At 33.2% G+C, this 63,527-nt stretch overlaps 3 protein-coding genes across 3 annotated transcripts; all 3 read left to right on the top strand.

Moving 5' to 3' along the window:
* Positions 1-28,319: 28,319 nt before the first annotated feature.
* Positions 28,320-35,090, top strand: LOC139483019 (uncharacterized). The gene is made up of 4 exons (XM_071267052.1): positions 28,320-28,453; positions 29,606-29,667; positions 31,107-31,176; positions 31,868-35,090. The coding sequence occupies exons 1-4, from the start codon at positions 28,428-28,430 to the stop codon at positions 34,707-34,709; spliced, it is 3,000 nt and encodes a 999-aa protein (XP_071123153.1). The 5' UTR covers positions 28,320-28,427; the 3' UTR covers positions 34,710-35,090.
* A 6,619-nt stretch (positions 35,091-41,709) lies between these two features.
* Positions 41,710-55,115, top strand: LOC139483046 (anterior pharynx in excess protein 1-like). The gene is made up of 5 exons (XM_071267075.1): positions 41,710-41,858; positions 46,373-46,490; positions 48,169-48,320; positions 54,105-54,229; positions 54,876-55,115. Exons 3-5 carry the CDS (start codon positions 48,235-48,237, stop codon positions 55,037-55,039), a joined length of 375 nt encoding a protein of 124 aa, XP_071123176.1. The 5' UTR covers positions 41,710-41,858; positions 46,373-46,490; positions 48,169-48,234; the 3' UTR covers positions 55,040-55,115.
* A 623-nt stretch (positions 55,116-55,738) lies between these two features.
* LOC139483038 (fibropellin-1-like) lies at positions 55,739-59,985 on the top strand. Its single transcript, XM_071267068.1, has 5 exons — positions 55,739-56,617; positions 56,983-57,136; positions 57,979-58,171; positions 58,652-58,746; positions 59,355-59,985. Exons 1-5 carry the CDS (start codon positions 55,771-55,773, stop codon positions 59,464-59,466), a joined length of 1,401 nt encoding a protein of 466 aa, XP_071123169.1. The 5' UTR covers positions 55,739-55,770; the 3' UTR covers positions 59,467-59,985.
* Positions 59,986-63,527: the final 3,542 nt, after the last annotated feature.

A 63,527-nucleotide genomic window follows, 5' to 3' on the forward strand; every position in this document is an offset into this window, starting at 1 on the left:
TAGATTAACAACTATAGGTCACCATACGGCCTTCAACAATGAGCAAAGTCCATACTGCATAGTCAGATATAAAAGGTCCCGAAATGACAATGTAAAACAATTCAAACGCGAAAACTAACGGCCTTATTTATGTACAAAAAAATGAATGAAAAACAAATGTGTACCACATGAACAAACGACAACCACTGAATAACAGGCTCCTGACTTTGGACAGGCACATACATACCGTGGCAGAATATGTGACGGGGTTAAACATGTTAGCGGGATCCCAACCCTCCCCTGACCTGGGACAGTGGTATAACAGTACAACATAAGAAAGAACTATAAAAATCAGTTGAAAAAGGCTTAACTCATCAGATGGACAAACATACAAGTAGACGTGCCCGTGTACTTGTACATCCCAACAAAAAGACACAAGGTACAGATCTGAGAGTACTTGCAGTTAACTGACAGCTAGTTCAAAGCCACTAACAACTAATAAAAAATCATGCATCTAAGACTAAATTATCAATCCGTATACATCCAACATTCAATGGATTTAGTGTAAATACGTCATAAACAGTCTGAGAAAAATATGACCTTGTGCAATGCCAAGATACAGGTATCGACAGATTGTAGATCCATGAATGTGTTTATGTATAAAACATATACTAGTAATATTTAGTTTGCTTTTAATTTACTGATAACAAAACCAATATTTATACCAATAAAACAATATTCAATGAGCTTATTACAGTGTTGAATTGGTAACCTTTAAGAATTGTTATTTCATTCGTTTAAACGGCCGGCAGTGCATTAGAGTGAAATTAATTTCTCCTGGGTGTTTTCATTAATGTAGCATAGAGAGCGTTAGGTTTTCCCGCTTCAAAATTATTTTCGCGGTATTTTATTGCCCATGTAATCATTCAGCACGACACCGTCAATCTGAACAGTCGAATTTTGGTAAATTTTACTTCTGGTTAAAAGTTTATTCAGCTTTATATTTTGAAGAGTTTTTTGTTTGAAACTGATGTTTGAATTATATATTATATGTGTATTTATATTTATGATTATGAACCATGTTTATTTCATATTAAATATAGAGCATCGGCGTTGTCGTGCGACTATCCCCTAAACAAAGTTTTTGGTATTTATAATAGCCGTTTATGGCGTGTATATTCAGAATGTTTAGATATATTTGGTACAAGTATTGGTTATACTTGGATATTTGGTACAGTATTGGTTTTATCCCTACATTGATTGTTTATACCAGGAGAATAAGTTTATTTAAAGGATCGATAAGTTTACCAGGATCGTTTCTGAATTTCCGGACACGGTTAACAACATTTCCGTAAAAATTAGCATGTGCTATCCAGTTTGAAATAATTTTTTTACAGGTACAACCAAACTTCAAACCCAAATATTTGTCTCTATGGAAAAAATTAGTAAAGGTTTTAAGTAATTTATGGTAACGAAATCCCTGATTTAATAATTTACAAGTATTAACACATAGATTACGTTCGTTAAAATAAAATAAAAAACACGTCACAACTGACACGGGCATAGCGAACGAGCTGTGAAATATAAACACCGTAAGAACACGAACCGCTTTGAAAGTTCTTGAAGTTTTTTTCTTATTCTGGAAATAGGCTAACTATCGTACTCTATTATTTACTTCTAAATTATTTTCAAAATGTAATATTCTATTATCTACAACGTTCATACATTTATTTAAATAATAATCTAGAGATTTTTTATCAGATTTTTTACGTTTACACTATTTTTTACATGAAGAGAATATTTGGTGGCATGACGATACTCCATCCAATCTATTTTAGATGGAGGACGATATTGTGGTCCTTTTTCCGGCAAAAAGTGTTTAAGATATTTTCGAAGAACTAATAAAAAATTACACAAAAGTTTTCTTTCTAGCTCATTAAATGATTGGATACTCCTCCCTGAACAAAATGATTTATCATATTGGTATAATATCACTAAGAAAAAAATCCAGGTTTCATGCAAACCTTACCTAAATTGACATATTTTTCTTATGATACTAGGAAGATCAATTCCTTTTCTAGCTACAAGTGTATGCAAAATCAAAGATGTGGAAGTTCTTTTTATAGTATTAATGAATGGGTGTTTTTATAATGGCCCCGTTAAATGTCCAAGGTCTGTAATAATGGTCGAGGAAGTCTGTAATGGCCTGGGGCAACGCCGAGGGCCATTACAGATATTCGTGTCCATTATTACTGACCGTGGACATATAACAGTGCCATTATACAAACACCCATTTCTTTATACATTTATTAACCAACAGAACAAAAGTGTAAGGGTTTATAATAAACAGTAATTTTTGGCAATAATGTACTTAGTTGGTTAATAAATCATGATAACCTGGAAATCAATACAAATAGTTTCTCCTCCATGACAGTCTTGAACATTAAAACTAAATTCTAAATTGAAAACACAAAGATCATGTTGATATCGGTTCTGTTATTCATATTTTCCCAAGACCTATTCAATATCGGTTTTGTAATTCATATTTTAGCAAGACCATTTTAATATGGGTTCTGTAATTTATGTTTTAGCAAGAACAATACAATATCGGTTCTGTAATTCATGTTTTAGCATGACCAATTCAAGATCGGTTCTTTAATTCATAATTTAGCAAGACCAATACAATATCGGTTCAGTAATTCATAATTTAGCAAGACCAATACAATATCGGTTCAGTAATTCATACTTTAGAAAGACCATGTTGATATCGGATCTGTTATTCATATCTTATCAAGACCTATTCAATATCGGTTCTGTTATTCATATTTTAGCAAGACAAATTCAATATCGGTTCTGTAATTCACATTTTAGCAAGACCATTCTAATATCGGTTCTGTAATTCATATTTTATCAAGACCTATTCAATATCGGTTCTGTATTTCATATTTTAGCAAGACCATTTTAATATCGGTTCTGTAATTCATATTTTAGCAAGACCATTTTAATATCGGTTCTGTAATTCATATTTTAGCAAGACCAATTCAATATCGGTTCTTTAATTCATATTTTAGCAAGACCATTCTAATATCGGTTCTTTAATTCATATTTTAGCAAGACCATTCTAATATCGGTTCTGTAATTCATATTTTATCAAGACCTTGCAATATCGGTTCAGTAATTCATATTTTAGCAAGACCAATACAATATCGGTTCTGTTATTCATATTTTAGCAACACCATTACAATATCGGTTCTGTAATTCATATTTTAGCAAGACCAATTCAATATCGGTTCTGTAATTCACATTTTAGCAAGACCAATTCAATATCGGTTTTGTAATTCACATTTTAGCAAGACCATTCTAATATCGGTTCTGTAATTCATATTTTATCAAGACCTATTCAATATCGGTTCTGTAATTCATATTTTAGCAAGGCCAATACAATATCGGTTCTGTAATTCATATTTTAGCAAAACCTATTCAATATCGGTTCTGTAATTCATATTTTAGCATCACCAATACAATATCGGTTCTGTAATTCATATTTTAGCAAGACCAATTCAATATCGGTTCTGTTATTCACATTTTAGCAAGACCATTCTTATATCGGTTCTGTAATTCATATTTTATCAAGACCTATTCAATATCGGTTCTGTAATTCATATTTTAGCAAGACCAATACAATATCGGTTCTGTAATTCATATTTTAGCAAAACCTATTCAATATCGGTTCTGTAATTCATATTTTAGCATCACCAATACAATATCGGTTCTGTAATTCATATTTTAGCAAGACCAATTCAATATCGGTTCTGTTATTCACATTTTAGCAAGACCATTCTTATATCGGTTCTGTAATTCATATTTTATCAAGACCTATTCAATATCGGTTCTGTAATTCATATTGTTACAGGCGGGCGAGTAGGGGTCGAGTGTACTTTTAATTCCGTATGATTGCTTATTGATAGTGTTCCGTTACTTTGTCTTGTTTTGAGTGTAGTTTGTTGACTCCAGCATAATCATATATAAATGAAGAATCCAGCGTAAAAGAGTGACTTTTATTCTTGTCCAGTAGGCATGTATATCTCAATAAATAACGCATGCAAATATCAGCAATAACATCGTATAATCATAAATTGTAATAGTAAGATGCTGGCCTTCCGAACCCCAGATATAACTTATAAATACAGATTTACAAGACTTTATCCTATCAATACAATAATGAGAGAATGAAATATACGTATTTCATTAAACTACGATATAAGAAAGTTGTCAACGTGGTGGGACATCGTATCTTTACATCTTTAATAATTTGTGTAATTTGCCAAAAACTGCTATGAGAAATTGTAAACATTGAACTGGTTCCTCATCTTGTCTTAATATGAAGCCACTTCCTGTTGAAGACCTGCTTAAGCGGGAATATTTATAAAAGCGATATTTGGTTCCTAGACGTCCTTATGTAAGCTTTTAGTTAAATATCCAAAAGATGTAAAAAGATAAATAAAGGCTTGAAATGCTATCGCATAGCTTAAGGTGAAATAGCTGTATATCGAAATGCATCCTGTACCTAAATAGCTTGCTTGACTTTAAGGGTTTGTTTGGTTTATTGTACTGCTCTGCTTGATAGCCAGATACGATATGCCAAAGTGCTAGTGCGACGCCGTATTTATACTTGACGGTGAAATACATCCGCGACTCACAGAACTGAAAATCTACTATAACTTTGAAATACTAAGGAAAACTCTGGCTCATGTCCCAAAATGTCGTTATAAATCCATAAAATCGCGAAAGTTTGCCTTTAATTCCAATAAATAAGTGACATAATAAATATAAACCTTAAAATTCCATACTCGTAGCCTTATCACCTACGTTACTATATGACGTCATTGAAATCACAAAATAGTTCCTTAATGGCGCTACACAAAAACGTACTTAACGTAATTATTTCCTATTATTAAATATCCTACACAGTAAAAGGAAGGCCAGCAAGTAATTTAATCATATCTTAATAATACTTTTATGTATTATTATAACTTTATAAAGAAGTACCGTTACCCGGAAGTGACCATTCGTTGGAATGGCAACTTCCAATATACGTAAACAAGCACTCGCCACGATGGAATTTAAGGGAAAACTACCCAAAAGATGTGTCAAATAACACTGAGACTGAATGAATAGGTAACGACAAACATGTTTTATAAACCCATTATCCCCTGAAAGTGTGAATTTAATGTAGACCCGTGAAAATCGTGATCGAAGTGCCTGTTCACTGACAGTTGAATTTTACCGCTATGTCAACTTGATAAGTTGATAGACGTTATGTTAAATGTTATGTTATCTGATAAAATTGGTACTTATTATAAACATATGCAATTTGATCTCCCCAAATTGAGATTGCCAAAGTTGTCTTAGTGTATGAAAATCATCTAAGACCATTATTTTTCAGGTTTTCAGATATTGATCCCAATAAAATTTAGAAATATAAAATGTGTTGTTTCTTTGAGATTATTATCCATACCCATTTATAACACTTTCCCCACCCAATAAAAAAAGAATTCTCCCGAATTCTCTTTTGTATTGTACACATGATAAAATATATGCAATGAACTAAAAGCATTAAAACACAAAAGAACAATAACAATAAAATTTGACAGTTCTAAGTCTCTCTTGATCGGTTCTTCTTGGTGATGGTCGTTGTCATCTTAAATAGTAAAAAAAGTGTATACAGTTAATGCGATTTATCCTTCTTAACATCTTCTGACAATCTCAGAGGTACATTACATAATAATTTAACTAAGCCATTTTGTGGTTTTGATCGGGTTGTGGCTTCCAGCATATCTATTAATTCCAAAGCTTCAATTCCTTCCAGTTTACCAAGACAGATATCCTTCAACAAGTGGTAATTGGCCAAACGAGCCTTTATAATCAAGTCTTCTCCAGGTTGATTAGGTAACGCAGTACCTGGCAAGGCAAGCATGGCATACTTGTCAAGTACGTCTCTCTCTTCCTTGACCGTGTCGACTCCATGCTCCCTTGCCAAGGTCATGGCAGCGAACCTCCAGGCTGTCAGCTTCTGATCCGCTGTCAATTTCCTCCATTCCTTGGGCGGCCAGAACATTGGTGTTGGTTTACTCGACACCTGCATCCTTTCTCCGGCCCATTGTCTCCTCCCTGGTGGAAATAGGGGCATCCCTCCTGCCTTTAATAGCTTCTCCGCCCTCTCCCTAAGTGATATATTGGTAGTTTCTTCTTCGTCAGTGTCAATATCAAACACTTCCTTATGGCTCACCATTATGATTCGTTCATCTGACCTCTCTGATGTTGCCTTGTCTTCCTCCTCCTCTTCCTCCTCGTCCTCACTCAGCATTGGTAAATATGTATCATTCTCTTTGTTGTCTAGTTTCTTAAGAGGGCTGTCTTGAATTGGTACTGGCTTGCTTGGTTTTTTCTTTTCTGCTGTTGGTAGGACATCTGCAACTTTTTCTGATGGTTCCTGTGTTGTTGAGATGGTTTTAGCTGTTTCTGGTTGTTCCTTTTCTTCTAATATAACTTCTAGGTTGTCTACTTCTCCAATAGAGTCCATTATCTCGTACTCTGGCTCTTCTCCAATATCGGATTTACTACTTTCTTCCCTGGTTGTTTCCTCTGCCTTCTTCCTGGACTTGGTTTCAAACGTCACCTTTCCCCTAAACAGCTTCCTGACATGTCTCTCACCAATTCCCAACGCCTTGGTTACCTGATTCAAGGTGTGCTTTGACTCAGACAACTTAAGTTCTGTTCCCCAAGTTTGTGGTGGCTCATGGTCTGTCTTTGCAATGCTCATTCTCCTAACCAAATTGTCCTTTGCCCTGGAGTCCTCCATGACCCAATGTACCATTTCTACCTTGAACCATATTTCTGCTGACGACTCCTTCATTCTAAGAAAGCCTATGTTCCCCTTAGATGATAGGTCAATCCTGGCTACTGCTAGTTCAGGAAGGTCCACTAGAGGTCTGGATGGACTGTATTTCCGTTTCCTAGAGCTGGTGGGCTGCTCACTTGTAACAGAATGACCCAGTGCTTTCTTCCATCCTTCTTCCCATGACTTCTTATGTTTGTCTGATCCCTCCTTCTTGGTGGCTTCCACCCATCCCAACAGTGCTGCCCTGGTCCTGATGGCAATGGTGCTCGTCCATTCTGAAGGCTTTATAATTCTAACATAATCATCTGGCCGCTTGGCTAACCAAAATCCATTAGGCTCTGTAAAGAAATCACCCTCCAGGAGGTCTATGGTGAGATCATTGTGTTTTCTCTTACTGTGCTTGGTGAGCTCCGACATCCTGCCAAACGTCCTCTCACTATCTACACACCATGGACAAACAACTCTGCACACCGAATGCTCGGAGATGGCATGGCTCTTCAGGTCCTTTTTCTTTTCATAGGTTTCCGGGCATAACCAGCATTTTGTCGATACCACTGAACTCATTCTGAAATACAAGGAATACTGCCATTAATTCCCTGTATTGTTTATATAATAAGTTAAAATCCTCCCCCCGTCCCGTTCTATAAATGTGTTCATGGAAGGCCAGCATCCGTAGGCAAGTAAACTCAACTCAAAACCATGCAAATAACACCAACGAAACAACTCCAAAAATATCTATAACTGTTCATATCCAAAATAATCTCGACTACTAGGCTCCTCCTTAGTCAGCCAGGATCCCTATCCTATATCTCAATGATTTGACTAGTGGTTGATCAGACCACCCCCAAATCGCTCTCCGACAGATCTGTCATAAAAATATATACTGCAGTATATCCAAAAATAAAAGTATGAACAGGTACAGAATGCTGAGGACCTTTAATATTCCTCCAACATTTAGCCAACTGGCTTATCCAATTGCTGGTCGTTATTTGCTTCCTCTAAATCCATCATTATTCGAAATCTGCTTGCCCACGATGGTACATTCCTCCCTTGATACAGTGCTAAACGGTCCACATGATATACAGTCGACGGCTGCCTCAAGCTTCTCTTTACTCGGTAAGTAACATCATCTATTCTCTTTTCAATTATAAATGGTCCTTTCCATTTAGGTGTGAGTTTTGAGCATACTCCCTTTTTCCTTATTGGGTCGTAAATCCAAACAGCTTCCCCCCTTTTAAAGATTCTTTTCTTGGCGTTAAGATCATATCTCTTTTTCTGATATATAGAGACCTTTTTGAGTGCTTTCCTTGCAAATGCATGATTTTCTTTTAAGTTATTTTGTAGGTGTGTCACATAGTCATCTGGTGACCGGTTTTCTTGAATTTCAGTATCTGGCTGTGGAATCTCAGCCTGCAGCGGTAAAGTTACCTCCCTTCCAAAGAGCATAGAATTTGGTGTCTTTGAAGTAGATGCATGTACGGAAGATCTGTATGCCATCATCACCTGTTGTAGATACTGGTCCCATTGATCTTGTTTTTGTTTACAGTACATAGATAACATAGAAGCAAGTGTTCTATTAAAACGTTCCACACCACCGTTGGATTGTGGCCTGAAACTCGTAGTTCTGGTTTTATGAATGCCTAGTAGATTGCACATTCTCTGGAAAATATCGGCTTGAAAGTTTCTTCCTTGATCTGAGTGTAGTTGTAGAGGGGCTCCAAATTTTGTTACGAAATGGTCTATAAATGCGGTACAAATCGTTGAACTTTCCTGATTTGGTAGGGCTATAGCCTCTGTCCATTTGGTAAAAAGATCTGAAATGACTAAGATGTACTTATTGTTTCGTTTTGTTAATGGCAATGGTCCAAAAATGTCTAATGCTACTCTTTCCATTGGTTCTCCTGAGACATAGGTACCCAAAGGTGCTTTAGTTGATTCTTTCTTGGGTTTTCTTGCAAAGCAACTGTCGCATGAACGGCAATATGCTTGAACATATTCCTTCATGTTAGGCCAATAGAATCCGTTCTTGAGCTTTTCCAGTGTCTTGTCCACACCTAAATGAGCAGCCGATGGTACGTCATGAAAATAGTGTAACAGCTCTTGTGTTCGACTCTTAGGAACAATCATTTGTTTTCGGGCTGTTTGGCCATTGTTTGTCTCAAACCTTCTGTATAAAACTCCTCCATGCAATTCTAATCTGTTCCATTGTCCCCAAAGAGTTTTCAATGCTGATGTTCCACTTGAAATACTTTCCCATGGTGGTTTCTGAGATCCGCTTTCAAATGCTGCAAATACTTTCCCAATATTGTCATCTTCTAATTGCTGTTGTCTTATTTCCGATGGTTCCCAACCCCCTAAAAGTGCCTCATTGACTTTCATTTCATTCTGTTGCTCCTTGAGTTCACTCCTTGTTACAGCTCGGATATTTCCTGGAATTAACCCTGTAATTTCAGTGATACCTGGTGTTTCATCTGCTTCCGTGAGGGGTGTAGCAAGGTGTTGTACTGTTTCTTCTTGTTTTTCTAAATTTGAATGGCATTCTACAGGGTTTTCATTTTTCTCCCTCTCATTATCGTTTTCAGCTTGATTTAAATCCTCTTGATGTTTACATGACTTACATGGATTCCTTGACATTGCGTCAGCATTTGTATGTTTCCTCCCTGCCCTATGAGTAACTTTGAAATTATATGTTCCTAATGTCTGAAGCCATCTTGCTACCTGACCTGTAGGATCCTTCAGACTTTGAAGCCAACTGACGGCTGCATTGTCAGTTCTGAGTAAAACTGGTCTACCATAGACGTATGGATGAAAATTCTTCAAGGCAATGATTACAGCTAGTAGCTCCTTTCTAGTCGTACAGTATGAAATTTCATGCTTATTGAGTGCCTTGCTCATGTATGCAATAACATGCTCACGACCATCGTGTTCCTGTGAGAGGACGGCTCCCACTGCGTAATTACTGGCGTCTGTGTCCAAAATGAAGGTTTTGTCTGTAACTGGGTAAACCAATATTGGTGGTGTAGTTAGTGCTTCTTTTAGTGAGTTGAAAGCAAGCTGGCAGTTTTCTGTCCAAATAAATTTCGTCCCCTTGTCACATGCTTTATGTAAAGGTCTGGATAGATCAGCAAAACCCTTAACAAATTTCCGATAATAGGAGCAAAGTCCTAAAAAGCTCTTTATTTCCTTTGCATTCCGTGGAACTGGCCATTTTTGAACTGCTTCTATTTTCTCAGGATCGGTTTGAACTCCTTGCTCTGAGACTACATGCCCAAGAAATTTGACGCTTTTCTGAAACAAAATGCATTTTGATGGTTTCAATTTTAAGTTTGCTTCCCTCATTCTTTGAAATACGTGCTCTAGCCTAAGTAGTTCTCCTTCAAACGTTGCCCCTGGAACGATTATGTCATCCATGTACAAGAGACATTCCTCCCACTGAAGTCCTCTAAGTACGTCCTCCATTAATCTTTCGAAAACTGCTGGGCTAGTGGCTAAGCCAAATGGGGTGACTGTAAACTGAAAGAGTCCTTGACTGGTCGAAAATGCGGTCTTTTCTCTGTCATCTGGATAGAGCTCCACCTGATAAAAACCTTGATTTAAGTCTAGACATCCGAACCATTTGGCTCCTGCTAACAAATCTAAGCAGTCGTCCACACGAGGCAAGGGATAGGCGTCTTTGTTAATGATCACTTCATTTAAAGCTCTATAGTCCACACATACTCTTGTACTTCCGTCCTTCTTGGCTATAAGTACGGTCCTAAAACTCCAAGGGCTGTTTGATGGTTCAATGACTCCTCGGTCCAACATTTTGACTATTTCCTTTTTTTCTATTTCCCTTTTCCCCAATGGTAGCCTCCTAGGTGCTTGTCTTATCGGATGTGCAGTTCCTGTATTTATCCTGTGTTGTACTCTATTAGTCCTCCCTAAATCATCCGCTGATTTTGCAAAAACGTCTGAGTATGCCTGAAGAAGTTCCTTCAGGTATTGCTTTTCTTTTTCCTGTAAATGTACAATACTTCTGTTAAATAGGTCCTCAATATGTGATGGTAGCTTGTCTGAACTGGTCCCTTCTGTTCCAATGTAATTGCATACTCCTACCGCTGGCATTTCGTAGTACGACTCACATACACCTATCTGTTCCTTAGCATGTACAGTAATTGGTTCTTCCCGAAAGTTAATTAATTGTACTCTAATGTCTTCCTGGTGTGGATCTAAAATTCCCCTAGTGATGTTATGTTCTGTTTCCTTTTTCTGAGTTTTATCAACGTATCCCAGTGGTCCTAAGTGTTCTGCATTTTCTATTATTACTGGAATGAGCATTTTAGATTTTCCCGGCAAAGTGACTGTCTCCTTTACAATGACTCTACATATTGCATTTGCTTCTCCTCCTATCCAGCAACGTATATCTGTATCCTTTGTAGATAATATCTGTCTCTTATAATCAATTTTGTCTATATGATCCAATAGAAAATCCTGCCCCAAGATCGCATCTTGTTTGATATCACAGACCAGAAATTCTGTGTTAAAATCTGCTGTCCCTAAAGTGAGTTTTTGTTTAAGTGTCCCGTATGAGCATAAAGGATTGCCATTTACATCAAAAAGTTTATATGTGCTTGGTTCTAGTATTGCGTTTTTCAGTACATCAGCTAACTGTCTGTAAATTTTATAATTTAATATAGAAGAGGTTGATCCATTGTCTATTAATATTGTCAAAGGTAAGTTTTGTAGGTATCCTTTAGTATAAAATCCGTTATCCCAAATACCACATGTATTTCCCATTTGTCCTATCCTAATATTGTGACTTAATTCCTGTGACCGTAAATTTCCCACTGGTTCCCGGTCTATCGAGCCAATGGGGAACTGAAGTTTCCCTGGTTGAGACTTTGTGAGTTTCTGTTATCCTGGTCCTTGGAGCCTTGCTGTCCTCCAGTATTGTCATGTCTTGCATTTTCTTGCTTGTATCGAAGATAAAATGGACAATATCTACATAAGTGACTTGTGCTCTCACAAATGAAGCATTTAGCTTGCCTGTTATTAGTATTTCCCCATTGAGGCCTTCTGTTACTATTATTTTGCCAAGAGTTGCTATAATTCTGTTTTGTTCCTTCAAGCTGTGAAATCCTCCTTGTTAGTCCATTAATGCTATCGTGAAATTGGTTTTCCGAAGGTTCCTGTGAAAAATTAGATGCTTCTCCTAAATGTGTATCTGTTGTCATTCTGACACTGCCTTTCTTCTTTTCTGAGCCATCTCCTATTATAGCTTCATATCTTTCTATTACCTCTACAGCTCCTGCAACAGTTCTACATCCCTGGTTAGTGCATTGATATTTTACTTCAGGTGTAACGCTTTTGTACAGCTGGTTAAGTGCCAATACTTCCTGAGCCCTTGCATCAAGATCAATGTAAGCTCTCTGAGCCATCTGGCGCAGATCGTCCGCCAACGCCGCTATTGCTTCTCCTGGGTTCCCTTTTCTCATTTCAAGACGAGAAAGCCATCTGTTTTGTTGTCTTGTACTCCCAAATCGCAATCCTAATCTCTGAGTCAAAATACCGTAATCCCGTTTTTCAGTCTGTTCTAAACTAATGTAAAATGTCCTTGCTGGTCCCCTTAATGCTGCCGCTAGCGCTAATACTTTGTCTGCGTCCCGCCATCTCCCAAGTTCGGCGCACACCTCAAAGTGTGAAATATATTCCTCCCAATCCTCTCCTCCATCATATGGTTCTGGTCTAATAGAGACTGTGTGTGGGTTGTTGTATCGGAATCCGTCAGTATTTATCCCCCTTTGTCCTCTTTGTCCAGACATGCCATATTCTCTATTTACGTCTCCCTCCCCATGTGCATATACGTTTGCTCTGTGTTCTTCTAAAGTTTCATTTGCATCTGCAAATTCGGTATTTCTTTCATGCCTTGCTTCTTTTTCTCTCTCTTCCGATCTAAATCTGATTTCCAGATCTGGCGACTCGGCCATGTTGAGACTTAGACTGATTCTAACCTATATATATATAACGTACAATAATTATTGTAATAAAATTAAATTTCCACCACGTTAAGATCTATCTTTATCGTAGACGTTGACATATTAAATTGGTATACTAGTAGATAGTTGAATTTAAAAATAAATGTGAGGTTCGCATCCTGGATGCCACTTTGGACTGTGACATCCCACATCTGACACCAGTTTGTTACAGGCGGGCGAGTAGGGGTCGAGTGTACTTTTAATTCCGTATGATTGCTTATTGATAGTGTTCCGTTACTTTGTCTTGTTTTGAGTGTAGTTTGTTGACTCCAGCATAATCATATATAAATGAAGAATCCAGCGTAAAAGAGTGACTTTTATTCTTGTCCAGTAGGCATGTATATCTCAATAAATAACGCATGCAAATATCAGCAATAACATCGTATAACCATAAATTGTAATAGTAAGATGCTGGCCTTCCGAACCCCAGATATAACTTATAAATACAGATTTACAAGACTTTATCCTATCAATACAATAATGAGAGAATGAAATATACGTATTTCATTAAACTACGATATAAGAAAGTTGTCAACGTGGTGGGACATCGTATCTTTACATCTTTAATAATTTGTGTAATTTGCCAAAAACTGCTATGAGAAATTGTAAACATTGAACTGGTTCCTCATCTTGTCTTAATATGAAGCCACTTCCTGTTGAAGACCTGCTTAAGCGGGAATATTTATAAAAGCGATATTTGGTTCCTAGACGTCCTTATGTAAGCTTTTAGTTAAATATCCAAAAGATGTAAAAAGATAAATAAAGGCTTGAAATGCTATCGCATAGCTTAAGGTGAAATAGCTGTATATCGAAATGCATCCTGTACCTAAATAGCTTGCTTGACTTTAAGGGTTTGTTTGGTTTATTGTACTGCTCTGCTTGATAGCCAGATACGATATGCCAAAGTGCTAGTGCGACGCCGTATTTATACTTGACGGTGAAATACATCCGCGACTCACAGAACTGAAAATCTACTATAACTTTGAAATACTAAGGAAAACTCTGGCTCATGTCCCAAAATGTCGTTATAAATCCATAAAATCGCGAAAGTTTGCCTTTAATTCCAATAAATAAGTGACATAATAAATATAAACCTTAAAATTCCATACTCGTAGCCTTATCACCTACGTTACTATATGACGTCATTGAAATCACAAAATAGTTCCTTAATGGCGCTACACAAAAACGTACTTAACGTAATTATTTCCTATTATTAAATATCCTACACAGTAAAAGGAAGGCCAGCAAGTAATTTAATCATATCTTAATAATACTTTTATGTATTATTATAACTTTATAAAGAAGTACCGTTACCCGGAAGTGACCATTCGTTGGAATGGCAACTTCCAATATACGTAAACAAGCACTCGCCACGATGGAATTTAAGGGAAAACTACCCAAAAGATGTGTCAAATAACACTGAGACTGAATGAATAGGTAACGACAAACATGTTTTATAAACCCATTATCCCCTGAAAGTGTGAATTTAATGTAGACCCGTGAAAATCGTGATCGAAGTGCCTGTTCACTGACAGTTGAATTTTACCGCTATGTCAACTTGATAAGTTGATAGACGTTATGTTAAATGTTATGTTATCTGATAAAATTGGTACTTATTATAAACATATGCAATTTGATCTCCCCAAATTGAGATTGCCAAAGTTGTCTTAGTGTATGAAAATCATCTAAGACCATTATTTTTCAGGTTTTCAGATATTGATCCCAATAAAATTTAGAAATATAAAATGTGTTGTTTCTTTGAGATTATTATCCATACCCATTTATAACAATATTTTAGCAAGACCAATACAATATCGGTTCTGTCATTCATATTTTAGCAAAACCTATTCAATATCGGTCCTCTAATTCATATTTTAGCATGACCAGTTCAAGATCGGTTCTGTAGTTCATAATTTAGCAAGACCAATCCAATATCGGTTCTGTAATTTATATTTTATCAACACCTATTCAATATCGGTTCTGTCATTCATATTTTAGTAAGACCAATGCAATATCGGTTCTGTTATTCATATTTTAGCAAGACCTATTCAATATCGGTTCTTTAATTCATATTTTAGTAAGACCATTCTAATATCGGTTCTGTAATTCATATTTTATCAAGACCTATTCAAGATCGGTTCTGTAATTCATATTTTAGCAAGACCAATACAATATCGGTTCTGATATTCATATTTTAGCAAAACCTATTCAATATCGGTTCTGTAATTCATATTTTAGCATCACCATTACAATATCGGTTCTGTAATTCATATTTTAGCAAGACCAATTCAATATCGGTTCTGTAATTCACATTTTAGCAAGACCAATTCAATATCGGTTTTGTAATTCACATTTTAGCAAGACCATTCTAATATCGGTTCTGTAATTCATAGTTTATCAAGACCTATTCAATATTGGTTCTGTAATTCATATTTTAGCAAGACCAATACAATATTGGTTCTGTAATTCATATTTTAGCAAAACCTATTCAATATCGGTTCTGTAATTCATATTTTAGCATCACCAATACAATATCGGTTCTGTAATTCATATTTTAGCAAAACCAATTCAATATCGGTTCTGCTATTCACATTTTAGCAAGACCATTCTAATATCGGTTCTGTAATTCATATTTTATCAAGACCTATTCAATATCGGTTCTGTAATTCATATTTTAGCAAGACCAATACAATATCGGTTCTGTAATTCATATTTTAGCAAAACCTATTCAATATCGGTTCTGTAATTCATATTTTAGCATATCCAGTTCAAGATCGGTTCTGTAGTTCATAATTTAGCAAGACCAATCCAATATCGGTTCTGTAATTTATATTTTATCAACACCTATTCAATATCGGTTCTGTCATTCATATTTTAGTAAGACCAATGCAATATCGGTTCTGTTATTCATATTTTAGCAAGACCTATTCAATATCAGTTATCAATCGTAACTACCAATAACGTTATTTCTTCGTGCAACAAGAAAGGTCGAGTTGTTCCGATTGTATCAGTTCTGTAATTCATAATTTTACCAAGATCGTTTGAGTTATAATTTTACTGATAAAATTTACGTAAACATGATGTTTGTTTATATTTCCTGTATATACTATAAAGTCGGCCGAGACGTCAAATTTGGTGTGAATTTACCATGGCTTTCATACTGTTGTTATCTTAATAAAAATAAAAAGTTTGGAATAAAGCTGCAATAGATTTGAATTGTACAAAAAATCAACATAGTTGCAATAAATAAAATTAAAAAAAAAAAAAACGGTGGAAAATAGAGATAAACAGCAGATAAATAATTGTATAGAAAGTCTTGCAAATCTTTGAATATCCTAAAACTGTTTGTACAGTTATGAGTCTTTAAATTTGAAAAAAAAGAAGATGTGGTATGATTGCCAACGAGACAACTCTCCTCAAGAGATTAAAATGACACATAGATTAACAACTATAGGTCACATACGGCCTTCAACAATAAGCAAAGTCCATACTGCATAGTCAGATATAAAAGGTCCCGAAATGACAATGTAAAACAATTCAAACGCGAAAACTAACGGCCTTATTTATGCACAAAAAATGAATGAAAAACAAATGTGTACCACATGAACAAATGACAACCACTGAATAACAGGCTCCTGACTTTGGACAGGCACATACATACCGTGGCAGAATAAGTTACAGGGTTAAACATGTTAGCGGGATCCCAACCCTTCCTTAACCTGGGACAGTGGTATAACAGTACATCATAAGAACGAACTATAAAAATCAGTTGAAAAGGCTTAACTCATCAGATGGACAAAAATACAAGTGGACGTGGCCGTGTACTTGTACATCCCAACAACAAAAAGACTCAAGAAACAGATCTGAGAGTACTTGCAGTTAACTGACAGCTAGTTCAAAGCCACTAACAACTAATAAAAAAAGCATGCATCTAAGACTAAATTATCAATCCGTATACATCCAACATTCAATGGATTTAGTGTAAAGACGTCATAAACAGTCAGAGAAAAACATGACCTTGTGCAATGCCAAGATACAGGTATCGACAGATTGTAGATCCATGAATGTGTATATGTATAAAACATATACTACTGAGTAATATTTAGTTTGCTTTTAATTTACTGATAACAGAATCAATACTTATACCAATAAAAACAATATTCAATGAGCTTATTACAGTGTTGAATTGGTAACCTTTAAGAATTGTTATTTCATTCGTTTAAACGGCCGGCAGTGCATTAGAGTGAAATCAATTTCTCCTGGATGTTTTCATCAATGTAGCATATGGGGCGTTAGGTTTTCCCGCTTCAAAATTATTTTCGCGGTATTTTATTGCCCATGTAATCATTCAGCACGACACCGTCAATCTGAACAGTCGAATTTTGGTAAATTTTACTTCTGGTTAAAAGTTTATTAAGCTTTATATTTGAAGAGTTTTTTGTTTGATACTGATGTTTGAATTATATATTATATGTGTATTTATATGTATGATTATGAATCATGTTTATTTCATGTTAAATATAGAGCATCGGCGTTGTCGTGCGACTATCCCCTTAACAAAGTTTTTGGTATTTATTATAGCCTTTTATGGCGTGTATATTCAGAGTGTTTATGTATATTTGGTACAAGTATTGGTTATACTTGGATATTTGGTACAGTATTGGTTTTATGTCTACATTGATGGGTTGTTTATACAGGAGAATAAGTTTATTTAAAGGATCGAGAAGTTTACCAGGATCGTTTCTGAATTTCCGGACACGGTTAACAACATTTCTGTAAAAATTAGCATGTGCTATCCCGTTTGAAATATTTTTGACAGGTACAACCAAACTTCAAAACCAAATCTTTATATCTATGGAAAAATTTAGTAAAGGTTTTAAGTAATTTATGGTAACGAAATCCCTGACTTAATAATTTACCAGTAAAACATAGATTACGTTCGTTAAAATAAAAAAACCGTCACAACTGACACGGTCATAGCGAACGAGCTGTGAAATATAAACACCGTAAGAACACGAACCGCTTTGAAAGTTCTTGAAGTTTTTTTCTTATTCTGGAAATAGGCTAACTATCGTACTCTATTATTTACTTCTAAATTATTTTCAAAATGTAATATTCTATTATCTACAACATTCATACATTTTTTTAAATAATAATCTAGAGATTTTTTATCAGATTTTTTACGTTTACACTATTTTTTACAAAACGAGGAAAGAGAATATTTGGTGGCTTGACGACACTCCATCCAATCTATTTTAGATGGAGGACGATATTCCGGCAAAAAATGTTTAAGATATTTTCGAAGAACTAATAAAAAATTACACAAAAGTTTTCTTTCTAGCTCATTAAATGATTGGATACTCCTCCTGATCAAAATGATGTATCATATTGGTATAATATCACTAAGAAAAAAATCCAGGTTTCATGCAAACCTTACCTAAAATGACGTATTTTTCTTCTGATACTTGGAAGATCAACCACAACAATAAATAGAACCATGCAACTAGTACATGCTTGCATGTTCTCAGTTACCATCTCCCATACAAATAATCACATCATGCAGAAAGAAACCTTATGTGTTCCTTTTTCTAGCTACAAATGTATGCAAGATCAAAGATGTGGAAGTTATTTTTATAGTATTAATGAATGGGTGTTTTTATAATGGCCCTGTTAAATGTCCAAGGTCTGTAATAATGGTCGAGGAAGTCTATAATGGCCTGGGGCAACGCCGAGGGCCATTACAGATATCCCTGACCATTAATACTGACCGTGGACATATAACAGTGCCATTATAAAAACACCCATTTCTTTATACATTTATTAACCAACTGAACAAAAGTGTATGTGTTGCTGCCAACTTGATGTTCTCTCTACTCTTTTAATGACAGTTTAGTTTGAAAAAATAATTTGTACTTCACCATCAAAAAGCTTTTAATATACCAATTATCCCAGATAGAAAGTTGACAGAAGTTATGTGTTGAAAAACAGGATGAACAGTGATCCCTATATTTGAAAATCGGCGGCCATGTTAAATATTATATTTGATATTAACACTATTTTTCTGTAATGGCCCTGTTTTTTCTTTAATGGCCCTGTTTTTCTGTAATGGCCCTGTATAAATGCCCAGTTTGTCTGTATTAAGCCCAGTTAGGGTTTATAAACGGTCATTTTTGGCAATAATGTACTTAGTTGGTTAATAAATCATGATAATCTGGAAATCAATGCAAATAGTTTCTCCTCCATGACAGTCTTGAACATTAAAACTAAATATTAAATTAAAAACATTGCTAATGTTAAGTGTTTGGCTCAAGCTTTCATTGTGTAACACAGTTTAATGTAGAACCCTGCGTTGGAAAAACGGAGAAGTCTCTTTGTCAGAAAACACTGTTAAACATTCAAACATACTATCCACATTGATTTTTGTACACACTTGTTTCATTGTAAAAAAACCATTATGGTCGCCATTCACAAAATAAAGAATCTGAATATAATAAAACTTGTGACATGATGTTTTAATTGTAGCGCCAGTGGATGTCATTCAAAATAATGAAATAGGTATCATTTCAAAATTCTTAGAAATGTTAATATAAATTTCGTTCTCATTCCTAATTTGAATAGACTATAATAGGTTACAAAAGCGCAATTATTCGTAATGCATTTTCCATAGGGTACCACTGGTGTTCCGTATTTTTTTTCTCGAAGACTACACAAACTAGGGAAAAACGGGTAGCAGTTCCTGTTACTAGAAATGCCAGTGTTGCATTACAACCAAAAAAAATATATATAGGGTCATGGGGTTCAAATTGACTTAAAATGCAGTTGAAAAAGATCGTCTTCTTTTTTCGCTCAATGAAAAAGGCATATTTTTAATGGCTCCGACGTGCAGAAATGGAAGATATTTTCTATACTTCGTAAAACGTGAATATGATTTTCGGCAATTTTTAAACCTTATTGGATAAGCTTTCGATTAAATGTATTTCCAATCCTGTATCAACCAATCAAAAGCCGTATATGATTCTATTCTGAGTACCATCTTGGGGTGAAAAACTTGCCGGTAAAATATAAACAAATAATTGCACTCTTGTAACCATTCATATATTACCAAGACCATTTCAATATCGGTTATGCTATTCATATTTTAGCAAGAGCTTTTCGATATCGGTTCTGTAATTCATATTTTAGCAAGATCATTTCGATATCAATTTTTTCACTCATATTTTAGCAAGACCATTTCAATATCGGTTCTGTTATTCATATTTTACCAAGACCTAATCAATATCGGTTCAGTTATTCATATTTTAGCAAGACCATTTTGATATCGGTTCTGTAATCCATATATTAGCAAGACCATTTCGATATCAATTCTGTTATTCATATTTTTTCAAGGACAAGTCAATATCGATTCTGTAATTCATATTTTAGCAAAATCATTTTGATATCGGTTCTGTCATTCATATTTTACCAAGACCTATTCAATATTGGTTTTGTAACTCATATTTTAGCAAGACCAATACAATATCGGTTCTGTAAGTCATATTTTATCAGCACCATTTTAATATCGGTTCTGTTATTCATATTTTAGCAAGACCATTTTAATATCGGTTCTGTAATTCATAATTTAGCAAGACCAGTTTGATATCGGTTCTGTAATTCATATTTAGCAATACCAGTACAATATCGGTTCTGTAATTCATATTTTAGAGAGACCATTTTGATATCGGTTCTGTTATTCATATTTTACCAAGAACTATTTATTATCGGTTCTGTAATTCTTATTTAAGCAAGACCATTTTGATATCGGTTCTGTCATTCATATTTTAGCAAGACCAATACAATATCGGATCTGTAATTAATATTTTAGCAAGACCATTTTAATATCGGTTCTGTAATTCATATTTTAGCAAGACCTATTCAATATCGGTTCTGTAAGTCATATTTAGCAAAACCAGTACAATATCGGTTCTGTAATTCATATTTTAGCCAGACCAATTCAATATCGGTTCTGTAATTCATATTTTAGAAAGACCATTTTGATATCGGTTCTGTTATTCATATTTTACCAAGACCTATTCAATATCGGTTCTGTAATTCATATTTTAGCAAAAACAATACAATATCGGTTCTGTAAGTCATATTTTAGCAAAAACAATACAATATCGGTTCTGTTATTCATATTTTAGCAAGACCATTTTAATATCGGTTCTGTAATTCATATTTTAGCAAGACCTATTCAATATCGGTTCTATAGTCATATTTAGCAAAACCATTTTGATATCGGTTCTGTAAGCTATATTTTAGCAAGACCAATTTAATATCGGTTCTGTAATTCATATTTTAGAAAGACCATTTTGATATCGGTTCTGTTATTCATATTTTACCAAGACTTTTTCAATATCGGTTCTGTAATTCTTATTTTAGCAAGACCATTTTGATATCTGTTCTGTAATTCATATTTTAGCAAGACCAATACAATATCGGTTCTGTAATTCATATTTTAGCAAGACTAATTAAATATTGGTTCTGTAATTCATATTTTAGCAAGACCATTTTAATATCGGTTCTGTAATTCATATTTTAGCAAGACCAATACAATATCGGTTCTGTAATTCATATTTTAGCAAGACCAATTAAATATCGGTTCTGTAATTCATATTTTAGCAAGACCATTTTAATATCGGTTCTGTAATTCATATTTTAGCAAGACCTATTCAATATCGGTTTTGTAAGTCATATTTAGCAAAACCAGTACAATATCGGTTCTGTAATTCATATTTTAGCAAGACCAATTCAATATCGGTTCTGTAATTCATATTTTAGAAAGACCATTTTGATATCGGTTCTGTTATTCATATTTTACCAAGACCTATTTAATATCGGTTCTGTAATTCATATTTTAGCAAGAACAATACAATATCGGTTATGTAAGTCATATTTTACCAAGACCTATTCAATATCGGTTCTGTAATTCATATTTACGCAAGAACAATACAATATCGGCACCATTTTAATATCGGTTTTGTTATTCATGTTTTAGCAAGACCGTTTTAATATCGGTTCTGTAATTCATATTTTAGCAAGACCTATTCAATATCGGTTCATTAAGTCATATTTAGCATAACCATTTTGATATCGGTTCTGTAAGCTATATTTTAGCAAGACCAATTTAATATCGGTTCTGTAATTCATATTTTAGAAAGACCATTTTGATATCGGTTCTGTTATTCATATTTTACCAAGACCTATTCAATATTTGTTCTGTAATTCTTATTTTAGCAAGACCATTTTGATATCTGTTCTGTAATTCATATTTTAGCAAGACCAATACAATATCGGTTCTGTAATTCATATTTTAGCAAGACCAATTAAATATTGGTTCTGTAATTCATATTTCAGCAAGACCATTTTAATATCGGTTCTGTAATGCATATTTTAGCAAGACCAATACAATATCGGTTCTGTAATTCATATTTTAGCAAGACCAATTAAATATCGGTTCTGTAATTCAGATTTTAGCAAGACCATTTTAATATCGGTTCTGTAATTCATATTTTAGCAAGACCAATACAATATCGGTTCTGTAATTCATATTTTAGCAAGACCTATTCAAAATCGGTTCTGTAATTCATATTTTAGCAAAACCAATTCAAGATCGGTTCTGTAATTCATATTTTAGCAAGACCAATACAATATCGGTTCTGTAATTCATATTTTAGCAAGACCAATTAAATATCGGTTCTGTAATTCATATTTTAGCAAGACCATTTTAATATCGGTTCTGTAATTCATATTTTAGCAAGACCAATACAATATCGGTTCTGTAATTCATATTTTAGCAAGACCAATTAAATATCGGTTCTGTAATTCATATTTTAGCAAGACCATTTTAATATCGGTTCTGTAATTCATATTTTACCAAGACCAATTAAATATCGGTTCTGTTATTCATATTTTAGCAAGACCATTTTAATATCGGTTCTGTAATTCATATTTTAGCAAGACCAATACAATATCGGTTCTGTTATTCATATTTTAGCAAGACCTATTCAAAATCGGTTCTGTAATTCATATTTTAGCATAACCAATTCAAGATCGGTTCTGTAATTCATATTTTAGCAAGATTTATACAATATCGGTTCTGTAATTCATATTTTAGCAAGACCAATTCAATATCGGTTCTGTAATTCATACTTTAGCAAGACCATTTTTAATATCGGTTCTGTAATTCATATTTTAGCAAGACCTATTCAAAATCGGTTCTGTATTTCATATTTTAGCATACCCGATTCAATTTCGGTTCTGTAATTCATATTTTAGCAAGACCAATACAATATCGGTTCTGTAATTCATATTTTAGCAAGACCTATTCAATATCGGTTCTCAATCGTTACTACTCGGCCATTCTCGCTATGCAGTACAATTACGTTATTTCTTCGTGCAATCAGAAAGGCCGAGTAGTTCCGATTGTATCAGTTTTGTAATTCATAATTTCACCAAGACCATTTCGAGTAAATACCCTTAATAGAATGAAAATTAAAATTTTTAATATAGGCCCACATTTTATTGAAGTCCACGCAATTGAGCAGTTTTGAAGCGACGTCACAGATTACAAATACGATTGAAGAATTTAGATCTAATAGCTAGGGACAACATCGCTGTGTACCTCTAGGAATGTAAGATGTAGACAATTGTTATGCATTTTCTTTTCTACATTGGCTAAAGGTATAGGGGAGGGTTGAGATCTTATAAACATGTTTAACCCCGCTGCAATTTTGCGCCTGTCCCAAGTCAGGAGCCTCTGGCCTTTGTTCGTCTTGTATGATTTTTAATTTTAGTTTCTTGTGTATAATTCGGAGTTTGGTATGACGTCCATTATCACTGTACTAGTATACATATTTTTAGGGGCTAGCTGAAGGACACCTACGGGTGCGGGAATTCTCGCTACATTGAAGACCCATTGGTGGCCATCGGCTGTTGTCTGCTCTATGGTCGGGTTGTTGTCGCTTTGACACATTCCCCGTTTCCTTTCTCAATTTTATTGAAGTTAAATAATTATGAACCAGACGATCGTTTGAGTTATAATTTTGTTACTGATAAAATTTACGTAAACATGATGTTTGTTTATATTTCCTGTTTATACTATAAGGTCGGTCGAGACGTCAAATTGGGTTTGAATTTACCACGGCTTTCATACTGTTGTTATTTGAGTAAAAATAAAGTTTGGAATAATATAAAAAAGAAGATGTGGTATGATTGCCATTGAGATAACCATCCACAAAAGACCAAAATGACACAGACATTAACAACTAAAGATCACCGTACGGCCTTCAACAATGAGCAAAGCCCATACCGCATAGTCAGCTATATAAAGCTATATAAAACTGCTTATTTGAATTGTATAAAAAATCAACATAGTTTCAATAGATAAAATTAAAAAAAAAAACCCGGTGGAAAACAGAGATAAACAGCAGATAAATAATTGTATAGAAAGTCTTGCAAATCTTTGAATATCCTAAAACTGTTTGTACAGTTATGAGTCTTTAAATTAAAAAAAAAAGAAGATGTGGTATGATTGCCAACGAGACAACTCTCCTCAAGAGATTAAAATGACACATAGATTAACAACTATAGGTCACCATACGGCCTTCAACAACGAACAAAGTCCATACTGCATAGTCAGATATAAAAGGTCCTGAAATGACAATGTAAAACAATTCAAACGCGAAAACTAACGGCCTTATTTATGTTCAAAGAAATGAATGAAAAACAAATGTGTACCACATGAACAAATGACAACCACCGAATAACAGGCTCATACATACCGTGGCAGAATATGTGACGGGGTTAAACATGTTAGCGGGATTCCAACCCTCCCCTAACCGTGGACAGTGGTATAACAGTACAACATAAGAACGAACTATAAAAATCAGTTGAAAAAGGCTTAACTCATCAGATGGACAAAAATACAAGTGGACGTGGCCGTGTACTTGTACATCCCAACAACAAAAAGACACAAGGTACAGATATGAGAGTACTTGCAGTTAACTGACAGCTAGTTCAAAGCCACTAACAACTAATGAAAAAATCATGCATCTAAGACTAAATTATCAATCCGTATACATCCAACATTCAATGGATTTAGTGTAAAGACGTCATAAACAGTCAGAGAAAAACATGTCCTTGTGCAATGCCAAGATACAGGTATCGACAAATTGTAGATCCATGAATGTATATATGGATAAAATATATACTAGTAATATTTAGTTTGCTTTTAATTTACTGATAACAGAATCAATACTTATACCAATAAAAACAATATTCAATGAGCTTATTACAGTGTTGAATTGGTAACCTTTAAGAATTGTTATTTCATTCGTTTAAACGGCCGGCAGTGCATTAGAGTGAAATCAATTTCTCCTGGATGTTTTCATCAATGTAGCATATGGGGCGTTAGGTTTTCCCGCTTCAAAATTATTTTCGCGGTATTTTATTGCCCATGTAATCATTCATCACGACACCGTCAATCTGAACAGTCGAATTTTGGTAAATTTTACTTCTGGTTAAAAGTTTATTAAGCTTTATATTTGAAGAGTTTTTTGTTTGATACTGATGTTTGAATAATGTATTATATGTGTATTTATATGTATGATTATGAATCATGTTTATTTCATATTAAATATAGAGCATCGGCGTTGTCGTGCGACTATCCCTTTTACAAAGTTTTTGGTATTTATTATAGCCTTTTATGGCGTGTATATTCAGAGTGTTTATATATATTTGGTACAAGTATTGTTTAAACTTGGATATTTGGTACAGTATTGGTTTTATGTCTACATTGATGGGTTGTTTATACAGGAGAATAAGTTTATTTAAAGGATCGAGAAGTTTACCAGGATCGTTTCTGAATTTCCGGACACGGTTAACAACATTTCAAATTAGCATGACTGTGCTATCCCGTTTGAAATAATTTTTTTACAGGTACAACCAAACTTCAAAACCAAATCTTTATATCTATGGAAAAATTTAGTAAAGGTTTTAAGTAATTTATGGTAACGAAATCCCTGACTTAATAATTTACCAGTAATACATAGATTACGTTCGTTAAAATAAAAAATAAAAAAACCGTCACAACTGACACGGTCATAGCGAACGAGCTGTGAAATATAAACACCGTAAGAATACAAACCACTTTGAAAGTTCTTGAAGTTTTTTTCTTATTCTGGAAATAGGCTAACTATCTTACTCTATTATTTACTTCTAAAATTATTTTCAAAATGTAATATTCTATTATCTACAACATTCATACATTTATTTACATAAGAATCTAGAGATTTTTTATCAGATTTTTCACGTTTATACTATTTTTTACAAAACGAGGAAAGAGAATATTTGGTGGCTTGACGACAATCCATCCAATCTATTTTAGATGGAGGACGATATTGTGGTTCTTTTTCAAAAAGTGTTTTAGATATTTTCGAAGAACTAATAAAAAATTACACAAAAGTTTTCTTTCTAGCTCATTAAATATTTGGATACTCCTCCCTGAACAAAATGATGTATCATATAGGTATAATATCACTAAGAAAAAAATCCAGGTGTCATGCAAACCTTACCTAAATTGACATATTTTTCTTATGATACTAGGAAGATCAACCCCAAACATAAATAGAACCATGCAACTAGTACATGCTTGCATGTTCTCAGATATCATCTCCCATACAAATAATCACATCATGCAGAAGAACCCTAACGTGTTCCTTTTCTAGCTACAAGTGTATACAAAATCAAAGATGTGGAAGTTCTTTTTATAGTATTAATGAATGGGTGTTTTTATAATGGCCCTGTTAAATGTCCAAGGTCTGTAATAATGGTCGAGGAAGTCTGTAATGGCATGGGGCAACGCCGAGGGCCATTACAGATATTCGTGGCCATTATTACTGACCGTGGACATATAACAGTGCCATTACACAAACACCCATTTCTTTATACATTTATTAACCAACAGAACAAAAGTGTTAGGGTTTATAATAAACAGTAAATACTAAATTAAAAACACTGCTTATGTTAAGTGTTTAGCTCAAGCTTTCATTGTGTAACACAGTTTAATGTAGAACCCTGTGGTGGAAAAACAGAGAAGTCTCTTTGTCAGAAAACACTGTTAAACATTCAAACATATTTTCCACATTGATCTGTGTCCATTGAAAATAGAATTGAGATTTTGACCGAATCTTGAGGGAGAGAATTGGGGTTTTTTTTGTAAAAGGGGGTGGGGGAGAGAAAAAAAATATTGGAGGGGGGAGATAAAAAAAAAAAGAAATTATGGGGGAATTTCTGAAGATTTCAAAAATTAAAAAGAAATTTCTTCAAGGGTGGGATGGGGAGTAAAAAAAAATTGTGAGGATTTTTTTTGGGGGGGAGGGGTCAATTCGAAACAGCATGGTGTATTGCACAATAGCAAAAATTTGAATATAAATACAAATCATATAACCAATTCTAAGTTCTTTGATTACAGCTATACTGTGTCAAAAACCTATCATGTGTCAAATATTTTATAACAATCCAAATTCAAATTGTATAAAGCGCGAATATTGCGTCCATTTTTGCCCCAACTGTTCAGGTTTGACCTCTGCTGTCGTATCCAGCTACGCTCGGCGAAGCAATTTTTAACATTAACTGTATACTGTAAATATACTACTAAATGAAAATTTTGCAAGAATGACATATAAAGATTCATGTTGTCCATGAAGGGATCAATGTATACGTGCGTTATTTTTATGGAACGAACGAACAAATTAATTGATTAATATAAAAATTCACTAAATAATGTTTTTGTATATTGTTTTTACAGAATTTGATTTCAGAACTTATATAATTATAATCAATAGCATAAGGAATATCAGTTTCAAATCAAGGCGTTGTAGACCTTACAGCAATCGAATCAAATCAAAACAAGTGTGTGTCTTTATAAAATTTCGGAATGATTGAAAATAACATTAATACCACCGCCTCAATTTGGTTTTTGTGGGATTCGGGATGCTTCTTTATCATTCTTTGTAATGTTTGTTAACTATGATTGTTTGTCTTTTTAATCGGGTTTCTTTGTGTTCATGGTATTGTCTGTTATACTCGACCTGTGATTTGCGACTGTCCATTTTCATTGGCGGGTGGAAAGGGGGGGATCGGGGGATGAATTCCTCCTTTTCTAAATGTCTGAATCCACGCCTGATTTTGGTATCTTTGCATATTTCTGATAGGTAAATTGTCCACATATGGAAACTTTTGCAGTTCTACAAAAAAAAATTAACAATCACTAACTTGACACACGTAAAACGCGTGAGTTGCAATATTAAAGATTTTTCAGCGCATGTATGGTAAATGTCAGGGTACCAGAACGTCACAATAGAAGAAACGTTGTCAAAGTGACGGAACCTCCTATTCCTCACTACACAGTTCCATCTGTCGCAGTAAGGAGTGACTATACAAGAAGCAAACATAAAATTATATTGAATAATTTTAATCCGTGTATACGAAAAGTTATGGATGAAAGAAAGAAAAATGATCGGTAAGCATATGTTATATTAATTTATGCTAATTTTAATAATGTATGTATATCAAAGAATTATAGAACTATAGCTAATGTTCGAAATGTTTTATAAAATTACTTTATTACCATTATAAATAGTATAAGTAGAACCACATGCAGCCGTGCAAGATTGCGAATTATATTACAGCACCATAAAGATGCCCCTGTAGTAAAAAAAACACAAAATAAAACCCCCAAAACAGCTGTTTAAACTTTGACCACAACTAAATCAAAGTGACAAATTCAGAGAGCAAGATAATAAATGAGACTAGTATAACAAAAAATGCAACTACTACTGGGTCTACATGTAATGATGAGACAAGTTTTTTTTAAGATTTGACCGAAAAAAGGTTATTTAAAAATCTGCAATCAAAAGTAAACAATTTAGTGGCTTCATTATAAAACCGTGCGGTAGTTTTATGAAAACATAATGATAAATAAAATGACTGATTAGGAAAATAGTCTTGTTAAGATATCTTGAACTTTTGGTCAACGATGTAGCATGTCTCTATATTTGTATAGCAAACAGACTCGTTTGATCCAAAATTAAAACATAAACGCAATATGTAAAATTGAGAAAGGAAATGGGGAATGTGTCAAAGCGACAACAACCCGACCATAGAGCAGACAACAGCCGAAGGCCACCAAAGGGTCTTCAATGTAGCGAGAAACTCCCGTACCCGTAGGCGTCCTTCAGCTGGCCCCTTAAAAATATGTATACTAGTACAGTGATAATGGACGTCATACTAAACTCCGAATTATACACAAGAAATTAAATTAAAAATCAAACAAGACTAACAAAGGCCAGACGCTCCTGACTTGGGACAGGCGCAAAATTGCGGCGGGGTTAAACATGTTTATGAGATCTCAACCCTCCCCCTATACCTCTAGACAATGTAGAAAAGTAAACGCATAACAATACACATATTAAAATTCAGTTCAAGAGAAGTCCGAGTCCGATGTCAGAAGATAAAACAAAAGAAAATAAATAATGTACATGTATAATACCACAGAGATATACCTTCACCATACAATACATCATTGTTTTATACGGTCTTATTCAAGATGACAAGTCTTGCTTTTTATAGCTGAGCAAATATAAAAACAAAAACTATTTTCCCTCTTTTGTAGTGATACAGTCGAAAATATAGCACATACAAAGCAGGCTGTGCACAAGAAGACGATAGAAAGAAGTAAGTTCAAAGAGCCACTTCATCGCGTATTATTCCTTTTTCAGTTTGTTTGCTCACCCAGGGGACTATTTGTTTTAATTGAAAATCGTCTTTAAATTCGTTTGGAAAAATAATAAGGGAGGTCTTCTTTATAAAAAGAAGAATAGCAACCTTTTTTATGTGTGTAATCTTAGTGCATATAGATATAGGAAGATGTAGTATGAGTGCCAATGAGACAACTCTCCATCCAAATAACAATTTATAAAAGTAAACCATTATAGGTCAAGGTATACGGCCTTCAACATAGAGCCTTGGCTCACACCGAACAGTAAGCTAAAAAGGGCACCAAAAATTAGTAAAGTGAAACCATTCAAACGGGAAAACCAACGGTTTAATCTATATAAAAATATATGCATGAACCTGACTTATATCGTTTTCGAATTATTAACATGTAGCTCCGTGCTGTTATAATACTTAGCATTAATATGATTTGAAATACTCATAAAAATATCGTACATAACGTTGATGTATCAAATCGATATCGAAATACAGCGGCAAGTATTACAGTATAGAACAGAATGTTTTCATCTCATACCTACAACGTGCCGTGGGGGAGCACAAAAAGAAAGAGGAACGGTCCTGGGGTTGAAAGCCCCCTTTTTATTTGACGAACAATGCCTTTGAATAGGGACATATGATTGAACTTTCGGTCCTTTTAAAAATGGATGGAACCAGTCCCTGACCTGCTTGCCTTTAGTAACATTAAGCACTTTTGGAAATGGAGTTGTGTGGCAATGTGTTTTACTGGATTGAACCAACTTTATACCCCAATTCAAATGCATTGATGATCTTAAAAGGAGGGTTCCAACCCCGAACCCCCCTCTTTTCGATCCAACACTGATATGCCTGCACTATGTCTAGAACCTATAAAAAAGAAGATGTGGTATGATTGCCAATGAGACAACTCTCCACAAGAGACCAAATTAACACAGAAACTAACAACTAAAGGTCACCATACGGCCTTCAACAATGAGCAAAGCTCATACCGGATAGTCAGCTATAAAAGGCCCCGAAATGGCAAATGTAAAACATAGTCATATGTAACGCTCAGTTATGTTTCATGTTTTCTCCTTTCGGTAAAGTGTTGTTGACAGTTTTAAGATAGTGTATAGTGTATCTTTTTTGTGAACACCTTTTCTTAACTTGGAGCTTGACATTGTACAGATATTTTTTTTTAAAGCTGTATATTGATTCAATAAGTCTTTTCTTTCTTCTTTTTATTTGTTTTGGCGCTTTTTCATCATCTCAATAACATATATTCCCAACTCATCTATTCATATTCCAAAATTGAACAGAAATAAACGATGACAATGGATCAGACTGATTGTAATAAGTGGATTGTCTAATGTGAATCAACATACCACATCATGAACTAATACAAAGCTTTGTGTATTTTTTAGTCGGACCAAGAAGACAGCGATTCAAGATAGAGTATGATACAGTGGAGAACGTAGACAGGGCAGGGAATGAGTAAGTCTAGTTTATCTTTATACAAATATATAATATGAGACAATATCAAATTCAAGTCTATGTAAAAAAAAAGAAGTCCAAAACCATAAATTACAGCAAAATATACCGTATTACCTCACCCTTACGACATATTTTCGACCAATGACCGTAAGGGGCGCTGTAATTATTCGAGTTAAAGCAAGAGACACTGATACATAAACTATTTCCTTACTTACTAACATACCTCCAGCACAGAACAGACGAAAAAATCAGGCAAACTAACACAATGCCATCGGGTACACATACACAAATGTAGATACAATATCTAATAACTTAATTAATAGAAATATAAGAAGATAGGAAATGCTTGATTATTATGGTAAACTGGTACTACCTTGTAATTAGACTGGAATTCATTGCGTTACACAGGCAAACATATTAGGTTATCCTCTAAAAACTAAATATGGTTTTGTATTCGTATTCGTATTGTCACCACTTCAGAAACATAAATGAAGAATGACCATACTTAATGTTTTAATGGGTTAGTAAATGTAGCCACTATTTGCTGATATAATAAGAGTCCATTTCTATACAACTGATTTATGTAGAAAAAAAATGACGTAATGTACTAGTATCATGTTTAAGAAGCGGTATTTTTATGTAGCGAATCGCTATAAATTACAGATAGAACAAAAATAAAACATTATTTCAGATTGCTTGCCAACTGGAAGTGTTTAGTTAAAGAAAAAGGGGAAGCAATCCAAACAACCTGCAACAAACTACAAAACATGCAACCAAGCAAACTTTCCGAGAATAGGCTCAGGCAAGAAATAGAGCAATGGATCGATTTTAAAAAGGCTGACAGACATGTTATGAAGCGATGCATGCACAATCTACAAATTTCCATGAAAGATAGGCTGCATTACTTAAGGAAACAGAAACAGTTTCTTCTTGATAAACAGCAAACCCTAAAAAATGTTTACAAAACAATTGAAAAGAGCAACCGCTCAAGAATTCCAAATCCTTTCCACAAATTCATTCTTGACGTCAAACTCGAACATTACCAACTTTTCAACGAGGAACTTCTGATATCATCTTATGGTAGCACAAACAAGTATAAAAGACGAATGATCGAAGCCAACACTGTCATTATTGGTGACACCAGGTTATATTTTGGGAAAACTGGTAGAACACACGTGATGACACCAATTCATGAAAACAAACTAGAATCTGACAAGTGCATTACAGGCGAGTGTGTTGACTCTTGCTGCACATGCCGTAGGTCCGATTCAGAACTTGGTTTCGTGAATCATGAATTTGAAATTGAGTGTAATATGTTTGAACCATCTATAGAAAGCAAGGAAATTAAAAAATATTCTAGAAAGGAGGAGACACAAATGAACGAGCTCCAAAAGCATGCTAAGAGCTTGAAAATTCCTGTTCCTGTAAAACTGCCACAATTGCTAGCTTACAAGAAAATGAAATACAAGGAAAAGTCACCCTCTACTCCAGTAAAACTACCACTACTTCTACCTAACAAGAAAATGAAATACGTTGAAGATTCGTACTCCGAGACTCTAAAACGGCAACCATTGTTACCAAACAAGAAGTTAATATACGCTAAAGAACTATCTGACACTACTCTTAAACTACCACCAGTGTTACCTGACAAAGAGAAAACATGCATGCAAGAACACCCCTTCACTTATCGCCCTGGTACTCCAAAACTGCTTCCACCATTAAAGAACTTGCCACAAAACATCAAAAAGACAATATTTCTAAACAAGATCAAGGATGAAAAGAAAGATAAAAGTAAAGATATGTCGACAGAATTAATGTCTAAACCAGCACCACAGCAACCAGCTGATACAACAGCTTCCAATGAAAATTTAGATATGAGCCCAAAATTAGGTTCTAAAAGGCCAAAATGGAAAAATAAGTATAAAACTTTTTGGCTGCAAAAGAGATCTCGTAAAAATTACTACAAGAATGAAGAAAAGCAAATAGACAGAGCAAAACCAGACAGATACCCAGAACCAGATAAAATTCATACATTGCCACAAAATATGAAAGAGACATCCATTGTAAAAAAGATCAGGTATGAAATGAAAGGGAAAAGTAAAGTTATTCCTACGCAATCAACGTCTATATCAGCTCCACAGAAAACTGCTGAGACAACAACAAACAGTGAAACTTTTGATATGAACTCAGAATTAGCTTTGAAAAGGGTAAAGTGGGAAAATAAGTTTCCAACTTTTAGGCTGCAAAAGGCATCTGGTAAAGATTGCCACATCTCTGAGAGAAAATACCGATTTTCCAGGCTGCATAAGTCATCTGGTAAAAATTGCTATATACCTAAAAGCAAAAGTGATAAAGGAAGCAACATCGTTATTGAAAAATATTGTACCACAAGAACACAAAAAAGGAAAGTCAAAAAGCAAACAGAAATAGAATTACCGGACAACTACCCAGTACCAGATCAAATTCATACTTGGCCACAAAATTTGAAAAAGATATTAATTGTAAAAAAGGTGAGGAATGAAAAGAAAGATAACAGTGAAGTTGTGAGATCAATGCCTTTATCAGCACCAGAGCAGACTGATAAAACAACAGCATTCAATAAAATGTATAAATCAGAACCAGAGCAGGCCGATGTGACAACAACATTCACTAAAATGTCTAAATCAACAAAACAACAGACCGATAGGACAACAACTTCCAATAAAATGTCTAAATCAGCACAACAAGAAGCTGATGAGACAACAGCTTCAAATAAAATGTTTAAATCAGCTCCACAGCAGATCGATGAAACAAAAGCTTCCAATAAAATGTCCAAACCAGCAACAGATCAGACTGATAAGACAACAGCTTTCAATAGAATGTCTAAATCAACACAACAGCGGGACGATAAAAGACCCGCTTCGAATGCAATTTTAAATACCACAAGAAAACAAAATTGGAATGTCGGAAAACAAACAAAAAGAGAAAAACTGCAGAGCTGTTTAGAACTAGACCAAACTTCAATGGATATTGAAGTGGATGATAAATATCCAACTGAAGACATCTTTCACAAGCTGGATGAAAGCGAACTGATAGGGTTTTATCAGGTGCAAGAAAAAGATCTGTTTCCTGTCATCGAAAATATGAGTGACAGCAAAGTGATAGAATTGTTCAAGAAACTGCACGACCAGCATATTGCAGTCATTCAAAGTATAAGTACTACCGTAGATGACACTCAGAGCTCGAGCTCAGGCAGTACAATAGATGATTTCCAAGATGCAAGAGAAAATGATGGAACATTGAAAACATTTGTTAAAAAACTTATTCCAGATTGCATAACAAACGGTAACCAATGTCAACCAACAGAAACTCTTTCTTCGAATTGGCAAATTATAAAAATCCGCTCTGGAACGAATATGAAAACACAATATATTCCTATGCCACTTTCACAATTTATTCCTATGCCACCAAATTCACCAAAACCAAAATCATCAAACGTCAGACGTAAACGATATGGCCGAAAGGATGAAAATAACAATTCATCAGAATCTTAAAAAGCAATAATATTCTGATTGTTTGATACATTTACGCTTCATATTTTCAGAAGAAGATATTTAGTGGAGACCTCCAGTTGTAAGAGATATTGCAGGAAAAATGTTGAAAAGTCATAAAATAAAATCTGATTGTGTCATACATTCTCAAAAGACTATCTTTGGTGCAGAGATGTTAGCACAGTTTGATAGACTCAGGTGACTCGCTGTAAATGTACAATTTTCATAGTCTGTTTGGCAAAAGAGGGCTAAAACATGCATGGTTCAATGACCATTGAAATTGTAGAGTGGCAAAAATATAAAAAATGAAATATCCATTATAAAATAGCAAATTGAATATATATAAAATATCAATAGCAATAGAAAGACAATCATAATGCATATGTGTACATACTTTTTTTTGTAAATGAAATAATTAAAAAACAATTCATTTTTGTCAATGTGTCATACTCCATTGCACAACCTAAATATCGTAATATTTCATTGGAAATCTAACATTAAGAAAAATAATGATAGCACGATACAGCTTATGAGCCACTTACATTAAAACTTACATTGCATGTAGGTTAACATTCAATTTGATTGACTGGAATGCAACTCTCTATTCAAAGTGTTGTGCTATTTCGTGGTAGTCAGTATTACTTTATTGGTAGAGGAAGCCCAGAGAGAAACACCGACCATTGGTAGGAAAACTGACAATCCAATTCAATTAAGATAAGAGTCAAGCTCACCTCCCACACGCAAGTTTGCCACTCACAACCTCAGTGTGATGAGCTAATGATACAGTAATTTGAACCGTGTAATTTGACTTCTTAAGATCAAGGAACAGTAAATGGGCTATGTCACAGATTTTGATAAAATTTTGCATACAACCTTGGCTTGTTGAACTACAACTGAAAATTGAAAAAATATTGAATTTCATTTTTGGTGAATATTTGTTTAGAAAGCACATAAAATCAGCGAAAAATAAGTCTTAAAATCGTCAATTTGTAGTCAAAATTTTGGCAAATTCTGTGCCATAGCCCATTCACTCTTCCTTGACCATAAAGCACTCACCAACCAAAGCCCCTCTACAGGTATAAATAAGAGTGCACACACTGTAATATTTTGCCTTCTTTACTGACCATTGATTTTGATGTTGAAAATCCTAAATATAAAGCTTTATTACAAGAACATGTACCACATAAACTTAACATAAGCCAAGACAATGAGGTCAAGGTCATATAAGCTAATGGGAAATCAATGTACACCTTGTCGAAATGCGCATCTGGTGCAAGAAAATTGATACCGTTAATTTTATTACAATCATTCAACTCATCAAATAAAGTTGGCATATTGCTAATTGTTTCTAAGAAACAGACTTAACAAGGAAAAACCTAGCATTGATCTTGAAAATAAGGTCAAGGTCAGATGAACCATGCAGGAGAGACTTGTATGGTAGTAAATTACTTTAAGGAATAACTATACGATATTTTCGATTCTTTTTTTTATTTTACAACAGCATGTATTGATAAAATTGACAAACTGTTCATAACATAAAGGAAATCAGTGTAAAAGAGGGACCAAAGATACCAGAAGGACAGTCAAACTCATAATTCGAAAATATACTGACAATGCCATGGCTAAAAATGAAAAAGACAAACAGAAAAACAATAGTACTCATGACACAACATAAAAAAAACTAAAGAATAAGCAACACGAACTCCACCAAAAACTCAGTGAATTCAGGGGCTCCGGAAGGGTAAGCAGATCCTGCTACACATGTGGCACCCCGTCGTGTTGCTCATGTTACTAGTATTACAAATCCGGTGAATAGTCTAATTCGGAAGGTCACATTCATAAAAGGTAAGGGGATTGTAGTTACGACGTAAGAAACATATCCGATATCATCTGTGAAACGGTTATTCCATAACGGTCAACCAACTCGTGATAGCGTCCGTAAAATTTACCAAGGGATGATTTCAACTTTACCATTTGGAACTCTTGGTTTGATAGCTTCCGTGTGAGCAGCAACCCTCTATTAAGAAAATCATGATAGGAAATACAAGCACGAGAATATCGTATCAATTGGGAGATATATACCTCGTATGCAAGTGCTGCTGGAATGTTGCAACTTAGAAATGGAAAGTTTACAATTAAAATATGAATAAAGGCAACAGTAGTATACCGCTGTTCAAAACTCATAAATCTATGGACAAAAAACAAAATCGGGATAACAAACTAAAACTGAGGGAAACGCATTAGATATTAGAGGAGAACAACGACACAACATTAAAATGTAACACACACAGCAACGGACTAACTTAAAGCATTAGACAAAATCCAATGAGAATAACCAATATAACATCAAAACCAAATACATGAAGTTGGGATAGAAAAGTACCGTGACACGTCTTATAGTAATGTGAATTCACACTCAAATATAGGAGAAAACAAACGAACAACACAACGGAAACACAACGTAAAAATGTTACACACACAGAAACGAACTATGATATAACAATGGCCATTTTCCTGACTTGGTACAGGACATTTGTAAAGAAAAAAATGGTGGGTTGAACCTGGTATTGTGGCATGCCAAACCTCGCACTTTGATGGCATTGTTAAATATAACATTAAAATGACAACATAATAATACAGGACTACAATACAAATGAATAGGAGAACGTATTAGGCAAAGAAACACATGAATAATAGATAACAAAAGGAATCAGGTTTAAAATTCATTACGTCAAAAACTCGCCTCGTCCAAACAAGAATTACCAGTGACGCCCAGATATAAAAGTTGGAAAGTCAAAACAAGGGTGGGGTACAAAGTTGTAAAGCTCTGAGGATCAAAAGTTGAAAAAGGTTGTGCCAAATACGGCTAGGGTTTTCTGCTTGTGATAAGAACATCCTTATTATATAGAACAATTTATGCTATTGCAAACAGTAAATTTTATCAAATGAATATAAAAGATTTACATGATAAAACTGACGTCTTAACTAATTACAGAAAACAAAACCCGAATACATAATACATTGAAGACCAACATAGAAAATAGACACGCCCGACTCAGTGAAAAACCAGGCCTGAACGCAAAAAGTAAACAATGACGTCACATACGAACGAAATGGTGAAAAGGCACAATATTACGTCATGCGGACATTTGAATCATCTCTTTTGTCATAAAGTTTTGTTTTCAACCGACCCTTATTGTCAATTTCTAGATGTAAGTGAAGATATGATTCCGATTTAACTGTATCATTATGTTGTATCCTTTATCTCTGGTTCGATGGGAAAGATGCGTTCAACATAGTCACCAAATTTTGAATTATTTAGTGAGAGAACATCATCTATATAGCTGAAAGTGAAGTTAAAGGATACTGCTAACTTCTTATCTCTCTCTTACTAAGAACATATATCTATATTCTAATATTTTTTTAAGTAATAACTTAATATACATACATATAGATTAAAATATATATGTATATATATAGTCTTTGATCTGTATACGGTTGCCTATCCTCTAGACTCTTAATGACACAAGTATCTATATTTTGCTAATTCATTATAGGTTTAAACAAATGTTTTCAAGCATGTAATTAAAAGCATCTTTGGTTATATATGTTTCAGCGAAAGAAGTTATAAATTCTTTTACAGTTTAAGTATTATTAAGAAAATTAGTAATTGCTGTAAAAGAGGGATGAAAGATACCAAAGGGACAGTCAAACTCATAAATCTAAAACAAACTGACAACGCCATGGCTAAAAATGAAAAAGACAAACAAACAACAGCACACATGACACAACATAGAAAACTAAAGAATAAACAACACGAACCCCACCAAAAATAGTTATCAAAGGTACCAGTATTATAATGTAATACGTCAGACTCGCGTTTCGTTTACATGATCAGTGACACTCATATCACAAAAGTTATAAAAGCCAAACAAGTACAAAGTTGAAGAGCATTGAGGATAAAAAATTCCAAAAAGATTATGCCAAATACGGCTAAGGTTATTTATTCCTGGGATAAGAAACTCTTTAATTTTTCAAAAAATTAAAAGTTTTGTTAACAGGAAATTTACTGTTCACAAAATTTCGAATTTTTGAAATACTAAGGATTTTCTATCTCAGGCATAGATTACCGTAGCTGTATTTGGCAAAACTTTTAGGAATGTTGGTCTTCAATGCTCTTCAACTTCGTACTTTATTTGGCCTTTTTAACTTTTTTGGATTCGAGCGTCACTAATGAGTCTTTTGTAGACGAAACGCGCGTCTGGCGTATATACAAAATTTAGTCCTGGTATCTATGATTAGTTTATTTATAGAAAGAACCACATCATTGATATTCAGTGCTAACTACTGGACTGGTGATATCCTCGGGGACGAAACGTCTACCAGCAGTGGCATCGACACAGTGGTGCAAATAGTTATCGAAGGTACCAGGATTATAATTTAGTACGCCAGACGCGCGTTTCTTCTACATAAGACTCATCAGTGACGCTCATACCAAAAAAGTTATATACACCAAACAAGTACAAAGTTGACGAGTATTGAGGATCCAAAATTCCAAAAAAAAAAAAAATTGCCAAAAAAGGCTACGGTTATCTATTCCAGGGATAAGAAACTCCTTTTTTTCGAAAAATTAAAAGGAAATTTATAAAAATGACCACATCATTGATATTCATGTCAACACCGAAGTGCTGACTACTGTGTAGTGATTATACTTATCAAAGATAAAAGGATTTAAATTTAGTATTTGCGCCAAACGCGCGTTTCGTCTACAAAAGACTCATCAGTGTAGCTGGTATAAAACAAATGTTGAAAGGCCAAATAAGTACGAAGTTGATAACTTTAATTTGAGGACTAAATAGTTATCAAAGGTACAAGGATTATAGTTTAGTACGCAAGACGGGCGTTTCGTTCACATAAGAACAATTACAAAGTTGAAGAGCATTGAAGATCCAAAATTCAAAAAAGTTGTGCCAAATACGGCTAAGGTAATCTATGCCTGGGATAAGAAAATCCTTATTTTTTTCGAAAAATTCAAAGTTTTGTAAACAGGAAATTTATAAAAATGACCATATAATTGATATCCAAACATTCCTTAAAATTTTGCCAAATAAAGCTTTAGTAATCTATTCCTGAGGTATTTCAAAAATTAAGAGTTTTGTAAACAGCTAATTTATAATTATGACCATATCAATGATAATTCATGTCAACGATGTCATTCTGACTACTAGGCGTTTGATACCCTCGGGGAATAAAAACTCCACCAGCAAACTATTTTAAGAATCATGTTTTTAAAATTTGTTTTTTTTTTGTTTCTCGCATCTCATTATCATATGGTCCGGATGACGGATAAGATGACCCATGAAAAGTTACTTTAATTTAAAATTGCAAAAGGTATGACCCTTCAAGTCGTCATAAGTTCTGAAAAAGGCAATTTTGACTGATTTAATCATAATATTGTAACATTGTATTATTTTATACTATTTATTAAATACATTGAATTTTCCTCACAAGCTTTTAGTATAAATTATAGTAAACGCATTTTTGTTTTTCTTACGAAACACTATATTTCGACTTTAAATAATAACGTCAAGAAATATCGGAATGAACTGTTAAACAAGAAGACAACTGTTTTATTCACAGCCACTTGGTCGATTGAAAACTTTTTTATATATTTATTTATTACTCTATATTTTGGCCCAAATATTAGTGCAAAATCATACGTATTCTTAAAGAATCACAAGCTAGACTAAGGTACAAGGTATATATTCAAAAAATAAAAAAAACAAATTTCACATTAAACGAGTTACCATGGCACACACATAGATGAACTTGCATATTTTGTAATATTTCTTGATTTTACTATGTTTTTCATCAAATTTTAAGTATGTTTTATGTTATGAAAAGTATGTGCGTACTCCAGAAACAACTTAATATTTGTTGCGATTATGTCAATATTCATAATAAAACTTCTCTTAAATTATTTTGTTGTTTCTTGGCTGCTCTCGATGTTTCCACAATGGAAATACCGATGGAAAACTGCATAAATTATGTATTTTTCGTTTTTTTTAAATGGTACATATAATGACGTAATTGTGACGTCATCAGATAAAAATCTTTATGTATTTAATTTATAGTGCTCGACCCTATGTATTTCCAAACATTTTGTGTCAATTTAAACAGCTATCAAAAATTTGATTTTCTTTGCCCCTACTACATTTTGGATTGGTCAAATAAAATGTATACAATGTTTTAAATAGTATTTAGCCGTTTCATGTGTTCTTTCTTTGATTTAACAATAACAGTAAGTCAACCACTCTAAGCTTGAGTAGAACATTAGAATAGTAACACTAAACGCGTGGTTACGTTAGACAGAAGTTTCGATTTCCATTCTACTTTAAAACTACAGTAGTATAAAAACAGGAAGGACTTACACTTAATCTTTAAGAGACATTAAAGAATGTGCATGTTCTTAATTATAGAAGTCTAGGTTTTTACTGAGATGGGCTTCCAATGGACGTTTTTGTGTTTGTGTTTATTTATTGGAGTGAGTAAATCAGATATTTTCATTAGAAGATTAGGATGATTTCACTGAAACTACAGAAAGATAAAAAATATACACCAAATATTACAAAGTGATTATGACATTAGAGGAAATATTGCAGTAAAAATGTCATCTGACAGATTTATATCTTCACAAAAAATGAAAAAATCGCGTTATAAATTTCATGCATCCGAAGCGCTTTTCTGGATTTACCTTCATAAGGAACGCTCAATGCCAAATATTGAAAGCCATCGATGTTTAACGACCCACAACGTTGAAGAGCAGGGTGTATATGGTTGATAGGGTTATATGAAGACATCTACGAAATTTGATTGAGTTTGTTTTATCTGCAAACATATTTATATTTCGAGCAAGCCAAACAATTTATGATATATGAATTTGATGAGATGCGTTTTTCTTTAAATAGAAATTATCTGATAGAACACATTTTTTTAGGAAATCGAATGCGGAGGCCAAATATGGCTAAAATTGGTCAGTTTCCAGAACAGAGAAGGTTTAGATGCTTTCGGTATTTTGTGTGACCATCATTGGGGGGTCAAAACATCGGATTGTGATCACAAGTTTATAATATGTTTAGATAATATAGATGGGTAGGTACATGGCTTAAAACTTAGTTACTCAAAACGATGTATATAATAGACAGTTGAGTGATAATGAATTAAGAATTATCACTTTGTTGAAAGCTGAACTCGTTTAAATTCTTTGAGAAAATATTTTTGTATAAACAGTCGATTGGTGTGTGAACCACTTTTTTTTTTTTGCTTTTCAGTTTGTCCTATTACGATTGTTCAGTTTGTCAGTAACGCTAGATTAAAAAAATAATAAATTAACCCAACAGTAATATGCTGCATTTCAAAAGTCATAGATCCATTAAGAGAAAACAAATTCGGTTCTCAAACCAAAACAACGTAACAACAGAAACACTGAACTGCTACAAAAACAAACACCTACCTACATTGAAACGAACTATTTGATATCAACTGCAATATACCTAGATTGGTACAGGACATTTTAAGAAAAAAATAATGGACATGGTTTTATTGCTAGCCAAACCTCCCGCTTATATGCCAATGTTAAAAATACCGCTTAAATGACAACATTGCATTCCAGGAATACAGTACAAATATTCTCATGATATATACCACGAGTACAATTTGTATACATATGGAACGTTACAGCTGCCTTATGATAACAATAACCATATCATTACGGGTAAAGATATATCATGAAGTAAATGTTCTATACTATAACGACAGTTGACTATAATACTCTGTCAATTTGCTATATCACTAAGATAAATGTATATACTATAAAGACACTTTGATACAACATGGAGCTACCTTTTCAAACTATTCTGTCATTTCACTTTGTTTTGAATATAATTGTTCATACTATGAAGACATATTGATATAACATAGAGCTACATTTTCATACTGATTTGTCATTTAACTAAACTATTCTGTGATATTGCTATGTCATAAAGATACATTTAATACTACAAAGATATCTTAATATAACATGAAGCAACTTTTTCACACTTTTTTGTCACCACAGTATATTATAACGATAAATGTGTATACTATACAATCATCTCGATACAAAAGAGGGACGAAAGATACCAAAGGATAAGTCAAACTCATAAATCTAAAACAAACTGACAACGCCATGGCTAAAAACGAAAAAGACAAACAAACAACAGCACACACGACACAACATAGAAAACTAAAGAATAAACAACACGAACCCCACCAAAAAACTAGGGGTGATCTCAGGTGCTCCGGAAGGGTAAGCAGATCCTGCTCCACATGCGACACCCGTCGTGTTGCTTATGTGATAACAAATCCGGTAAATAGTCTAATTCGGTAGGTCACATTCATGAAAGGGAAGGGGATTGTAGTTTTTTGCGGGCCTTAGGGAATCGCTTTCAAGATGAATGAATGTATCGACTATAATGTTGCATTTGCTCATTTGCTCTCAGCGATGCGGAGTTGAAAAAGGTGACACATACATATTAGTACCTCCTAAAAAAAATAAACAAAAAATAAATAACATACAAGACAAAAACAAAAAGGATGGCCTATATTCTTTTCGCCAAATTTTAATTATCATGAAAGCAACCTCTTTGTTTCAGATAGTTTACTTAAAGCACGTGTTTGCAAATCATGTTGACAGGTACGATACAAAATGGGTAACCCGTATCCCTTACTCATTACAATTTAGCCGTATTCTTGAATATTATTATTATCTGAGAACCAGATCGGCATATGTTTAAAATGACATTATTAAAATCATAATGATCTTTTAAATTAAGTTAACAAATCAATGCTGAAAGTTGGTAATTTTTTACTTTTCTATATAAATTTTCGATTTTATCTTGCGTTATACATAGACACCTTCGGGTCAAAGTGGGAGGGTGTATTTCAATACTCAATTCATAAAGATGACGCTGGGGTTCCGGTACCCTATCCCTTTCGCATAATTAAGATTCTACAAATGCGTATAACATTTCAAAATTTGCCCTGTGAAAGTGTGAATTTTTTTCCATTTTGGTTTGGTTTCATGATGTTTGTTGAAAAATTGACTACCAAAGAGACGAAGAGGGAACATTTGTGGACAGAAACACAGCCATGAACAAGTAGCAGGAAAATGTGATATAATCCAGCCGCACGTCCTATAACCTAGTATCCTAGTATAAAGGAAGTCTACCTCCTACCCAACCCTGTTGAGATGACAATATGCTGAAAACATTTATGTTTTAATATTTTATTATTTGAAGGTGTTCAAAGAAAGAAGTGTTCGTCTCTGATTTCCGTACCCAAACCGAACGGCAATCCCCGTACCAACATCAGACAGGTACGATACTATTGGGTGACTATAAAGTGCGAAAACGCCCTTCATCTTTTACAAACAACTTAATAACTATTAAATAAAATTTTGAATCATCACAAAAAAATATACAGATCTTTAGATTAATATAACTAAGAAGTGTGTAAAGTTGTAAATCTTTCAGCAATAATCATTAATGGTTTTTGAGATACGGTGCGACATGTGCACCCCCCTTTTTTTTTTTTTTACAAAAAACTCATTAACTCTAAAATAAAATTTTGAATCATCACCAAAAAGTATACAGATCTTTGTATTAAAATAAAGAAGTGTGTAAAATTTTAAGCAACAATTATAAATCGTTTTTGAGATACAGCGCGACATGTGAAAAAAAAAACACACCCCTGTTTTAGTTATAAAGTCCCGTAACCAAAAGGTTTAAATCCTATTTTCACCAAAACGTATACAGATTGTTTGATTAAACAAAAGAAACAACTATGTTAAGTTTCATGGAATTGGATAAGCGGTTCTCAAGTTACGATACGACATGTGGACACCGGACAGACAGACATACATGCTGAATATGTGAATAGGTAGTAGATTATATAAAAAAAATATATGATTTGATACCAAAAATGTTCCAAATACTTGTTTTAAAAATAAAAAGCCCAGTATTTTTTTTTTCACAGCCGAAAGTGTGGTTGTTCATGGCTGTATTTCTACAAATGTTCCCTCTTCGACACTTTTGTCAATTTCTTAACACACAAGATGAAATCAAACCAAAATTGAAAAAAGTTACACTTTCGCATACGCAATTTTTTAAATGTTATACATTTTAAAAATCTTAATTATACGAACTATATTTATTGATTTATTTTATTTTCAATAATGATACACATGCAATGTACAGTGCATCATAAGCCTATTTTGGCTGGCTGAAAATCACTAGTATATATGAATATATTGTTTGTTATAATTCAGGTTCCACTTTAATATCAAAATCTTTCATTCATATTCGAAAACGGTAGCGTACAAGAACCCCAGAGGCAACCCCGTTCAGTCGATAAATTCATTCATCTTGAAAGTGATTACCTAAGGCCCGCAAAAGATTTCCTTCACGGCCTTTTTTTCTCCATTACAATCGATGTTACGGATGAATTTCGCGGGAAATTTTCGCCGCCATTTATTGATTTGTCTTATGGTATGATGAAACGGTCTTATGATACGGTGAAATGGTATTATGGTATGATGAAATGGTCTTATAGTGTAATCAAATAGTATTCTGGTATATAGATGGCACCTTGTTATATAAGGATAGCTAGCTTGATATTGAAATAGGTCTTTATAAGATAGTAATTGAAATAATAGTATGACAAAATTGTTCCATGTTGTATCGAGATGATTGTATAGTATACACATTTATTGTTATAATATACTGTGGTGACAACATTATATGAAAAAGTTGCTTCATGTTATATTGAGATACCTTTATAGTATCTTATGTATCTTCATGACATAGCGATATCACATAATAGTTTAGTTAAATGACAAATCAGTATGAAAATGTAGCTCCATGTTATATCAAGATGTCTTCATAGTATGAAATATTATATTCATAACAAAGTGAAATGACAGAATACTATGAAAATGTAGCTCCATGTTGTATCAAAGTGTCATTATAGTATATACATTTATCTTAGTGATATAGCAAATTGACAGAGTATTATAGTCAAATGTCGTTATAGTATATAACATTTGCTTCATGATATAACTTTACCCGTAATTATATGGTTATTCGTATCATATGTGGCGTTCCATATATACAAGGTCTTTCGTCTACAACAGAATAACGAGTAATGCTCTAATGAAAAGAAATAAAAGTTCAAAGAAAGTTCGAGTTAAAAGAGAATCGAGGACCCCAAAATCAGAAAGGTTTGTCAAATAAAGCTAAGACAATCTAATCCTCGGGTTTAAATTCTTATTATGTTGAAAAACATCGTGATTTTATGCTCACGACAAAGTTGTAATAATACATCTGATATAAAAGTTGTCATGAACCAATTTAACAATACAATGAAAACAAGCAAATAGAAAGTGATAATCTAAAAAAAACATAAGTATAACCGATGTCAAATACATAGAATATACAGAAAAGTATACCAAAAAGATTTCCTCTCGTTCTACCTAAAAACTACTTACATTTGTTGTCCTGCTTTGATTACAGAATGTGGTACAAACATGCTGTGGGATTTTGTTAAGAGATTGTAGTTTTATATTTCAGACATTGTAGCTATGGCCTTTGGAGAACAGCTACTATACGAAACGCAGCTTATTTCACATTTGGGAAAGATATTAGTCTCCCTTCAAATCCAAGGACATTCTCATTTCACAAATGGACAGTAAGGAGTATTCCATATTATCGCAATTTAAATCAATTATGTTGATGTAATTTGTTTGTTTCAGTAATCATTGAAATGGCATGATCTCAAAAATGGCGGGAAATACCAAGTTAGAAAAAAAACGACAAGATTCATGGCATAATAAAAAAAAAGACAATAAGATAAACAAATTAAAAGATACAAGTGTACTATAAAGAAAACTAAAGTCTAGTCAACACGAAATTCACAGAAACTTGTGATGATTTTTACGGTGCTCCAGAAGAATAAGCAGGTTGTGCTATATGGTGCATGTCTATTTTAAAACTGTCTTCCATTGTGTGTTAAAACGAAATATAATTTGTGTTTTTTATCAAACGATGTTGAATTTATACAATTGTAGCCGCTTTTCGTATACCCCCTTTCGACTTACTTTGACGACTTTTGATGCAGTTGACTTCCGAAATCTGTTTGATGAAGGTTATTTCAGAAAAGTCTGCCCTATCCATTATTATATGAAGAATACTTATCATTCATACAAGAAAAAAAGAAAACAGAATTATAGCAGCATAAAGCCTTATTTTAAATATTCATAAAGAAATTTTATTGATTGAGGGATCGTTGCTTGCTCAATGACCAGTAGAAAAAATAGACAAAATTACAACCGATACAATATATAGGTCATCCAGAATGAAGGAGAGAACATATTGGCTGTCACTGCAGATGTGTACATATTGGACAGGGTATGAATTCTGCCTTGTAACAGGTAACCAGCCGACCCCTAATCTGTTTATACGTTATTGTTGGGACCCCGCAAATTTAAATACAAACCATGTGATAAAATTGAGAATGGAAATGGGGAATGTGTCAAAGAGACAACAACCCGACCATAGAGAAACTTATTCATCAATTGAAGAAATGTATTAATAAAAGTTATTAATTTATTACTGTAGAATATTCTTTGAATATGGTATTTATTAGTACTAACAGTGATTTTGTTATTAATAAAGGAACACATTACTAAATTTGAATTGCTATACTATTTTGAACACTGACTACATCTGTAGATCCTTATGTTTTGGCATTGCATAAGGTCATTTGTATTCTTTTATCTGAATATTTATGACGCATTTTCACTAAATATGTAGGACGTTCGCTGATTGATAATTTAGTCTTGGAAAACATGATATAATTATTTGTTTTAATTGACTAAAAGTAGTTTTTTCAGTGCGAATATTCTTAGTTCGGTACTTTGTTTCTTTATGTCAGCAGTTTTGTATGCTTCGTGCCAATCTAATGGATCAAGCCCTTTTAAACTATTTTTACAGTTTGTTATTTCGCTGTTCTGTTACAGACAACGTATCTTTAAAAAAAAAAAGGAGGCAGAACATGGTCTTAATAAACTTGTTTTGTAAAATTTTATCATTGTCCATACGTTGTATTTCTTTTGAGTGTGTCAAGTTTGTTACATAGCATTGATGCTTAAATTAATAATAAAGAGTTAACTAAGGAAGTAAAAATAACGATAAAATGCTTATACATGTTTTTTCATATAAAGTTCCTTTTCTTGGTCTATCAATTCGGCAAATGTATATTCGAGTAAAATTTCTATTTTTCACATTTACCCTGATCACTTTTATCTTAAAACAAATTATACAGTATGAAACTCCTGAACATTATTTTCTAATAATCATTATTTTAGGGATCTTGTAAATTAAAAATAGATGTATACGACGACGATACTTTAGAAGATGATTATATAGATTCTATGACCGGACACTACTACCTGGAGACACCATATCACAATGAAACAAATGCAATAACTAAAACTTTGAATCTTTCCAACAGAGTAAGGTAAGATACCCTAAGGGAGCTATCATTTAATTTTGGAAGAATAGTTCATCACCTTTATACCACACATTTTCCTTAAAAAAAAAGCGAAAATACAAAAAATATGTTTCATTTGACACTTCAATTCTAAACAGTTATTTTCATTTCAATTTTTAAGAATCACCAAATTGTTTTGCAAACAAACCCCAACTGGTTTAATTTTCTGCTCTGATTATATTTAGGTTGATTCTACTACTAGTAGTTCACGAGCGTATCACCAGCTCAATAGTCAGTTCCTTAGTACTGACAAACATATTTGAACATACCATTAAAGTAGAATATCTACTCATAAGAATAGACGGCCTATGGTAGTTTTGGGACAGCTTTTTGGATTTTCAATATTTTATATGACCGTTGCAACAATTCAATGTACAGTGATGATCAATTCTAGTGTAGACACAACGGGCCTCCCTCTATTGTTCAAAATGGTATAAGCCTGGTATTTTTTAGTTCATTTTACTTGATTATAAAAGGAAGAAAATTAGTGTCAAAATCAGTCTGTGCAAGGGATGTATAGCCAATCAAGGTCGTTAAAAACTTCCATCGTCGTCAAAGTCAGTCCTTTATTTCATAAAGAAACATATTTGTAAAGGAAATGCAGCAATGGATATATAAATAGCTATTGACTCAATCAACACATCTTTGATCTGAGCGTCACTGATCAGTCTTATGTAGACGAAACGCGCGTCTGGCGTATTACATTGTAATCCTGGTACCTTTGATAACTCTTTACCTGAATAAAAAAATCAACGACTGTCTTTATGAATACAATTTACTAGGACACAGCTCACCCTATCAGACATTCATTTTCGATAAAGTCAAAATTCTATTTATTTATACTTAGTATATTTTACAAATCGTATTTCACACAGAACGTGTGTACAATGCTTCGAGCTGATACCGGTATTACAACAATTTTATGTCAAAACTTACCCTACAATTTAAAGGGGCACTAGCTACGATATATATAAAAAAATAAAGTATGATTTTTTTAGATCAATCATTAATCAAATTGGAATAATGAAATAATAATTTGCTTTTAGCAATCAATTTCCTTTAATTTTGTTGAAATAAGCGATTAAACATAATTTTTGACTGATTCACTTGCAAGTGAAAACGTCATCATCATTCTAACCGGTATTCATGTGAACTTCAAGTTAACCCCTAGCTAGAGATTGACAACGCATGCATTGTACGTGTACTGGTTATTTAAAGAAAAAGAATGTCAACAATAAAAGTGAAACTACGGTACATCATTTGATTACTAATTCGATGCACATAAAATCATTCTTATATGGTTAAAAACAATGAGAAACATCTGTTTTTAATTTATAAAATAAAATCAAACAGACCTATAAAAATGCAATTGCACGTGTTGGTTTAATCTATTCGAAATCTTTATTGTTGTTTACATCGCTTATATGGTCATCTGAGGTCAAATCGATAGTTAATTAGATGGCGTCTGGACTAAAATACACATGAAACGAACCTATATATTATTTACCCCATGCTCTGTAAACTGTTTATTTTAGACTTTTGATAGTTTGGATAAATGTTTTGCATTGTTATAAACCAAATATGAGAATTTGAGTCAAATCGGTTACAATGAATTTGACAGCTAGTGCCCCTTTAAACCAACCTTTAATCCCCCAAACAAACTATCTAGGGACGGACGAACGCACAAACAGACGCACAAACAACCCAAAACATACATTACCATCAACTATCGTAGGCAGGACATACTCAATTTCACCCTTTTGATGAAAAATATATTTAATTATAGTGGTAGTTTAAACTACAAATTCCCTCACACAACCTAGATACTCCCCTTCAGTTATTGGTGATAGGTGCAATATAACCAGAACGTTCTTATCTGTATATACCATATATTTCACCCATGAATGATCTGACTTCACATTCGAATATAAAACATATCGAGCTTTGAAACTCTAAAAAGCAGCATCGGTCAATGTGTTACAGATGTCAGTATTCATCAATGGACAAAATCACATGAAGAGGAAACCATATGAAAAAGTCGGCCTTATTTGCCGCTTAGATTCGAAAAAGAAGTGTGGTATAATCTTTTTGATTATATCCCTCAGATTTTCACAAGACTTCAGTATATGAAAATTCAAATAACAATTTAAAGAATACATGCATTCAGTAAAGAGATAGAGAAAAGAGAATATGGTGTAAAACCGACAGGAATTCCTGGTTTAAATGACATGGAGGACGAAATTTGGCTATTTAAATTAATATACTGCAATTGACAGAATGGGGGAAAATGAAGTTCATGTGAATATTAAAATGGTCTGAGAGAAATTAAGTATGCATGAAATTGTTTTGTGCGTAGTGACTTCTCTGTATCTATGTTCTATAAACAAAAAGTAGGAAATAGAGTTATTTTAGATCTAGATATATGTCAAGAACTATTAATTTTCTTCCTTAAGCACTTTAAATAAGTATTTTTATAATTTTATCAGTACTTTCCATCTGGTTTTTTTTTTTATTCAAATAGAAGATGAAATTATTATATCAAGCGTTTTTATTTTCCTACCATCAATATTCTATGTTCGGAATTTTGAATACTGCTATATATAGTTTTCTCGAAGTGTATTTCTTTTCAATAAAATTATTTGAAATAATACAGTATATTCTTTCTTGCACATCTTCAAATGTTATCAAGGAGTAAAACCAATATTGATTTTCCCCTATTACTCTTTGTTAGATTGGCACTTTAAAAAAAAAAAGGCGCAGAAATTTACATCAAATTAAAAAAAAAATGGTATAAGTAAAGTTTGATCCTGTCCATTGCAAAAGACAAAACTTCACAGTATATTTCATTGCATATAAGACAATAACCATCACTGGACAATAGGCTCATCATAAATACCAAGATTGAAATTTTATTGCGACAGACGCGCGTTCGTCTTCAAAAGACGTTTTTAGTTTAAACAATATTTTATTCAAATAAATTGAATTGGATTGGGCAACAGGCGTAGCCTATGTAAATCCTCTCCACAAAACAAGGTACAATATATTACATTCAAACAAAGCAACACATACACAAACATAATGACAAAACAGAATTATTTTTTCAAAAATACCTCTTAGCTGACTGGAATGATGTTTCAAATAGTTAACTCAGATCAACAGTATGACTATGTTTAAAATGCTTCAAATGTTAACTCACAAAAATAAGGTGATAAGCTCCAGCATTGATTTAGAGGCCTCACATTAAATTAAATGGTCTCCAGTCAGCTATTTAAATAATAAATTTAAACTCATTTTAAAAACAACATGTTTGATATCATGTACTTATTTTTACTAACTTATTGCACCTGAAGAAAAACGACAACGAGTAGTAACCATATTGATACATTAAAGAATAAAAGGCTCATCAGTGATGCTCGAATACACAAGAAAAAGACAAAAAGGCCAAATAAAGTACGAAATTAAAGAGCACTGAGGACCAAAAATTCTGAAAAATTTTGCCAAATACAGCTAAGGTAATCTTTACCTGAGATAGAAAAGCATTAGTATCTCAAAACTTCAAAGTTTTGTAAACAGCTAATTTATAATTATAACCATATCAATGATAATTCATGCCAAAAGAGAAATGCTGACAACTGGGCTGGTGGCCTCGGGGAATACAAACTCCACCAGCAGTGTCATCGACCCATTAGTTGTAAATAAACTCATCATAGATACAAGAATTGAAATGTTGTATTTGCACCAACGCACGTTTCGTATACAAAAGACTCATCTGTGAATCTCGAATAAAAAAAAAGATTAAAGGCCAAATAAAGTTGAAGAGCATTGAGCGTTTATCCATGTCAAAACAAAAGTGCTAACTATTGGACTGGTGATACCCGCGTGGAATAAAAACTCACCAGCAGTGACATAGACACAGTGGTTGTAAATAAACTCATCATAGATACCAGGATTGAAATTTTGTATTAGCTCCCAAATATATCTGGATGTTTCGAAGCACCATTCTTTTTTTTTTATTTGGTGATTCTAGGAAGTTAACCAATCAAATGTTCACCTGGTTTCTTTTTCCTGTGAACAAACTTTAATAATTGTGCAACCTCAAGTTTCCAAGATATTAGATAGAAACACCAAATAAAAAAGAATGTTACTTTGAAGCAATATATTTATGACTCATTGTTTGTTTTTTCTGCAAGAAAGGGTTGAGATCTCACAAACATGTTTAACCCCGCCGCATTTTTGCGCCTGTCCCAAGTCAGGAGCCTCTGGCCTTTGTTAGTCTTGTATTTTTAATTTTAGTTTCTTGTGTACAATTTGGAAATTAGTATGGCGTTCATTATCACTGAACTAGCATATATTTGTTTAGGGGCCAGTTGAAGGACGCCTCCAGTGTGCGGGAATTTCTCGCTACATTGAAGACCTGTTGGTGACCTTCTGCTGTTGTTTTTTTCTATGGTCGGGTTCTTGTCTCTTTGGCACATTCCCCATTTCCATTCTCAATTTTATTAACTCCTATTGTTTTGGTATGAAATTGAATGGTATTACACCTCGATGAAGTTGAGCATACGATGAAAGAACAGGTGTTGTACTTAGAGATATTGAGATGTATTTATCCTGACCATAAATAAATAAAATGTATAACTAATTTAACTCCTTTTAAATCATCAAGAACACCTGTCCATCAATACATGGTTTAATTATCTGATTGGTTGTGAATGCATGCCAGCATGTTCGTGTACATGTATGCATGACAGTGTGTGTGTGTGTGTGTGTGTGTTGTTGAAGAGATTCAATAATATTCATAAGGCTATCGGTAATCATGGTTAGATGAATAAAGTTTCACATTAAATAAAATATGAGATACCCAACTGTTGTACGTAATTGTATCATATAATATCTACAAAGAATTTGGAGGAGGAGTTGTGCTTACAAGGTTCATTGACAATATTTATTTACAAGATTTATTGGATGGGAAGAAAACGACACATCTACATAACAGTTAAAAACATTAAATATGAGTTTACGTACTTTTTAGTATTCTTTTGATATCATAAATAATATTGAATTTTTGGAAAATTTTGTTTATTCTTTCCCTAATTACACAACGAAGGAGTATCAATCAGACTATTTCGAATAATTACCGAGGAAAGGCATGGAGATAATACAAAGACAAATTGGAAAGGACGAAAAGATAATTTTTTTTATAAAAACTGAAAAGAAAACCCTCCTAATATAAGCAGCTGCTGGTCCAGTTCATGTTGAGAGTTTAAAAAATTAAAATCTAAAAAACAAAAGGCTTGATAATTTGCTAAAATGAAAGTACATAAATAATATTGTAAAAAATAGTACATTGCATAATCAGTATGCATTCGATATGTAATTGTTTTGTAAATTTGTCAATTTTTATGATAAAAACCTAGATAAAACAGTCATATGTGATACGAGTACTTTATTTTTTTGTTTAAGAAATTTAATTCAAATGTATCATGACCATGCTATTTATTTAGAATCAAAGACATTTGTTACTTTCATTTCAACTATAAAACATATATCAATGTCAACTAGTAGAGACAACGTGGTGGAAACGTCCGAACACATATTGAAAATTTCACGCCTTTCTCATTTCGAGACCCATATCAAAATGTTTGGTTTCTTACTTTTTCCCAAAAAAAAAACATGATATGGAGTGCAAACAATGAGATCAGACCAATAAACCCATTTTCTTATCATTTCATTGGGTGTTTTTTTTCATTGTAGTATGACTGTAAAGATGACGGTGTATTGCAACCCAAATTATTATGGCAGAGGATGTGACATTTATTGCGTACCATCTTCGAAATACACGTGTAACCGGATAACCGGTGCTAAAAGGTGTACATCAGGTTGGTATTAGTATCAATGCTGCAAATTATATTTGATTCCACAATATGTCACATAATGTTGCAAACAATTCTGCAAGTAATTGAAGTTTTGATGTACTCATAACCAGTCACATGACAAATCATATGACAGATCCGTTTAGTACATATAACGTAAACGGCGAAGGCATACAGAGAAAACATTTGTTTGTATTAATGAAGAAAGCATTTTGGGTAAAAATCTATAATTTATGATTAGCAATTCCCATAATACGCAATTCCCAAATGATCGAGAGAAAAACATTAAATGGATTAAAGATTCAATTCTGTTTTGATTATAGGACCTTGTAATTTTGATATTCTGAAATATCGTAATTTATTTAGCCTTCTAACTGTCTTAATTTACAGCCAGTAAGGAATTTAATGTAGACGAGCAAACGAGCGTCCTGTATACCAATTATAAGCTTGATATTTTGATCATCAACAATTGTGATAATGTTATCCATTTAAAGTGTTGAGTTTGCGAGTCATTAGCACGGTCATCCACCAAGGCATACAGATTCACAATTGCTTCCCAACTTATCGAGATGAAAAAACGCATTATAAAAAATTCAGTTCTGTTTTGAATTTAGGTTCTTTTAATTTTTTGGTAATTTCAACAATATCACAGGATGGACTGGACCAGACTGTCATATTAAGAAAAATGCATGTGTTAGTGCACCCTGCAAAAACAAATCTACATGTTACAGCACCAAGGGAACATATCGTTGTGTTTGTAACGATGGTTATACAGGTAAGTTTTCAGATCACATTCAGAATTTATTCAATACCTAACTAGCCTCACTTTTCGTTAAGTTCCGCACGATTTAACTTTAAGTGTCATGTTTTGGATCATAATATATGAACCGAATATCGGCAGCTATCAAATAGAGTTGTATGTTTTTGCTTATTATTGTGATAAAAATTACAATTGAAATTCATAAAGGTCGATGTTTTGACCATTCAAAAAATTAAAGTATACCTTGTTCAACCCCGCTTCTTTATCTGCCTTCTCAAGTCAGAAGCCAGAAGTTCAGTGGTTGTCGTTGGTTCATGTCTTTCATAATTATTTTACGTTAATTGTTTTGTTTTAAATTAGTTAGTTTCCTCAATTGAAATAATTAATACCCTTCGGAGTTCAGTATTTTTGTGATTTTACTTTTTCATGTTGGGTCTTTCTAGATTTTTATAGCCGAATTTATGGTAAGGGTTTTTATCATTGTTGAATGCCGTACGGTAGTATATAATTGCTTATAAAGACTTAATTTGAACTTTGGTTGAAAGTTGTATCATTAGCAATCATACCATATCTCCTTATTTATATATTGTGAACTACATGGTCGATATTGAAACCGAAAGCATATATAATTTAAGGTCGGCAATGCGAAAAAGAAATTAACGAGTGTTCCAGTTTTCCTTGTAAGAACAATGGGACATGTGTAGACCTTATAGACAATTATAAATGCACGTGTCCATATGGTTACAGTGGCAAGAAAAATCTTTGTTTGAATAACAGCACATGCGTGATGGACCCTAACGACGTCGTATTTCATTGCGAGTGTGGTAATGGTTGGAATGGCAGATATTGTCAATCCGACGTAAATGAATGCGAGGACGATGTTTGTAAAAATGGAGGAAAATGTAAGAACTTCAATGGAGGGTTCGATTGCGAATGTGAAAATGGATATACCGGAAAATTTTGCAATAATGAGATCGACGAATGTTCAGGAAATCCGTGTTTTCATAACGGATCTTGTCATGATTTGGTCGGTGCTTTTAGGTGTAAGTGTACAGAGGGTTATTCTGGTAAGGTATGTGATATTGACATAGATGAATGTAACAGCAGCCCTTGTCTGAATGACGGGATTTGTGTCAACACAAATGGAAGTTTCTATTGTCAGTGTTCTGATTCTTGGAATGGCAAATATTGTCAATCTGACGTAAATGAATGCGAGGACGATGTTTGTAAAAATGGAGGAGATTGTCAGAACTTCGATGGTGGGTTCGATTGCGAATGTAAAACGGGATATACTGGAAAGCTTTGCCATAAGGAGATCGACGAATGTTTAGGAAATCCCTGTTTTCATAACGGATCTTGTCATGATTTGGTCGATTCTTTTACGTGTCATTGTACAGAGGGTTATTCTGGAAATGTATGTGATCTTGACATAAACGAATGTCACAGTCATCCTTGTCGTAATGGCGGAATGTGCTTTAATAATTATGGGAGCTTTTATTGCCAATGTCCTGATACATCGAATGGAACATTATGCGAATTTAATGTTAACAAGTGTAATAACAATATTTGTAAAAATGGAGGGAAATGTGAGAACATTGCTGGTGAATTTAGCTGCAGCGGAATAGTATGTAACGGTATGTTTTATATATATATATATTTTTTAAATAGTGATACTTTCCTCAGAAATTTTGATATATATGTATTATATATATATATATTCATTCCTGACGATATTTAATATTTTGTTTGATTTAATTTTCTTTCAGTAAAAAAAATTCTGAGTTTGATCAGACGTCTTACAGCTTTTTTAGCGACTTGCTTAGACCGTGCGATGCCAGAGCGCATTTGATATTGAACTATTATTAAGTAACACGGCTTACGAAACGCTTAAAGTTTTGTAATTTAAGCTTCCGTTAAACTTTAAATAGCATCTGTAAGTTTCAGTTTCCGTGTTGTTTTCATTTTTTTTTTCTTGTATTTTTTTCTAATTACATTTCAGGCGTTAACGACAACTTTGTGATCTATTTGGACCAAAATGTAACATCCGCTATTAGAAGGAAGATAGTTTCGAAGATAAAATGGTTTATCCATAGATATAAAGGATATGAAGTAGATTCTTTAAAAATAGATGAATTTTCAGAGACCTATAAAGGGTATAGTAACTATGTTTTTTGTTATAAAAAAGTATTTTGTTGAAAGCAGTGTATTACCTTTATACATGAATACGGGTTTTTGTTGCAATCTTTTTGAATGACTTCCGTTGGTTCTGAAATTTCTGATATTTAATAATGTTTTATGCCCTATAAAACGTTGAGTATCCGTACTACATTTTGTAGATTATTTCATAATTGTTTTAATGTACATGCAATTTGATTGCATACGTTTAGATTCACAAATGATTTTTTTTCCATCGATTTATGAGTTTTGAACATCGGGGTATTACTGTTGCCTTTATTTAAGTCACAATTGTCTTATGAGTACAAATCTTTTGTTTAAGAAAGAGCCGCTTTGAAGGAACATTCGAATGGCACGGGTCAACGCGTCAGCAAATATATATTGAAACATAAGTACTATTTTTTTGTTATAATCTCATCATTTGTTGTTTGCCGTTGTCTATACTCGTGATCTTTATAAAATCGAAAATGTCAATATTTCTGTTTGTTTTGAAACTTGTGAATTTCAAATAATTTTCATAAACTGAAATTATTCCATTAATTTACACTTGTACGATAAATCGTATCTTAAAATTCATGAAGATACCTTGATGCCAAAACACATATCAAAGAGAAATGACAACATTATTACTGAAAAGAAGATGAAATGTTAATGAATAATTTTACAATCGATAATCCAAGATGCTCCGAAAAGGTAAACAGTTTATTTCTGTTAAATTTACCATTGTTTAAATTTTAAACAAAAATATATCAAATCAAATGTTTTAAAGATTGTCTATCTAAGCGAAATTGCTTCCACCATGTTGCTGTATTTCTTTCAGAGATATGATATCCAATGTTTCGCTTTCTTTGTCAATTAACGGTACAAAAGTATGCGGAGAAAACTTGGAAAAGTTAAGACGTCTTTTAAAGAGAAATGAAAGTGAATTTCCATTTAATATATTCAATGGCAGTATTTCTGACTTAAATACACAACCAGAAGACCTAACAGAAGGACAAAAGAATATTGAGAAGGTATACAAACTTTATGTTTTGTTCTACAAATAAGAAGGTATGCTCTTTAAAGGTAGTAACTAAGACTAATTAATTATTTTTGCTTTACTTCAAGTAAAAAATAAAAATCTAGAGGTTTGTTTCAATTATTATGTCATCTTATCAACACTGGGTTATATCAGGTTGGTGATTTTCTACGTGTACGCCGGCTTCTTCCACAAATAAACAATAGAAGACTGTTATGATATAGCAGAATGTACTGAAAGGAGAGTTCAACACCAAAAATCAATGTATTATCAAACATTCATATCTATGTCAATCTATATTCATGCAAAATTCTCTGTGTCATCCCCTTGTGATTTTATTTCAAATTTGTTTTATTGTATTAGAAAGTTATCGTACATGAATTATGATAATACGTTTGTTGGAGTTTCAGTTATATCAGTAAACATATTTGGCAGAATGAACAATTATTTTGAATATTACTTTTAATGATTTCAGGCATGGTTGGAAGACAATTGGTATTTAGTTATGCTTGCAGTTGGATTTGTGGTCCTTATAGCTATAGTAGTTTTTGTTGTACTTATATATAATCGGTAAACTATCAAAAGTCCTTGAATTAAGTTATCTTTATTTACTTACTGAATTTTCTTAATGTGATTAAAATCAAAAGTTGATGATGTTCGTTTTTGCAAGATTTATTTGACATCAGCTCTTTAGTGTTTTCTTTTTCTTATATTATCATGTACAGAGCCTTTTGAAAAAAAAATTACTTACAACACATGATTAAAAATGAGACAAAAATTGCAACGATTACACCTACATTAAAAATATTTTCATGAGAAATCTACTGTACAGTAGTTGTTGTCTGTTTATGTACTTCATACGTATTTCTCGTTTCTCGTATTTATATAGATTAGACCGATGGTTTTTCCGTTTGAATGATTTTATATTTTTGGGCCCTTTATAGCTTGACGTTCGGTGTGAGCCAAGGTTCCGTGTTGAAGGCCGTACCTTGACCTATAATAGTCTACTTTTATAAGTTGTTATTTGGATGGATAGCTGTCTCATTGGCACTCATACCACATCTTCCTATATCTATGAAATGATTGGAAATAAATCAATCATAATACTAGTTTAGCAAATTTAATTTCAAGAAGGAGCAAACGTTTTTATGTAATATCCATATTTTCTATATTTGTAGTAGAAAACGACGGCCTATCAGTAGTGTGCATGTATATGTGAACGGTTCATTTGAAAAACAATTAAAAAAACAGCGCAACAAAGACGGTCACACTACCATCACAAGCTGTTAAGATGTCTGAAACCAGATTGCTTCAACGGAACAGTAATTGCCATTCCCGCAGTAAGATAAGATATTTCCATCGGACCAGAAACAATTACCAGAACATTCAATCCTTTAGATGTTGAAAATGGATCAGATATTTTAAAACAATCCAATCAAAAGAACAAGAGAATTTAAGATTTTTAGTTTTTAAAAAATTCAAAAATCTAGAAAAATACATATTATTGGTTTTTCCTAAATATTTGACAAACTTGTGAATAAATAATAAAATTAAAAATTCCAGGCAGTCGGGATTGTGTTAATACTTGTATAATAATTATTCTAATAGTTACAGCAAGATGTAATCTCTTTGAAATGTTTAATTTTTCTAATTAACATTTTTTTCTTTTAGGTATTTTTTTTTTAATGCTACAATACTTATTTGTTCGCTTTAAAGTTGTGTTCTGTATATATAATACTTAGTTAGCAACAAGATGATGTTTCTTGTGCAGCTTGTCTAAGATCTCAAATAAAACTATGTCTCAGTTAAGTTGTATTTAAATTTGCACTTTTGTATCATAAAGTTCTCCGTATTAGTCAAATACTGTTTGACTACTCAAGAATATGCGATATTTGTTGTTTTATCCTATAAAACATTGCTCATGTATTTTGATCTGTTAGTATCTTATAATAAATATTGTATTAATTGCTGAAATTGCATCCCTGTGTAAAAGAAAGTTGGAACCAAAAATTGGAATTTCTTACCAGTTCATTAAATACGAATAAGTAATGGTAAGTTATCTATTAAACGTGGTCAATACAAAAAAAACCAGTCTTACATGTTTAACCCCGCCACATTCTGTGTGTATGTGCCTGTCCCAAGTCAAGATGCCTGTAATTCAGTGGTTTTCGTTGGTTTATGTGTAACATATTTGTTTTTCGTTCTTTATTCGTATATAGATTAGGCCGTTAGTTTGCTCGTTTGAATTATTTTACTTTGTTATTTTGGGGCCTTTTATAGCTGACTTTGCGGTATGGGCTTTGCTCATTGTTGAAGACCGTACGCTGACCTATATTTGTTAAGTTCTGTGTCATTTGGTCTCTTGTGGGGAGCTGTCTCATTGGCAATCATACCACATCTTCTTTTTTATATTTAGATGATGTGAAAATGTATTCCATTTATCATTTAATCAAGATATTCAAAATAATAACTTTATGTAGCAGGCATATTGTTTATAATAGTATCGAATTCTTATTTATGTGTTTTTTCAGTAACAATCATATTATTTCGTTTTAAACTAATACAATTCTAATAATCCTGAATATAAATCTTTGAATTTTCGAAAAACTAAGGATTTTCTTATCCCAGGAATAGATTACCTTAGCCGTATTTGGCACAACTTTTTGGAATTTTGGATCCTCAATGCTCTTCGTACTTGTTTGGCTTTATAAATATTTTGATATGAGCGTCACTGATGAGTCTTATGTAGACGAAACGCGCATCTGGCGTACTAAATTATAATCCTGGTACCTTTGATAACTATATACTAATAAAATTGAGAATGGAAATGGGGAATGTGCCAAAGAGACAACAACCCGACCATAGAAAAAAACAACAGAATGTCACCAACAGGTCTTCAATGTAGCGAAAAATTCCCGCACCCGGGGGCGTCCTTCAGCTGGCCCCTCAACAAATATATACTAGTTCAGTGATAATGAACGCCATACTAATTTCCAAATTGTACACAAGAAACTAAAATTAAAATAATACAAGACTAACAAAGGCCAGAGGCTCCTGACTTGGGACAAGCGCAAAAATGCGGCGGGGTTAAACATGTTTATGAGATCTCAACCCTTCCCCTATACCTCTAGCCAATGTAGAAAAGTAAACGCATAACAATACGCACATTAAAATTCAGTTCAAGAGAAGTCCGAGTCTGATGTCAGAAGATGTAACCAAAGAAAATAAACAAAATGACAATAATACATAAATAACAACAGACACTAGCAGTTAACTCCAGACTTCAATTAAACTGACTGAAAGATTATGAGTTCATCATATGAACATCAGGCACAATCCTTCCCGTTAGTGGTTTAGTATCATACCTTCATAACATATATGAGAAGACCATAACCCGTGTCATGCAAACAACTGGTTTTTGAATAAATGTGTTTAGTTCCGATGCAAAGAAGAAAAATAATACTTTTTATAATTCCTAAATGTTCAACATTATCATTTTTCATTCCATTTTTTTTTACAGAAGGGTTTGATTACCGACCTTAATCTGTATATTATTCCAAATATTACGTGTGATTTACTTATATTCGTTCTAAACATCTACTTTAATTTGAAGATCTCTTCTATCATTGGAAACCGAAGCTTTTCGGTTACTGTGTTACTCTTCCATATTGTATGTCAATGCGCAACGATTTGAATTGTAACTATGCTCATTTACAATCATAACAAAAGTTCACACACTATAAATGTTTTGTTTTATAATTTTATTTAGAAGAATCTGAACATTTTTGTTATTATGAATATGTCCATTTTTAATTATTAAAGGAATATTACAAACGAAACACTTTAACTTTTTGGCGCCATTCTTTACACAAGTCTCCTCCTCTGAAACTACCCAGCAACATTTAACCAAACTTGACCACAATTATCATTCGGGTATATAGTTTACAAAATATGTCCAATGATCTCGCCGTCAAACCAACATAAACAGACAAATTATATCAGACAGTAGCAGAAAAGTTTAGAATGTTAAGATCTACCTATAGGTTGCAGTTCTGTAAACATCAACAATACAATTTCCCATAGGAACTCCTTTTACGGCTAAAACTGTACCACATTACTATGAAGTTTTTAAAAATATTATATCCTAGAATGGAGTGTTCATATGCACTACTATTTTTTTCAAGGTCATATAGGGCTGTGTGGCATATTTTCAACGTTTATATTCCCGAACTTCTAAGGGTTGAAACTTACACTAAAATTATATACTACCCCAACCTTGACTTTAGGATCTCCACAAATTTCAATATGACTGATATGCATATGCATATATACTGGTAGGATTCCCAAGTTATGTCTCCAGGTGAAACATAGAGATCATAACAGGGAATCAGAACGTAAACTAAATTAATTATCTATGAATATTATATATCTCCCAAAAAAAGGCGTGGTTTGAGAAACAGTTGCATTTACACAGTACAACATGTAGCCTATTGACACCAAAACTGTCAACCGATTTCTTATCAAAGTAATTTCCCTTTAATGACGATTTCCCATTTTTTTAGACTTACCTTTTAGATTGTAAAGTGTAATAGATAGAAAAGCTTATATATCATATATGGTCATCATGGCAAAACCTACAAATAAATCAACATTTCCGAAATTGGCAGGCGGTTCCTTGATTACTCTTAAATGTAGATTTCTTTTTCCATTTTTATTAATTATCTCAAAAATGATAAAATACAAAAATGAAATGGATAAAAAGCTTTAAATGACAATATTTACAATTCTACCAACATGTACAAAATCGTATGTCAACACCTCATATGAGTAATTGCACTAAATTGATCTTTTTAATCAATTTCTTGACTTTTTGTATATTAACTTGAAAACTATGATAGATCGATTCAGACTTTATATGGCAAATAATGTAACTATTACAAGATCTACAAATAACATACTTTGCAAATATCGTAAATCAACTCCTTAAATGAGTATTTACATTTTAATGACAACTTTTTCTATTTCAAAATGTGTCAATAAGTCATAATCAGTAGTTTACCAATATTCAAAACTTGTGATTTTTTTTTATAATACGAAAAATATAAGAACATTAATAGGGAATTACATGAACTCCGAGCTAAGTGCGATACAACGTAATGTGAATAAACTCATCATAAACACTAGGACTAAATTTTGTATTTACGCCAGACGCGCGTTTCGTCTACAAAAGACTCATCAGTGACGAGCGAAGAAAAGATATTTGTATAATATAATGCTGTTAACTGGGCATTTATATTTCAAATGTCTATCTTGTACATTATCATGGGATTTGAAAAGGACATAATATAGCA

The sequence above is a fragment of the Mytilus edulis genome, chromosome 1 (genome assembly GCF_963676685.1).
Source record: "Mytilus edulis chromosome 1, xbMytEdul2.2, whole genome shotgun sequence".
Lineage (NCBI taxonomy): Eukaryota > Metazoa > Mollusca > Bivalvia > Mytilida > Mytilidae > Mytilus > Mytilus edulis.

Excerpts from the sequence above, each read along its gene's own strand:
- LOC139483046 (XM_071267075.1), top strand. The coding sequence starts at position 48,235 with ATGACCGGACACTACTACCTGGAGACACCATATCACAATGAAACAAAT. Across the intron at positions 48,321-54,104 it reads AATCTTTCCAACAGAGTAAG|TATGACTGTAAAGATGACGG; the intron begins GTAAGATACCCT and ends TTTTCATTGTAG. Across the intron at positions 54,230-54,875 it reads TGCTAAAAGGTGTACATCAG|GATGGACTGGACCAGACTGT; the intron begins GTTGGTATTAGT and ends ACAATATCACAG.
- LOC139483038 (XM_071267068.1), top strand. The coding sequence starts at position 55,771 with ATGGACCCTAACGACGTCGTATTTCATTGCGAGTGTGGTAATGGTTGG. Across the intron at positions 58,172-58,651 it reads GACAAAAGAATATTGAGAAG|GCATGGTTGGAAGACAATTG; the intron begins GTATACAAACTT and ends TAATGATTTCAG. Across the intron at positions 58,747-59,354 it reads GTTGTACTTATATATAATCG|TAGAAAACGACGGCCTATCA; the intron begins GTAAACTATCAA and ends CTATATTTGTAG.
- LOC139483019 (XM_071267052.1), top strand. The coding sequence starts at position 28,428 with ATGGATGAAAGAAAGAAAAATGATCG. Across the intron at positions 28,454-29,605 it reads GAAAGAAAGAAAAATGATCG|TGATACAGTCGAAAATATAG; the intron begins GTAAGCATATGT and ends CCTCTTTTGTAG. Across the intron at positions 29,668-31,106 it reads CAAGAAGACGATAGAAAGAA|TCGGACCAAGAAGACAGCGA; the intron begins GTAAGTTCAAAG and ends TGTATTTTTTAG.